This window comes from Protopterus annectens, chromosome 2.part2 (genome assembly GCF_019279795.1).
Source record: "Protopterus annectens isolate FY-2018-M chromosome 2.part2, PAN1.0, whole genome shotgun sequence".
NCBI classification, from domain to species: Eukaryota; Metazoa; Chordata; order Ceratodontiformes; family Protopteridae; genus Protopterus; species Protopterus annectens.
In genome coordinates, this window is record NC_056730.1 from 702,298,374 (window position 1) to 702,370,462 (window position 72,089).

A 72,089-nucleotide genomic window follows, 5' to 3' on the forward strand; every position below is an offset into this window, starting at 1 on the left:
CTAGATTAAGGCCATTGACAAAGGGTGCCCAATCTTACTGTGTAATGTTACTATTAATCCAAATGGTAGTCTGACCAAGAGCAAGGCCATTTAGGAGTGGTCTGTACAGTGTTACCATATAGATATGCAAGTACTCTAAGTGCTTAAATACCTCTAAACAGACCAGACACAATTAAAATGTTTAAATATATTTAATAATAAATAATAAAAGAACAAGACAATACTCACTAAGTAATCAGTTACATCAGAGGTGAAAATAACAGGAAATAATTAAAACAACATTGCAGGACAGTCTCAAATAAATAAAGAAAACATCTAAGCTATACTTTACTATACACCTATCTGAATCTAAAAGAGTTACCATACCCTAAACACTTACTTACAGCAAGGCAAGTGCAGATGTGGTGATAAGTGGATGTTTTTGTTATGGCAAAGATAAAATACAAAATACCCTGTTTCTCTCTCTCAGAGAGTTCTTAAATTAATATCAAATATTACTGTTGGGTTAGCTTCACTGACATCACCTTTTGTCACCTGACTTTAGTTCCCAAGCTAAACTCCCATTGTCAGGACTAACAGAATTTAGGATCTTCCTGTGAAAAATACATATCTCTCAGATCTTTGCAGATCCTGGAAGTCATAACACAATAAAACACTTCTACATCTCAAACCTAGTAATTACTTCTCTTTCAAGACAATAGAAAAAACTTCCAGCTCTGGACATTGTGTCTGATACTGCACTGAAACTGAGAGATAACATCTTTTGCTTATGGCCCAGCAATTATAAAAAAAAAAAACAATTTAATTTCAACTATTTTCCCTGAATTTTTCAAGTTAACCTCTGGTGTTCCAGTTTCCATTAAACATATATATCTAAACAGTCACAATAGTGCAGGTACATTCCTGTTATATTTCAATAGGGCATGTTGTGGTCACATTTTAGCTTAGTACTTTACACACACTTCTGTATAAATCATATCAATATTCACAAATGACATAGACTTATTTACAAACTTCCTGATAGCTGGGCTGGCAGTGTGACACAGCCCTTCAAACATCTTAGTGTGTTAGTTTTGGCAACCTTACCCATAGCAGTCATAACTGCATTCTGCCTCGTTTGCTTTTAATCTTCACTCTTAACTGCAATAACATACTGAAGTGCATTTGTTGCTGTCTTAAATATAATCTGCAGTTCCAAACTTTTACAAGAAGTACTATTAGATACATATGTTACATCGGTGGCAAAATGAAATGCTCACCTACATATTAGCTCAGTATCCTCTCAGCATCTCATAATAACATTCTTAAGATTTTTCCCATTCACTGGGGTTTAGTGTGTGTGTCTTATTAAATGCTACTGACCACTAGTATCCTGAATTCCCCCTGTTATTAGGGCTCAGCTCTTGTAACCAAAGACAGCAACAGTAAACAAATTAATAGGATATGTGTACTATTGTATGCCACAGCTTTCACAGCTTCAGTTCATATTACCTTAGTTTGCAGCTTCACAGAGAAACCAGTCATTGCCAGGACAGTAGAAGAAGGCCAGAGGGGCACTGCAGTATGTCTATACTTCATTCTTGACAATTTCATAGGCAGTGGTAGTGGCTTTTGTGATTTCTGTGCAATAGATGGCATCTCTTAGTTTGTCTCATGACATTACATTTGCTTCTGTTCATTTTTGCATTATTATTATTATTATTATTATTATTATTATTATTATTATTATTATCATTATTATGTGTATACATCTGCTTCTGTTCATTTCTGTAGAATGTATATCACCATCATCATCAACATCATTATTCTATTGTTATTCATTCTGTATAAAGCTTGTATTCTTTCCCAAGATGAATGGAAATGAATGATGTGAGGTCAACGTGTCTTTTCTTTTCTAATGAACTACATGAGAAAGTAAATGAAGTGTAATACTTATTTACTGGTATTTGTTAACCAGGGTAGATGGTGTATTTATTCGTATTTGTTAATCAGGGTAGACTATGTAATATTTATTTATTGGTATTTGTTCACCAGAGTAGACTGCATAATATTTACTTATTTATTGGCATTTGTTCACCAGGTTAGACTGCATAATATTTATTTATTGGAATTTGTTAACCAGGGTAGACTATGTAATATTTATTTATTGGTATTTGTTCACCAGGGTAGACTGCGTAATATTTATATATTGGTATTTCTTCACCAGGGTAGACTGTGTAATATTTATTTATTTATTGGTATTTGTTCACCAGGTTAGACTGCATAATATTTATTTATTGGTATTTGTTAACCAGGATAGACTGTGTAATTATTATTTATTGGTATTTGTTCATCAGGGTAGAATGCATAGTATTTTTTTATTTGTATTTGTTCACCAGGGTAGACTGCATAATATTTATTTATTTATTGTTATTTGTTAACCAGGTTAGACTGCATAATATTTATTTATTGGTATTTGTTAACCAAGGTAGACTGTGTAATATTTATTTATTGGTATTTGTTCACCAGGGTAGACTGCATATTATTTATTTATTGGTATTTGTTCACCAGCGTAGACTGTGCAATATTTATGTATTGGTATTTCCTCACCAGGGTACACTGTGTAATATTTAGCTATTAGTATTTGTTAACCATGTTAGACTGTGTAATATCTATTTATTGATATTTCTTAACCAGGGTAGACTTCATAATATTTATTTATTGGTATTTGTTAACCAGGGTAGAATGTGTCTTATTTATTTTTTGGTATTTGTTAACCAGGTTAGACTGCGTAATATTTATTTATTGGTATTTCTTAACCAGGGTAGACTAGTGATCCACATGGATGTTTTTCAGACTCAGCCCAGGAGTGTGTCTGGTTAAGTGACTTTGTCACACAGTTAGGTAAATGGAGGCTGAAGGACTAAAACCCTGGATTAGCGGAAACAGCCTCTTAACAGTTTATGGCCTTAATCCCATGTTCCAAATAACAGATAAAAGCATACCTCTCAACTGTCCAGAGTTTCACAAATTGTCCAGAATTTTGCTTCATATTTTTGTTTTGTTCCTCATAAAATTTTTGTTTTTCAGGATTTTTGCAGCAAATCAATGAAGACCGAATTCTTTAAACAATGACAGAAATTTGAGTTTCAGACGTCATATGCTTCAGAAAATGCATGGTAACACACAACCTTTAATTCTACAAACTTTCTAAGTTTATAAGAGTAATATTTAAAATGTGTCCCTATTTTGGGGGTTTTGTCCCCCATTATTTTTGACTATATCTATTTTTTTGTGTTAAGAGCTTGAGAGCTATGGATAATAGTCAGTTCTGTAATGTTGTCTTTAACCCAGAACCTGCAACAATATGTGCTGTTGTCTCTTCCTGTACACTGTCAAGAAAGCACTTTTATAGGAAATGTTTCGGATTAAGCAGATAATACCATCAAGTAAACATGGACTTTGGCAACACATGGTTCACCGAACATTAAAAATAAGCTTCAAATGCTCCTTTTTTCTTTGTTGTTCATCTGAAACCATTTTATTACTTATGCAATAAAGCTGGAAAAGAGAAGTGCAAAAGGTGATATCAGGCTACTTTTTCTATCGAAAGAGTGGTGGTTGCATAAAGAAGGGCGAAAGAGGGAAAACGCAGTCAGACAGGAATTTCACTTTACATGGACAAATGAACAAACTAGATGGACCTGACAATCCTTACTCAGAACTGTTAGCTTTGATTAGCACTTGCTCTGACATGTTTCTTTTAGTCTGCTCATGTGTAATGGCTCAGGAAATTCACGTTTTTCTTTCTTATTACATTTCAAATGCACAGTGTTTTTTTGCCTCATATGGTACTGATGTTATAATGGTTATGATATAGTAGCTGTAGCTGTTTTGCTTTTACCCTTTACCAGCATTTGCACTTTAAAATGCCTTGATGTTATGTAATCAGATGTTTTTCATCATGTTTTTTTTTTAAGGTAAGGTCTACTAGGCTATGGACTTCGAAGATAATTATTGAGATAGTTAATCGCAGTCTCCTTTACAGACTTTATTGAATACCATGGTTCCAGACCAACACAGCAGTACTGAAAGTGGATTCAGAAACTAACATTTTCTACATATTTAAAGCACATTTTAAAATTAAAACAACTAAGCATTTCACTTGAAAGGTGTGATTCATTCTTGAGAGCTCTTAAGCAGGAAATAAAAGGCACTGTCAGCAATTAATTAACAAATTTGAAAATACCTTGCGGTTTTGTTCTAAAATTAGTAATTGCTGTTATTTTCAGTATTTAATGAAGATAGTTTTGATGCTTTGGCAAGCTAATGATAACAACAGATCCATAATAGATAACTCACAATGGTAATTACACATTAATCATAAGACTAGTGAAAGCCTAAAAGCCGTAAATGTTGCACCTCACTGGTGACTGGGTTCTCTTTCTGTGGTTGTATTCTTACAATAGAAGTAGTTTAAAAAAGTCATGGTAAGACATCATCAGGGTTGTTCCTTAATTATGGCTCAAAAGTTAAGGGTTCTTTCTTCATAGGTTCATAGGTATATAGTAGGCTAACGACCCCCCAGGGCCTTTATAAGTCTAACAGTGCAATCCAACCCAATTATGTCCCTATGTATCATGAGCATTTGTTAGGAAGGGGTGAGTTAGTTATGACATTTCTAAAGGTTATGTGAGGATGATGTTAGGTTAGATGTAGTTATTGTCTGCCTCTGTCTATCAGAGACACGGGGGCCAGACCTGGGGTAAATTTCTGATTTCCCATCCATTGGTCAAGGTTGAACTTAAATAAGGTTATGGATGGACTCGGCTTCACATAGATGGGGAGCCTATTCCAGAGCATAGGAATCCTCTGAGACACATATCTCTCTTACCAACATGTTCCATTTATGTCACAAGCAAAATTTAAATCCTTAGATCTACTGCTTCTGATGGTGTTCATGTTTCTGATTTCAAAATGTCCATCAGAGCTGGATCCAAGTATGCCTTATATGCCAGGCATAGATCCCGCCTCAGTAACCTGTAGGAGACCGATTATAGAGATAGGGCTTTAAGATGGTCCAGATAGGCCAATGTATTTTTATCCTGAATTCTCCTGGTATGGAACCTTTGTGGGTATTCAAACTGCTACATATGTCTGGTCAGGTATATGTTGGAGTGGGCATTATATTCAATGATGGCTCTGATAAGGGCTAAATAAAGTGACATTATGACTTGCCTGACCTGGATGCTTTGCCCTTACTTATACGTTGGCCAACATAGAATGCTTTCTTACTAACTTGCCACATGTTGGTCAAAGGCCAGTTTAATGTCTGTATATGTTTCCAGATCCCTGACTACTGGGTTAATTCTTCAGGGTGTCGTATCAATGGTGTAGTTAACATGGGAGGTTGTTTTCCAAAAAAGGCAGTATTATGCATTTATTGGTACTGAGTTATAATCTGTAACTTTGGTACCAGTCATTTGTCTGTGCTAGACCCTCTTGTAATATGTTTGTGTTGTGGGGGAATCTATGATAGCTCCCAACTTACAGTCATCTGTAAATTTGGTCAATCAAAGGATCTCAGCATTAGCTTTTACCTCCAAGAAGTAGATGCCAACCAGGAGCAGTTGCAGGGTAGAGTCCTGGCATTCCCTGCTGGTAACTGGTCTTTTAGTGGAGGTGCTCATGCAAATCCTGACTTCCTGGGTCCTGTCTGTGAACCAGCTGGAAATCCTGTGAGTTATGTAGGGGTTTATGCCCAGTTCATGGAGTTTGTCAACTATACCCAAGTGGAGCATGGTATTAAATGCCTTAGCCATGTCCATGTAAGTGCTATACACTGTTTTCCCCCATCCATTGTCTTGGTGACATTCTCAAAGAAGTCCACTAGTTTTAGAAGTCATGACCTTCCCTTGATAATGTAAAACTTGGTTGGGTCTGGTGTCTGAAGTTTGCCTATGTCTTTGTTGATCATTTCCATCATAATTTGTTCCTTGACTCTGCATATTAATCAGACTAATGGGTTATGGTTTCCAGAGTCAGTTGATGGTCCACCCTTGTGAAGTTGGGATAACCATTACCATCCCCTATTCTTGTGTTACAAAATCAGTTTTGAGGCTATAGTTGAAAAGTAGCTCAAGTGTTCCTGACAGGTCATGTTTCAAGTTATTTAGGAGGCAGGGCTCCTTGAGGCTGTGTTTTGGGCTTTAATGAGTACCACCAGGACCTGCTAATTGCTGGGAGGTTATGCTAGTAGGTATTTTATGGGGGAGGCAGGGAGGGGGAGTTGGGGTGAAGTTTAAGCTGAATTTGTCAGCCAGCAAATTCTCTTGTGTTGCTTTGCTCAGTGAGGGTGGCTCCACTGACCAAGAGTTCAGCACAGTCATGTGTGCTGCCTCTGAGGTTACAGACATAGCTGTAGAAAGCCTTGAGGCTATCTTGACCTAGTAATTGGCCTTGCTGGACTTAATTAGTCCTCTTAGTCTCCTGTTTAGATTAGTTAGAAAGGTCTTATCATTATGGGAGATGCTCTTCCTGAGTTTAGGCATGACTTTTTCCCTTTTGTCACCAATGTAGTTTGTTTCTAGCGTTTATTTTGGGCTTACTTCAAGTGGGTACAGCAGCCTCTAAACAGCATTTTACATTGCTGTAAAGGGTCTCTGTGAACAATTCCACATCAATTGCTGTGAACTCAGGGTTAGGAGAGGCACTGAATTTTGACAAACTATCACTTAATAAGATGTAATTTGCTCTGCAATAGTTCCTAACTGAGTTGATTATTATTTCAAAAGAAACAGCTTTGTGATCTGATCTCACCAATGAGGATGTGACATCTGGGGGGCCAGCACTCTCCCATATTGGTGAGTACCAGGTCCGGTATATTTGAACCATTGGTTGGTCAATGGTATTTGTGTTAATAAAGTCCGGGAATCATTGTGCCTCTGAGTTTGAGGCAGCATATGTTTCCTAGTCTAGAGGGGTAGTTAAAGTTTCCCATTGAATATGGTATTATGTTTAATGGTGAGTGTCTCTAGTAAGGCTAGGTATGAGCTGTGAGATTCGTGATACATATAGGATGACCTATAGCTTGCTGAGATATGGTATGAGACTTTGTCTATTGTGATTTGCATGTGGATAAACTCCAGGGCACCATCCTGTTTAACCAACCTAGAGGTGTACTTGCTGCTAATGTAGATTGAGACTCCTCTGTATTTTGTCCGTCTGTGCAGCTGATGGTCTAAATGCATTGAAGGCACTGAAGCCTTGCACTGCCAGAGTACCTTCTGCACATTTAAACTATGTCTTGGTAACGGCACAGATGTCTGTATTCTCCAGCGTGGTAAGATCATGCAGGGTGGGAGTTTCTTATGTTGTATCCTAGCAGTAACACCTTTGAGTTTTATTTGCTATGCTAATAGGCAGTGCCTAAAAAAGGCTCTAAGGGCATGGATAACATTTTAACCAATATTCAAAGTCTAAGAAGGACGGGGACATCCTTTGCAAAGTAATGTGGTTTGTTAACCATGTCTTCTCATGCTGTCAAATATTGAATCCCCCTGCAAAGACTCCAGAAACTAAGCCAATTATTTAAGTCAATCATCTTTTGTTCATACTGTGGCTTCATTCTTGTGGAAAATGCTGCACACAGATTTACAAGCCTGAAAGCAAATAAACATCTGAAAAAAGGAATTATGTATTTTGGAGATGTTAATGGGAAAATATCTAGAAAGCAAACTCAGCTAATGCAATGAATGGTTGAGAGGGGTGTTTGGCTTAACTCATGTTCATGCTGCCTAGTCGGAGAGTCTGAAATGAGAGCTAATATTATCATTTCTCTTCTATGATACTAACAATGCCTAAGCAGAAGGCTTTCTGTGTGTGTATACTCGAGCATGTGTGGGGCACATCCTTGCATGTGTGTTTGCAATCTACTAATTCTGCAGAGCCTCAACTACAGGCCAGAAGGAGTAGGTATGGGTTTTTAATCTAAATATATTGATAACAACTCCAATTATTGATGGAGATGAGTTTTAGCCTGAGAACGTTGAATGTAGCTCTTCCTTGTAACAGAACTAAATTTCAGTAAGAAGACAGCTTTAGGGACACCAGTAGCTTAGCCACAGTTAAGGTTTCAGTCTTACTATCTGAGGGTACAAAGTTCAGTCCTGACAATGTCTTAAGGTCTGTGTAGAGATTGCATATTCTACCTGTGTCTGTATGGGTTTCCTTTGGGTACTTCAGCTTCCTCCCACCATGCACAACATGCTGGTTGAACTGAGAGTTCTAAGTTATCCATATGTATAATGCATTTACTCCTGCTTTTCCAGCCAAAAATAGTTTACAATGGATTATTTATATTACCTGCCTAATAAATACATATATTTAAACATCAATTACTGCTTCTACTGGTGAGGGTGGCAAAATTGTTTTTCATTCTGAGAATAACAAGCATAGGTCCTACCAGACACATCACTGGGTTTATCCTGAGTACACTGAGGATAGCTTCTGCCTGTACCAAAACTGATTACAGAACTGTGAGAATACTGTGTATGTATTCTGGCTGTTCCAAAACTGGCCACATAAGTGTCAGAATGCTATCCATGTACTCTGCCCATTAAAAAACTGATCAAAGAACTGTAAGAACACTATGTATGTATTCTGCCCATTGCAATGCAGGTTACAGAACTGTGATAACACTGTGTATGTATTCTACCTGTTCCATAATTGGTCACAGAACTATTGTAACACTGTGTATGTATTCTGCCTGTTCCAAAACATGTCACAGAGCTGTGAGAACACTGTGTATATATTCTACCTGTTCCAAAATTGGACGCAGAACTGTGAGAACACTGTGCATGTATTTTGCCCATTCCAAAACAAGTCACATAACTGTGACAAAAGTGTGTATGTATTCTGCCTGCTATAAAAATGGTCACAGAACTCTGAAAACACTGTGTATGTATATATGTATATATATATATATATATATATATATATATATATATATATATATATATATATGTATTTATGGGTTACCCTCAGATTATCGAACGTTCAAATGATCGACACTGATATGGGGAAGACCATATCATCAAACATTTAAATGTTTGACAATCTGAGGGTTTAAAACTGGGGATAGATACTAGACAACTGAGGTTGTCTAGTGATCCCCATGTATTCCGGTCACCCCCATTACCTAAATATACCATCTCTGAGATCGCACTATATTCTATACCTCCGTACAGCACAGAATGGGAATATTTTCCGTTACTGCAATGTAGTGCAGTCTCGAAGTTGGAATATTTAAGTAGGGGGGTGTGGGAGGCACAGCCCCCCACATGGGGGGTGCAGGGGGGCTTGCCCCCTGCTATAAACAGTTTACTTTTTTTGGATTAGTTTTTTTTATTTACTTTTACATTGTCGAACATTTAAATGTTCGATGATATGGTCTCGATCATATCAGTGTCGAACACTTGAATGTTCGATGATGTAAAGGTAACCCATATATATATATATATATATATATATATATATTCTGCCTGTTCCAAAAGTGGTCATAGAACTGTAATAACACTGTGTATGCATTCTGCCTATACTGGAATTGGCTAGGAGCATTGGACACATTTCTTGCCAGTGAGATCACCAAGTACATATTGTGTCTGTACCAAAACTGGTCACAGAACTATGCTCTCACTGTGTACATATTCAGATGGTACTAGAAGTAGTCAGAGAACAACTGTGATTATATTTTCTGCCACTGAAAATGATGGCTATTTTTTCTGCCTGTAGCAGAACTGGTCAGAGAATAATGATCATAGTTAGTGCCAGCAAAACACTGACTATACATTCTCTCTGTAGCAGAGCTGGTCAGAGAGATCTGATTAGATTTTGTGACAGTGAGAACAATGAGGACATATTCTGCTTGTACCAAACTGGTCACAAAACAGGAAGAACACTGCATACATTTTTGCCTGTACCAGGATTGATCCCAGAACAGGGACAGACAATGCTGAGTACATATGCTACCTCTAATAGACCTGGTCAAAGAACAGTGAGCCCAGTTCCTGCCACTTACAGGACTGGGATTCAGCCAGCAAAAATTCAATACTTCTCCTACTAGTGGCAGAACTGTTACCACGGTTGTCCATTTTGCATCCAGATGGTTGGAAATGTCCATAAGAGTAAAATCACAGGTCAACTGAGAACAGTAACACAAACATGGAACAACCAACCAAACAAGCAAAACAAGGTATATGCATATATAAGTTTATAGTAGAGAGTAGACAATCAAATTAAGGCACATTAGGAAAAAAAGGTCATAACGAATCATTAGACAAATCATTAAAAGAACTACTAGTATCCACTCACTTTAAAATAGCTATTTAACGTTACTTTTCCTGTTTCCATGCTAGAGTAGGCTGATCTCTTTCATCACCTCTCTCTTTCCATTTCTGTGGTAATACAGTACCTTTATTGGTTGTATTTCACTGGTACCAGAAAATAATGGCCTGTCATATCACTCAGAACATAAATCAGGCACATACTTTCTAACTGCAATAGGCTGATATCAAATACTATACTGATTCATGTTTCTCAGTCTCTCTTATTGACAGGAGTTATAACAGAGCTAATACTTAAACAGTAAAAGTGTATAAACATGTGACCAGATTACCTGATTTCATTCTTTGGTGCTCTGACAGCCATAATGGAGACACCTAGCTACCATAATTCAGCACAGGGAAGCTGTAAGCCAGCTTGCTCATGCTAATCCCTACCTTTACCATGTCATCTTTGATAAATCAACTTGAAACAACTCCTTGCTTAGGGAGTTGATGTAAAGCAACCTAATTTTCGTTACTTTATTTCTTAGTATCACTGGGCTGCATGTTAATTTAATTCTAGAAGTTTCTTTACCTAGACTATAACCTATGTGTGACTATGACCAGTGTGTAATGCGACATCTTGCATTGATTAGGACATATCTGGATGATCTAAAATACAAGGCCAAAGTGGGAACCATAATGTTACAGTGGCTGTAATGGAAGCCAAAATTGCCACTTTTGGCATATGTACTACCAGACTAAACAACTGTTCTGAATTCTACATGAATTTTTACTTAAGATAATGACATGGCCAAATTTTGAAGCTTAGATTAAAGGGAAAATGTACTCCAGCAAAGATCCCTTGACGTCCCAAAAGGAGCTGTCCAATCAGAGCTTCCCAGTAAGACTACACACACTGGAGATTAATGTTTGCTCAGGGAAATGCACTGCTGACCTTTCTTACTCACTGTCAAGTCCCAAAAGAGAGACAGCATGGCAAACAAACTATGAGGGCTGAAAGTATAAATGTAAGGCTGAGATGATCAGTGACCAAGGGAATCCTGCCAGTGAAGGACTGAGCTTCAAGCATTAGAAAGGTAAGCGTCTGTGCTTTTGTTTCAATTTTTGTCTCTACTGCATTATTCTGTGCCATTCTAATACAGCAGTTTGTACATGTGATTAATATGTGCTACTTTTACATCCAGTTTTGATACTGACTATATGATTTTTTTACATAGTAACTATCAATACACATACTATAAAATGCAAAATAAATATATAACGTCTATAGCTTCCTATTTAGATGCTACAACATTCTAGATAAGGACCACTTGTGCACACATGCTAATAAGCATATTAAATGCAGTTTGGATGTATTCTCCACTGTTGTTTGGTTTGCAAGGTTTATTTACTGTCATAAATGCCAATAAAATGCAGTTGAAAAAATCACTAGAATGAAAGAACAGTTATTTAAACATAATTTTCTACTTTTTCTTCACATAACAAGAACATTTAAAAATATCTCAGTTATTGTTCAACAAATTGTTAGTAGCTACCTGGATTTCTGTAAACAGCATTGAATGTGTTTACTATTTACATTTCTGTTTCAACAACACACCTATAGTAATTTTCTATTTTCTAACATTATCTTGACATGTACTTAGAAATAATTACACATGGTTACTAAAGTACAGAGTAACAATAACTCCCTTTATTTTCTTTCATTTGAAGCCGGAAGGTATTTTGGTTGACTTCATCTCATAGGCGCTGTGTTATTGTCAAACCAATAACTTCTATTTTGTATTTTGTTGGATAAGTTTAAGTGTACTTTTATATTAAATTGTACCCTAGCACTGCTGAGAAATGTATGAAAATTCAGATCAACTTGCAAATAACTTGTATTAAACTTCATATATTTTCATTTCAATTATTTTTTTTTCTTATTAAGTAATATTGCAGCAAAAGATTATGGCATCTGTTTAAATATTTAATGCATGTTCTGGTACAAAATTATTTTAATCTCCTTAATTTTAATTTCTGGTAAACTGAACATTTTAGGGAGGAAGCTTGACAGTTATTTATATGCACATAGGCAGAAGTCAAAAAAGGTTGCAACTTAACAAAACACAGTGCAACCCAATATACAAACAGGCAACATTTACATAGCAAATTCATATTTTTGCTTTCATGAACATTTACTTTTATTCTTTTGGTTAATCATGAATATTTATTCTGATCCAATTCTGAACATTCACTGCAAAAATGAGTAATTTCAGTCTTCCTACTATAAAACTCATATCAGTTTAATGAACCAAAGAAGTAGAACTAAAAGGTTTACTGAACCACTAAATATAATACAGTGGCTTGAAGTAGTTTTAACATATATTTATATTATTTTCCACATATTAGAGTAATAACCATCTCAAAGAAACCATGAAGAAAAGCAGGCACAGGACACTGAAGTAGTACATCAGAGTTAATGGGCTTTTGGTAGTAAGACAGGTCACATGAAAATTAAAGTAAATCAGCATTGATTAGCTAAATGAAAATTATAGTAGTCTCAAGGCAAATTTGGAAGTTTAAGGCAATTCATTTATATAGAGCAAGAGACCAGTTTGTAATTCAGCAGTAGTAGATGATTTTACAGGCAGATAGCATGTTGTTATGGAAATGCTGCTCCTTAAATGGAAAAATAATAAGCAGCAAAATTATCAGCAACATATGTAAAACATGCTTAATTAATGTAGATACTCCCTAACCAATTCAAGAGTAACTTGGACAATTGGAATGGGAACAGGATATTCATCCCTGCCTTGGCACCTATGCTTCTAATGAACATGGACAGCCTAAATGGTTCATCTGCAAGCCCCTGCACATGTTTATCAAATGTACCAGAACTTGTCAGAGATTTGGGATGCGTGACTAGGCTTAAAAAGGAGGTTAGTGGTCATTAGCCTAGTACACACCTATCAGTCTATGTACCTATACTCTAGTGGCTGATAAATTGTTTAGCAATCCAGAAGGCTTGAAAATCCTTGCAGATCTGGAATAATATGACATTTATTTAATTACCTCTAAAGGGCCATCTTATTAGCAATTAATTCAAGACTTAAAAGTCCATTAATAATACAAACTTAGGCTGGGGCATGAGTACTGCCTTGGGTAAGAAACCAGTTTGTGGACTTGAGTGGGCTGTGCAGTTTCTAAACTGTTTTGTGTTAATCTGCAGAAAACATAGTGAACAAAAATATGACGTGACTTGTTTTTTTAATAACACATGCTCTTTTGTCTGTTCCTTATGTTGGCTTGACAAAAAGGAAAGGTTTGTAAATATTTTGCACACTAAACACAAAAGGAGCAGTCAGTTTCATATTTTCATATTTTTACAGGTTTGACTTTGTTGCTCTCAGCTGCATTTTTTTCCCTGTAGTTTTCTGGAATTGCTTATATGTTTTTCCTATGTATTTCATTAATTTTAAACCTACATGCGGTTTTTATTATGTTGATTAGTTAGCTGTGATTTACTTTACTAACTCAAGAGGGGTATGCATACATTTACATAAATGTTACAGTAGCTTGTTACAAAACTGAAATGCACAAATGAAAGTTAAAAAGAGGTTTATACCATATCTGATGAATAGGAATTGGATAAAATGTTGTACTTCAGCAGACTGTGCATTTACCCAGGCGGGAAAATTAAGTGGACTAAACTGATTTGTAGTAAAAAAAAAATGTCACAGTAAAATGAGGCTGCATCAGTATAACTAGTCACAGATCTGCACCAGTGCTCCTGTGACAATGTTTACAATCAGATGGTGTCCTCATAAGTTCACAACACTGTAGCTAGGGAGGCTTAATGTTCTGAAGTGAGTATATTTTTTTCTAGACATATTTTAGAAACATTGTGTGTTCAAGAGCCCTGAATATATGTGGCACTTTCTAAACTATGTCGACAAAAAAGATACCTCCAATGTGAGTTAGCAGCACTTCTCTAAAATAGCCTTTTTTGGTTGTAGTGGACAACAACTTAAAATAATGTGTGCATTTATTTGTAGGGTAATATTTGGAGATGTGTATGCTTTTTAAATTGTAATACCAGTAGGAGCAATTACATTTTTTTTCAAACACCTTTATTGAATTATCACTTTTGACATAGGCAAATTTACGTTCATATAAAAGTAATCAAGCTATATTAACATAACAAACATTATACTTCACATATATTGCTATATATCATATAACCTAAGTAATATTACATAAATTATTCAATTCCTGCCTTTTTAAAGCAAGAAATATCTTCGTTAAACCATCACTTACTACATAGGCAATCATATATTTATATAAGTGAAAACAAACCACACTGACACAATCCTAGTTGCAAGCATTTTACATCACAATCCATACTGACACACTTCCATTTGCAAACATTATACATCACTTAGAATCTACCCAATTTTTCTCACTCAGACATTACATAGCTCATTTAAGTCCTGCCACCTTTTAGCCTCATTCCTCACTTGTATGTTTTGTTCTCACAATTCCCATTTTTCTATGTAGTTTGAACACAAAACAGCTATTTCTGGACACCCCTAGAAGTTTATCATGGAAAATCATATCCACATAGATATTTATGGAGCTTACAAGCATAGACTTATGTCAAAACAATGTTAAAGAACTTTTTCTGTATTTCACAAATATGGATCCTGATATAAATTCATAGTGAAGTTTAGTGAAGTTAAATTTATCATACCTGGTTATTTTGAATCTCAGTCCGTACTAGCAATCAAAGCCAAATGATCATATATCAACATGCACAATGACACAATGTCATTGTTCACAGCTGTATTTGATAAAGGGTTTGACTTCCTGCTTTCATTCCAAAATCTAGGAATTTCACTGTGACACATGCCACGTGCATTAAATTTTGCATCTATTGGTTATTGTTCTGGATCACAGAAGAAAATATGTGGGTTGCAAATGCTCAAAAGTTTTTTTTTTTTTCTTTTAACTCAACTGTGCTTCTCTCAATATGTATTATAAAACATTTTCTTTTTCAGATTTTTCTTGGCATTTGTTTTGGAGGAAATTAAAAACTTGCCTATCTTAAATAAACCTTTGACATTTGTACATAGTTCATGTTATTGTATTATTTTTAAGATTTTCTGGAGGAGAACAAACTCCCTTCCAGCAAAAATTGTATATTGCAGGACTAGTAGTTGAGGGAGGCATGTTTTAAAGAAACTAACCCAGTCCAAAAAGCTGGTTGTGAAGGAAAGGCAAACAGCATTACAAAAAGAGTACAGGCCTTTATAGATACAAAACAGAACACAGTTTGGTTACATCTCAGTGATAATCACATAAATGTCGTTTATGATTTAAAGTGAAGCAGTCTGAGATCTGAACTGGAGAAGATCTATAGCTGTATGGTCACTGAAGAAACAGAACCACTAATGCTAAAAATCAGCCAGTGGGAACCCAATCAGCTAAAGAATAGAAAGTCATATAGCCTTAAACTGAATATATTCTGGAGTGGCGTTAACAGGAAATAGAGAGAAAATAGTAGAGATACAGAGAATGTCCATAGGAATACAATAATAAGGAAAGAAATAAGGAATGGAGGAAGGAAGGAAGGAAGGAGGAACATTTATATGGAGAATGAAAAACTTGTAATAGAGGCTAGCCTTTTTTTCATTGCAGTTTTGTATCTCAGCTGCCAACCATCAGCCACCCTAGAGAATCATTTAGCGTACCCTGCAGAGTGGGAGGTCCATTCAATGTGAAGAACACATATGGTGTCCTTGGTGGGTGTTGAAGAAGCATTGATGTGGAGGATGTCTTGATCATCTGCATCCAAGGAATAATACATTTAAGGTTACCTTTCCCTTCCTTCATTCCTTCCATGTCCTACATGCAATGATGTCAGTACAGTTTGTGTGAATATGTTACTATGCATGTGCTCCCTCTGCGGCCTTCTGCATCAGCTCCTCCAACTTTTGTCTGACTGAGGAGAACAGTTAGCCCCCTTGAGGAGAGATGGCAGGGCAGTAACAACCCATTCCGTCCCTTCAGAGGACAGGTAGTCACATCTACTCTATCCATTCCATCTCCAGTAGCCTTCAGTTGCTGACCCACTTTTCAAATCCATGTCACTGGTAACTCTAGGAATTCTACTTCTGTGCCAGTATGATAATCTGACACATATAACATGTGTTAACCACAAAAAGAAGGAAGGAAAGCAGGAATCAGCCCGCCAAAGATTTATTGAACCATAAGAGCTTTCGTCAAGAATACAAGACTTCTTCAGATAAAATTCCAAACAGAAATAAGCCCATATAAAGGCATGATACATCACATGACCCAAACTGAATTAACTAAATAAGAACAATTGGACATTAATAAATAAAAAACAAGAAAAATGTATATATTATAATATGTTTTAAAACAAACAATTTTAACAGTATAGAAAAATGTATATATTATAATATCTTTTAAAATAAACAATTTTAACAGTATATAATATATATGAATAAAAATGTTTAAAATATACAGAACCAATACCAAAAATGTATATGTGTAAATAAATACATATTGTGTATATTATCTACACTGTGCTTTCATTTTTAATACACATCCTATTGACGCTAATTCATTTAGACCTGGAAACCCTACTGCATCCAGGCGTAAGATCCAGTATAGTTCACGGTTCTACAAAATTAATTGCCAAGGACGCCTCTCACATTCTTTTTCACCTGTTCAATTATAATAAATTTAAAATGATGGTCAGGGTCCGCTCCGTCTTGCCTATGTAAAAGGCAGGACACACGTGACATAGGGCCCCATAGAGCACACCAGAACTGTTACAGTTAAAGTGCCCATTCATCCTCAAAGTGAACCCATTGATTTCAAAAAGTTCTCCCACATTGATATAACTACAGTAATGGCATCTCCCACATTTATACATTTGTTTAATTTTTGTGTCACCCTGTTGCATAATAGGTTTCTCAACCAGGTTCTTGATATTCAATCTCCTTTTCCAAACTATTATGGGTTTGTTACTAATTTTGGGTCTAATACCACCATCCCCTACCAAAATACCCCAGTTTTTAAACATGATCTCCTGAATCTGATGGTACTCCACAGTGAATCTAGTTGTAAAGGACAATCTGAAGTTAGTAGTTTCTTGGGTATTAATCAGCCTCATATTTTCCACACTTGTCGTCCTACCAACTCAAATTGGGGTTACAAATATTTTCAGCCAGGATGGGAGAATAGATCCCCAAATGTCTTTTAGTCACCACATATAAGATGTGTAAAAATTACTGGGGCTTTGGAATCCAGGAGGACAAGATATCTGGCCAGAATATGGAGAAGGGAGAGCTATGATTCAAAAGAGAAGTGAATGTGATAGCAGGTATGCTTAAACGTATAACAAAAACTACTACTTAAATATTTAAGTATTAAGGAGTGGTCTTGGACAGACTGGAATGAATAGGGTGGTAAAGTGTATTCATGTGGGGTTGGATGTGGAGGGAGAGAGACAGAAACTGCAGAAGATATAGAACACAGAGTCTGGTGAGGACAGTAGAAAGGATGCTACTATTAGTTATGTTGTAGAGCGCTGGGCAGTGAATAAGTTCTATGTGCATGCTTATAAAATAAAGTAAGCAGTAGCACAGACAATCATCACTCCTACATGATTTATTGAGAAATTTAGATTTATTTGGTATGAAAAATGAAGTTTACTGTTGAGCTGCACATTAGTGCATTTGAAAAACTGAAATGCGTGAAGAGCATGCTATCCAGTAGAGCAAAAACTTTACAACAAGGGTGTCGCAGTAAAAATCACAATATCTGTGTTTATTTCCTCCCTTAATTGTTCGTATTGAAACTAGTGCCAAACATTACAAAAAAAAAAAAACACAGAATGGGGCTTGATGGTGCTGCCAAGCCTGATGGCATTGTCATTTTACACCTGACTATGCTGCTGGTTAGCAACCCCGGTATCAGAAGAATGGCTGGAAGTGGGAGAATAAGGAACCAATGGGTAGCTCTCTCATCCTAAGGGGGAAATTTTGTTCTGCATCATTACTCCTAGTAAACACGGGGGGATGTACAGCAGCAACAGCAGTCGCACACACAGAAACATGTGCATTGGAAGGCCTGCACCTTGCGCCCGATGCTGGTTTACCACAGAAGCAGGTGATTTAGGGCAAGGCAGATCCTTCAGCTTCCCAATGGGGTGTTGGAAGTTGACTGGTGTACCATTTGCATGCAAGTCATAATCAGGAAGCACAGCAGAGCTATGGCAGTAAGGGGGGGACTGAGTATTTAGTCTCAGAACTGGAGCTTTTGCTATAAGAGGGAGGTAGGGACTGAAAGTAGTGGCTGTTTCAAGAACAAAGATGAACATGTGAGTTAACAATAATCAGTGTTTTTTTTTTCCTTGAAAATGTTAAATGGGGGGATACAAAACAGAGATCTCTAATATTACAGTATATATTGTACCTACTGCTGAGCCACAAAATGAGAAAGAAGTCCCTTAAAACTGGTACATTCAGGCAGAGCTCAGTATATCTATGGGTAGATGAAATATTGCATAGTGATAGTACCTGACGCTATGTGGCCATAGCTCATGATAATTAAAGTTAATCTGTAAGGAGGAGACTGCAAAATTCAGATTACAGAAACTATGCCATTATGGTTATGGAACACAGGAGGAAAGCTAAACTCTGAGGAGCAGGGAGATGGTTGTTTTTCACTACATCTTGAAATGGAATGAAAGAGAGGCATAGAAAAAGTTTTTTTAAGGCTAAACAGTACTCAGAGGTATCTGTGACACAGTCTGTCAGGTTCCTCTAAGAGTTATTTAGAGTGAAAAGCAAAGACAGGCCTTTCACATTAATAGAAGCAAGTAGAAACCCAGTAATGCTACTTGTAATACCAATGACAGACAATGCAATACAGTAAGATATTAAAGGTTATAAACAAATCACAAGAAGAGTCAAATTGTTTTTGTAGTTGGATACAGCCATGGTCTGAGAGAACGGCAGAGACTGATTTGATCCTTCCACAAGGCAGTGGAAGAAGGATGTATATTTGAATCAGCTGATGCACTGTTGGTACTTGCAATAAAATGGAGGGAGATCTTAAGGGGACTAGATGAAATGGTGTTATGTGTAGAAGAAAGATGACAATGGAGAATATAGTCTTGACAGAAGGTAATTTTGGCAGCAAGCTTCCTTGGTTATCAAGGGCTACTTGACTGTATTTGAGTGGAAAGGTGCATGACACACAACATTATGACAGATATCCAGAAGTCCCTGACGCCCATGTGTTTCTCATTCTGTGCAACTTTTAAGGGAATGGTGATGACTGCACTAGATCCTGGGTAGGAAGGATGTCGACCAAGCTGTTATCTAGCTCAGACGGTAGGCAAATAAAATTCCCATCTCACCCTAAAAATGTGCCTGCAAATTCCCATCTCAGCAATACAGCACCGCAGTCTCCAGGCAGCCTCCCAGGAGACCAATGACCAATTTGACAAAATGTACCATTACCTTCATGTCTACATGTTAGCCCTTAACATTTGCTGTTTATGTGATTGCTCATTGCCCTCCTTCACTTTTAGGCTTATTTGTGCTGCCTTTTTCCATACTCCCCAACAGTCTCTGTGTCCTTGAAGCTTTCCTCTCTTTTTCCCTGGGTTGAGGTTTCAACAGTCCTCCGTAATTTAATTATTGCTTGATGGGAATTACATTTCTACCTAATAGCAGAAAAGTTTAAAGTGTTTCTTAGTTATTTCATGATTAATATCATCTTGCTTTGTAACGCTACTTGAAAGAGTTTACTGTGGTCACAATGAACATTACATTTTTTATGATCAGGTATGTAATGGTAGAAACTAAACTGAATATTTATCTGTAAATGTGATTATTGTGGGGAGTTGGGAGTAAAGGTGAAACAACAGGCAAGTATCATGTTACACTGATGAACAGCAGGGGGGGTTCTTTTAATGTAAACTGCACAAAGAGTTGCCTATTTTTACAGTTATTCATTATCACATATGCTGTTTAATGCAAATTATTAGTCACATTTTAGACATATCAGTCTTTGCTGCAGATCCTATATGAGCAATATCAGATTTTGCAGGGAATTAGAACCCTTTGATCTGGGGATGTGAAATTGATCATATCTTTTATGTAGTTCAGTCAGCTGTACTGCATACCTTTGTGAGGGCTCCTGCTTATATGCAAATTTGGTGTAAGAGCTGTTGCAATAATATAGCAAGCCTGATCAAACTAGAACATAATACACTTCCTTGGGTCACACATTTAAGCAGGAGTGAGTCATGCTCTGAAAGGCTGTGGACACTTCTCCATGGAAAGAGAGATGCATTTATGAAACAGAAACCTCATTAAAATTCTGAGAGTGAAGAATTTGCTGCTTCTTGTCAGCTCCCAAAAGATGTGAGATGCTGACAAAGGAGCATATCAGAATACATTGCTGGTGGGTGGGGAGAGTTAATGATAGCAGAAATGGAGATCAGGGAAATGCAGAGATTACAGAATGCTGATACTCATACACCTGGATTCCTTCAAAATGTATTTGTTGTCTTTAACCACAGAAGTAATTATAAAATGAAGAAAGAACAGTGACAAGAACTTAATGCAACAGCTGATTACATGGGTTAGCAAGAGACATTGCACTTTAGTTTGAGGCCCTGTGTACCCAAGAGAAACAGACAGACAAAAATGTCTAAAGACAGATTTGGATTGTTTGTAACTATGACATTTAGCCCTTGTGGTTGCAGTGTGTTTATAACATCTGAATCCTTTTAATAGAATATAATGGGAGCTGCTCCTTTTGGGGTGATATAAAGATGAACAGATCATACCTCTCACCTGTCCATATTTTAACAGAATGCCTAGATTTATGCCTTAAATGTTTTGTCTGTCCTCATAAAATTGTGGTTTTCTGGCAAACCACTTCCTAATTATTGAGGATTGAACTTGGAAAATAATGACAGATATTTGAGTTTCAGACTTTATATCTATCAGAAAATGTATGCTGATGCAAAACCTTTTATTCTATCAGCCTTCTAAGTTTGTAAGAGCAATATTTAAACATTGTCCCTATTTTTAGGCCTTTGTCTCCAGTTTTTATGGCTTTGTCAAGATTTATTGCTCGAAGAAGTTAAGAGGTATGAAAGACATCCCAGCATTTTTGTTTAATAACAGTTAGTGTGTACACACCCAGTTGTCCAGAAAAATGAGGTACCACAGAAATTCCAACAGAAGGGTGCTCAGGAAAGTTGGAAATATGTTGGATGTATGCCAACACCTGTGACTCAGACCCATTGGGATGCAGAGACTTGATGTAGCTGCTGCCACCTAGTGTAAAGTGGGTGTAATATTCTGCTCCTGCAATCCAAAATGGTTTTGAAAGTGTTCCACTAGTATTTCAGTAGGTTTAAGATTTTTGCTGAGTAACCAGACTTGGCCACTTTCATCAATTTTTGATTTTTTTTTTGAGATGTATTGTTTTTTCTGTCCATGTCTGCTAGCCATCAGCTCCCCTGTCTTTCCGATGACTGAAGCTATAAGGCATGGCCTGTCATACTGGAAGCAATCACATAGTTTTCTTTGCTAATCTAATCCCTCAGTACCACATCACAATCTAATACCATACTCAATAGATTCATAAATCCATAGATATTACAAGACCACTGTGTCTTAGGACCATTCCAGCCTTGGCAGATCCCTACCTCAGGCTGCACATCCTTTCTCCAGGTGGGTCAAAACAGTCAATCACAGAGTAAATTTGTGGAAACCTATCCACTCATCAAATTTATATTTAAAGGAAGACAGTGAGTTGCATTGCTTAACACATAGAGGTAATTTATTCCAGAGGTGTGGTAGGTACTAGCCTATAAACCTGTCCTACCACTATGCTTTATTAATCTGCTGGTAACGCTTTAGATCCCTAGTTCTATTGTTGATGGAACTACTGGAACAGCAGAGAAACAGGAGGCCCATGAAAATCAGGTCTGCAATGGCATGGTAAGTCAGGCAGAGATCTCCCCTCAGAAGTTTATAAGACATTGAACTAAAGTTCGTAGCTCAGGGGATTTGATCAGGTCTGCAATGGCATGGTAAGTCAGGCAGAGATCTCCCCTCAGAAGTTTATAAGACATTGAACTAACGCTGGTAGCTCAGGGGATTTAGGCCTGTGATTTCTTTAAGTTAGGAACTTTTAGGATCTTTGTAATTGTTTGATATGTTTATTGAGATAAATCCTAATGGGGTGTTATACTTGATAACTGGCCTGATCAATGCTAAGTAGAAGGGATTGATTACATCTTTAGACACTGATGATATTCCTTTAGCAGTTAGCTGAAATAAATAAAAGGATTTCATGACAGCCATTGTCACATGATTGTCAAAAGAGCAAAAGGCACTATCAGCCCAAGTACCTAGGTCCCTAACTACATTTTTGTTTTGTAATGGTGTGTTGTCTGTATAGTATAATGAGGGGAAGAATTGTCTATCAAAAGTGATGATTTTTACACTCTTTTGCACATAGGTTGTGCCCGCTTTTAATATACAAAATGAGTTTACTGAGGAGAGGTCATTCTGAAGGGATTGGGTATCATAAGGTGGCTTAACAACAACCCCATTTTGCAGTCATTTCCAAACTTTATTAAGTGAAGGTCTTGACATTTTTCTTGGAAATCTGAGAAGTAAATACCAAAAAAGGGGAAACCCCAGCACCAAGCCCTGAAGGACACCATTGGTCACTTTTAGACTTTCTGATGAGGTATCTACAACATGCCCTGTACAGGCTCTTCTGTCTTTTTGCCAGTTTGCTCTCTATCTTGCCATATATGGCTTGATTTGTAAAGCAGTTAATTTCTGTATGATGCCAGTGTGGGGAATAGTGTCAAAAACATTGGCCAGGTCAAAATACACCGTGTGTGCTGCATGGCCGACATCTATAGCCACCATAACACTTTTAAAGTTTATTGGATTAAACAGACCAGAGTTACTCTTCACAAAGTCAAAATGTTGGGTCAAATCTTTCATTTATAAGTGTGGCAGAGTAAAGCATCTAACAGCTTTTAAAAGCTGTTCTAGCTTCTGCCACTGGTTTTTGATGGCTGGCACTGCCCAATGTTGGTCCTTAGCTTAATAACCAATCTTAACAGTATTTAGGTGTCCTTAACAAGCTGTTGTTAAGCATTGGTAAGCACAGTTAAGATCAAGTCTCATGCTAAGGACATCCTTGATATGTTTACCTTTTTCCAGTTTCTGAGCCTAATCTCTACATTTCTTGTACAACAGACTAATTATGATTAGTAAGCTGATTATTCTCTGTTTTGAAAACATTTCACCTCTGTTACTGCACGGTACTAATTAAACAGATAACAAATATAATTGGAAATCTTCTATATTGCATACATTTGCAAAAAGAACAGTTTTTTTTTTTTGGGGGGGGGGTCTCCTTGTCCACCAGGTCTAGTGGGTATTCCTGAATGCCCATTTATTTTATTTATTTATTATACATTTGTTTAATGGGGTGGTCCGACTGGACAGAGCTGTCTGTTTTCAGCGGAAGCCCGGGGAGAAAAGCTCCAGAACAATTGCTAACGTACTATACATAAGACATTTACATGAACATTGTGGTTTACACATTCACTTATAAAAATATAGCAGATAATAACATATGATTGCATAAGATATTTACATAAGCATAGAGGTTTAGACATATAATTAAAAGTATAGCCGGTAGTAACACATGGTGGTTGTTCATACAGTATGTTTAGTAGAGATAATCTTGAAGATGTACTGAAGATAAGAAAAGAAAGGAAAAGTAAAAAAGGAGGAGAGTATAGACAAGTTTATATGAGGTGCATTGACATTTTAAGGGAAAGCTTTTCAACTTAGTCTATGGGAGAGGTAATGGGTATAGAGAGGACAGCGGGGAGTAGGTGGCAGTGAGTTGGTAAGCAACGTGTGATAATACATAGTGCATCTCTGGGGGTTTTAAAGAGGAGGTTGGATAGTGGGTATGAGGAAAGGAGCTCCAATATGTCAGCCAGGTGCTAGGTAGTTGCATGTCCAGGAGTTGTTTAGGTGGGAAACAGGCTGTTTTTTTTTGAAGATGATTTTGTTAGGTTTTAACCTGATTTGTAGTATTAGGGAGTTCCAAGTCTTGGCAATGTTGCTAGAATACAGGGAGTCACCAGAGCTGTAAAGGCTTTTGGAAATTGCAATTAGTGCCTTGTTAGTGGATCTAAGTTTGTGGTTATTGGAGTAGAGGGTGATCAGGTCTTGGATTTATTCTGACCCATGCTCAGGGCCAGTGAGAAGGCCAAGGAATTCCAGGGTAGTGATATTTGGCTGCCAGGAATTTTTCTTCTTATACCCTCTGTTCCCTCTTCACATGCCTGTACTTCCTTATGGACGGATGTGGAATGGGAACATGTACTATATTGTCCCACCTCTGTGGTGAGTACTGGCAGTAGAAATATGTCAATCCAATTTCTGTAAGACTTTTACTCTTGTAAAACATTTATTACCTATCAGCTGACTATTGGGCAAATAACATCCAAGTAAAGGCACATAGGGGCTGGTTCTGATGAATTCTGCTTCCAGTGTTTGTACTGCATTGTTTGTTTGCTTGTTTGCTTCAGTGATTTAACTGTTTAAGATGTGTTTCCACAGACATGAACTACTTTTACTAGATAATGCCACACAAAAATACTGTAAGACAAACAGTAGTGTTATAATATGTGTTCCCTTTCAACCCTTTCTACTTATCACTTCATACAGCCACACACACACATTCACGCACACACCTGTTCTTATCTTCAATTACAGGCTATAGTCTTCCTTAAAGCAAAAATGATTCCTCTTACCCTTGACGTAGGGGTAGTGGTAAGATGTAACTTGTGAATTTTTTATTATATATGTACATGTGTCTGTGTTTGCATATTTAGGGTTGTTGTTAAACATTTTTAAAATAAACCCAATGCTTTCCTAATTATGGCTGTTGTGAATTTTAGTCAGTACTAGACACTGTTATTAAGAAAAAATAATCTGTGATTTAAACCACAACATGAAAGTTCATAAGGAAAGAAGTCTGACACACAAATATCACTGAAATTGTTGTTTGGTACCACTGTAGTTCTGACAAGAATGGACTTCCTCCACAAATTTCATTACATTTTGCTGCAGAAAAGCATAAACTGTACCTATAACTATAAAACAGGGATTGCCCATGGACATTGTGGCCATGCATATTGGTATAATTAGTGTGTGTGTGTGTGTGTGTGTGTGTGTGTGTGTGTGTGTGTGTGTGTGTGTGTGTGTGTGTGTGTGTGTGTGTGTGTGTCTGTGTGTGTGTGTGCTCTCCTTCACTTTCTCTCTTTCTCTCTCTCTCTCTCTCTCTCTCTTTAAATACACACACACACACACACACACACACACACACACATACACACACACACACACACACACACACACACACACACACACACACACACACACACACATACACACACACACACACACACACACACACACACACACACACACACACACACGCCCAATATATAGGGATTAGCTATTCTACTGTGACAATTTGAATGTGATTTTCCCTATGGATTGCTATGGTACTGATATCATATGAGTTTTCTAAAGAAACAATGTATGGCATTTTCTTTTTAGTCTCATTTCTTGTTTTAATATCTTTTTCTGTAGCCATATGCAGCCAAACGGCACTAAGTATCCTAACATGGTGTGCCAGCGCAGAGTCCTGATCCTGGTCTTTGCTTTGTTGGTAATCGGCATCCAACTCTCCCAAGCTCAGCACTGGTCTCATGGATGGTATCCCGGTGGAAAGAGAGAGCTTGACATGCCACAGGTATCAGAGGTAGGAAGCTCTTGTTCTTAGATCCCCTCTCTGCCTATGGGTGGGGCACTTACTTATTCTTTTATTTGCATATCAATGACCAGGTTGCCCCAGTAGTTAACAGGTGCCATTGATCAGATGATACACAAGATGCAAATACTTTAGACTAATGCAGTAGTAGTACTATCTGCATTTAGCACAACTAACATTTGACAAGTTTAAGGATAGATCCTGAGATTCAGAAAGGCCTAATCTGATTTAGAAACCTTATCTCAGAAGGTTTCCACATTGCACTAAGCATTTCTGATTCTGAGACTTCTCTGCCACTGAAATTTTCCCCTCAGGGGACCCTTCCCACTGAGTGTGGTCTTGTGAGTGAAGCTGCATGCTAATACAGCACTCTGGGGAGTGTGGTTAATGCTAATTAGCCATATGTTCTCACACAGAACTGTTTGCAAGTCCCAAATTACTTACTAGAGTGATTCAAACTATTGCTTGATACAGTAAAATTTTAAGCTAGGAAAAAAAGTGAGAGCTGTCAAAAGATGGCACGCCATCCATTCACTCCTATGGGACTACTTGCAGCGAGGTAAGTCTGGTGAAGGCATGGGGGTGGTGTGTGTGTGTGGGGGGTGGGGTGATGTCTGCCTGTCTGCCTGGGTGGTCACACTAAGGGGTCTAGGTAGGGGATTGCAAGTCTGGATATGTGTGTGTGTCTGTCTGTCTGTCTGTCTGCCTGGGTGGTCACAGTATGTTAGGCAGATAGGTAGGTAGGGGAAGTTGAGACAATATGTGTGTGTGTGTGTGTGTGTGTGTGTGTGTGTGTGTGTGTGTGTGTGTGTGTGTGTGTGTGTGTGTGTCTGAGTAGTCACAGTATGTAAGGCAGGGAATGCCAAATCTGGTGTGTGTGTGTGTGTGTGTGTGTGTGTGTGTGTGTGTGTGTGTGTGTGTGTGTGTGTGTGTGTGTGTGTGTGTGTGTGTGTTTGTGTGTCTGTCTGAGTAGTCACAGTATGTATGGCAGGGAATGCCAAATCTGGATGTGTGTGTGTGTGTGTGTGTGTGTGTGTGTGTGTGTGTGTGTGTGTGTGTGTGTGTGTGTGTGTGTGTGTGTGTGTGTGTGTGTGTGTGTATATGCCGAGAGGTGTATTTGCTTACGTAATGCATGGGCTACTGGTGGGAACACTTAAAAATGACATAGTGCTCAATTCAGTGATGTGGTAATGAGACACTAATGAGGAATGAATCTCATTATGGCTATACCATGTCTCTGAATCAAAAATTTCCTTTGTCTTGCTAATTGACCAATTAGCATGGGCACAGAGAAATTCTCTGAATCCCAGGGACAGAGTAAAGGATAACACAGTGAACATCATTAAGTCTGAGGCAGTACACACAAGTGCAATACGGGGAGATCACAAAATGTCCAGGAACTTATAGTGGTAATGTATACTATCAATGCAGATTTACCTCTCACTTCACATATATATGTAGATACTCAGAATGAGCTTTCATTACCTAGTGCAGTATAGACACTGAGAATAAGAAATAGGAGAGATTCTAATTAAAATTAACAGCTTAAGGTCGCAGAAATGTGGTGCTGAAGAAACTATGAGAAGAAGATAAATTGTTCAGGTGTATGCTGTACCTACAGAAGGGTTCATACATGCAATTCATTTTCAAATATGATGAAGCCTATTACTCTTGGACATACTTCATTATCTTTCGTTGAAGGTTGTGCGTTAGGCCCGGCAAGCCAGCACGTAAAACTCTACTGCCAATCATTAGCGGACCAGAGTTCCGCTGTTGCGACCCCTAACCGGGAAAAGCCGAAAGACACAAACAAACATATGTTTAAAATCATTGATATTTTATATATTTTGTACAAAATCACAGCAGCAACAATTACCTTTTTTCTTTAAACGTTTCTGACCCTATTGAGCCCACAGAGAAATGTTTTATCTTTTTTCCTATCCTTGTTTCATGGCTATTGTACCTTTGTTTATCTGAATACTTCTTTGATTAAAAAGTTTGCCCTGGCAGAGCTACTTCATCTTTTGTCATGCTCTGACATTCACCAGAAAAAAAAAAGGACTCCATAAAATGTGCTCTTCGTATGGCTGTTAATTTGGGCTTGTTACAGTCATTCGCAGTGATAGCTATACAATGGTAACTAACTAAAGTATGAAAATGCATGTCACCTGGTCGTATGCCCATGTGCACTAACTCAAGAATTAGCTATGGGAAGAGGGGCAGCTAGAAAACTAAAGTAAAGGAAGAAAAAGCACAGTGGTTGTAGCTAATAAAAATAAAGGATGCAGCCACCATAGCCTCTGTGATGTTAAACAGGGAAATGAAACTCAAGTAGTAACGCCTTCAACAGGAAATCCCACCCTCCCATGCACACAGTTCTGGGCCAGACAATAAAATAATGCTAAAAGAATTGAAAGACATTCTATAAGACATCACACATGCACAATATCCTATCATACTCGGCTGGACATATGTGCACTCATGACTTCCTTAAAAAAAGAGGTAGCAATTATATTAAACTGATTATTTTGCAAATGTTGATATTTATATGACAAACACATCCACAGTACATAAGTCATATCCCAAATGAAAGAAGAAATGCAACAGAAATTAAATTTCTTCATACAATGACATTATTTTAAATAAAGTAAGAATTTACTTTTTTACATAATTTAGCAATAACTCTCATCAATGTCTGGGTAGTGTAGGTTTACCCTTTGTTGGCTTTGTTTGCTCACTCAACTTTTGCTGTCATGATCAAACTACATCAGTTGTGGTCAACTCCTGCATTTCCCACATCTGAATGTGAGTTATTATTAAAATAAAGAATGCATGTGATGAGAATGAAAGAATAAATAAATGACTTAACTGGGATCTGACCTTTGGCATACTGAATGCACAATTAGCTGTGCAATGATGCCAGCTCTGCAGCTGGTATACTTACCTGTATAGTGACATTGGTAGTATATTTGGTATGAAATACATAGGGAAGTACTTTGTGTGGCTTAGGGTCTGATTTCCATCAGTTTATTTACTTCTTTTAATTTACTTTGAGTTTTCTCTTTGAAATCAGTCAGTGCTTCCCACAAATGGAAATGCCTTTGGTTTGTCACCTTCTGAAATCACATTGATATTAGTAGTGCATGGGAGCCATCCTTTCCTGCAGATTTCCAAACTGCCCTACCAGAAGCTGGTCTTTAGCATAGACTTCCTGGGACAGTTTGTCCTTCTTACCCTAATTGCTCTATAGCTTTGTATCTGTATTTTACTCTCAGTTCTCATCAGTACATTAACTATTAAAAAAAAAGAATTTCAAAATCATTGCATTCTCACAGGTTTTCACTTCTTGTTTATAATAATCTGTTGTGGCACCCATGAAAACAGTCTAAAGTGCACATAATGCCAATCATTTTTTTATTTTATTTCAAAGCACAGAAATTGTCAGTTGATCAGGATCACTTTATTCACCTAGTTAAACCAATATTTTAACTGATTGATGAGCTACAATTTAATGTACACCAATATCATATGCCTTCCTACATTCTGTTAGAATTACTTTATATTCATTCATTGCATTTCAGAGTGCTTCTAGGCTTTGATACTGAATATATGATAGAGCTTTACAATGTGGAATGGAGTTCTGTTTTTGAAATATAGCATAGCTAAGAGGTATGATATATTGCAGGACTGTACATAACTAAACTGCTTCCAGTTGTAATTTCCAAGACTTTTGTCTCTTAATGTTTAATAGCATCTGATATAATTTTCTAAACACAGGAACATTTTTTACCCAAACTGCACCTGAGTAGAATTCTGTACTGTATATTTCTCAGAAAATAAGACAAGTGCTTTATAGCTCAACTGAGAATATTAGATACTCATCTTTCTTAGACAGGTGAACATATCACAAGCTAAGGTCAGCAGCGATGATTGGCAAAAAGTGTCTGCTTAATGGCCTGGAAAGTGAATAGTCTGGTGCTGCCGTTTGATAGTGTATTATTATGGTAAGACTGCACACCTCTCAACCTCTTAGAGCAAAAAATCTGGACAAAGCCTAAAATAACAGGGAGACAAATAGGGACAGATTTTAAATACTGCTCTTACAATCTTAGAAAGTTGATAGTTTAATAGGTTTTGCATTAGCATGAATTTTCTGAAGGATGTGGAGTTTTAAACTCAAATGTTTGTCATTATTTAATGACTTCAATCTTCAGCTATTTGCCAGAAAAGTACATATTTTAGGAGGAACACACAAAAATAGGAGACAAAAATCTGGACATTCTGTGAAAATCTGTATAGTTGAGAGGTATGGGTAAGAACACAGAATGTATTGCCCCATGCTGTGAGTCACAGCCTATGCCTGGCACTGTTATGGGTGTGTCCTGTCATGCAAGGAGTGGCATGGTGGGGTGACCAGCTAGGATATGGTTAACTATAGAAGATAATTGGGCAAAATGCAGTGGAAGTATGTCGTCAGGTCATCTCCAGCTGATCTAGCTCCTAAGTTCTACCTAAAAGGAGTAAAAATGAGGAGACTGTGACATAACAGTTTGTAGCCAATAAGAAGAAATCTGCAAATAACACCATTATACACCTGTCATTACATAGTAAAGTCTGGAATGTGGTTATATCTCAAAGATGCACCTCTTCACAGATTTGTACAAGTTTAGGTATGGTTTCTGTGACTGACAGGTAAGTGTGATCCAAAGATAGCTTCACTGAAAGCTTAAATTATGAACTTCTTACTTTTATTTTGTACCTTGTTCATTTAACCTAGTCTTCTCTGACGCAGATGAGTGCTAGGATATCAACTGCCAATCTATGTATATATACTTCAGAGACCATATAACTATATCCAAAAATATACATAGATACACTCTGTAGGCAACATTTGTTTCCATTTAATATGGTATACAGTTAATTTTTGCTGTAGTTATATACAACATACATACTTAGTCTTGGTTTCATGGCTATATTGACAAATACAGTATATACTGTTTTATCTATTGAATGCGTAAGTGCCAAAATAATTGGTTATAATTGGCTTTATTTTTAGTTCCTGTTCAAGCTCACTTTTAGTGATGTCTTAGAGATTTATTACCTGAATCTACTCTGAAACTAGACCAGAGGTTAACAATGCCAACACTTAATTGTTTTAAGAAAAAACAATAACAGCATATAGTGTCCATTTTAATACAAAAATAAAAAATGCTACAATACACATAACCAACAACACTCCTGCAACACTGGTCACTTTTTTCTAGAAACACATCTGTATGATACTGAATTCAAAGAAGCTAAGCAGCATGTTAATGGATAGTGGACAGCATAATTTACTGTTTGACAAAGCCAACAGCCAAGCACTCTTAATCCATTCGCCATGTATTACACCACAATCAACAAATATCTGCCACAAATGTCCTTATTCAAAGGGAAAAATAAGTTAGTGCTGCCATGAGTGTGTGAAACTACTGTAAAATTGCAGACAAAAGATGTCAACTTATTGTACTGCATTTACAGCTAGGAAGGAAGTACTGTCCATAACATCAAAGAAACCTGCTGTGTTAATCCACAATGGTAATTCCTTTCCAGATATTCATAAGAGAGTCACCTATGAAAATTAGGTCTTCTGCTCAAAGTTTCACATGGTCTCCAGGGACAGATAGCAAATAGAAGATTTAGTAAGTAATTGTGCTGGATACCAAGGAGTTTAACATGCATTGCTCCATCATCCTTTTATCCCTCAGAATGGCACTAATAATTACCCCAGTGTATCCACACTGCTTTAGAATCATGGTATAATAGCAACAATCCACGGATGGGTGTGGGTATTAGAGGATTTACTCACGCTGGCTTTGTTTGATCATGAGGACCTACCACACCAGCCATGGGTAAATCATGTGATACCTACACATATTTGTGAATTATTGCTTAAATATCCCCCTGGCTGCAGACCTAAACTGGAAGAAACTGTGTGGACATACCTGAGTATAATTCACAAAGCAAGTAAACAATTAAACATTTCAAATGACAAGATTCAAAGACTACAGCAAAGCAGGAAATAATCAATTTTTAGATAAATCTTATTAGGTAATATGTGAAAAAACAGTGCACAATTTACAAAAAAACAAACATCATAATATACAGGAACTATATAATACTACTGAATAATTACCTAATTAGCATCACATCATTTAGAAATTTAAAACAAAACATTCCAGATATCTTATTCTTAGTCATGTATATTTTATAAGCAGCTGCAAAATCTAAAGTACACTTAGTAAATTTTCATGAACATGACAGGTCCTAAATTAAAATGGTTGAAAGAGACAAGACTTCATTTTAGGCCTTGTGGTTTCCTATATCGAATATACCTTAAGTTTTTCAGCCTGTTCATTCAATTTACATCAGTTCTTTGAAGTTTAATATGTTCTAATCCTACAGCAAAGGACATCTTTAAATGCCCAGAATAAACTTGTATAAATTATACTCAACAAGTGTGTCAGCACAATCATTTGTGACTCCCCAACCATGCACTTGTACTCTGCTTTTAAGCATTTCTATAGTTAGACTTAGACAGATCTTATGATATGGACAATAATGACACAAGTGATCAACATTCTTTTATTTTTCAGTCATATTACTTATAGGCTACAATTCCAAAAGACTTGATCTCAGTATAAGTGACCACTTACACTGGAAGCAGGTATTTTGATCCCCACAGTAAGCGTGTTTATAGATAGGCCTTACGTAGCAGTAAGTCACTTAAAGTGAGAGCAGGTCTTTCAGAATCTGGGCACACTTACTCTGAGAGCATCTCTTTTCAAATTCGGACCATAGTGTCATCAAATTCACACCTCACTAAATTGTGCTTACATGCATTTTACAATACCTTTTTGAAGCTAAATGGCATGGGGCCAACTAAAATACTCAGAACATCAGAAAAAAATGTAACACTTGCTGACCCAATCCAACCAAATCCAGTTTTGCATAGTCTGTGATAACCGCTTGCTTTCCTTACCAGTAGTATGCTTAAAACAAGAACACCAATAAAAAGCAAATTCACTGAAATGCTCAGACAAAAAGCAGTTCTGTCCCATTCCGCTTCATTTCACCAAGGCATCACTCCACCACTTCTCAAAATGAGGGACTTGCAGGTTTGCTAGAGCCATCCTGCTTTTAACTTCTGAAGAGAATGCTTTTGAACAGGACTACAGCTCCCAGAATCCCAATGGGAAATACAAACTTGGCAAGTAGTGGTGGTGGTCAGTATCACTTAAGGCATGTTAGAAGTGAAAGCATTTACCATTACTATTGCATTTTAGGAAGAAACATGCACGAGTTTCACTGCTTTGTCATTAGAGATGTTACAATCCTTGTTTGATTGTTCAACGCCTATGTCTTTGTGTCCCAAACTACAGTTGTACAGCAAGGTAGTTACCTACCTAGTTTGAGGATGGCCTCAGACTCAGGTTATAAGGGCAAAGATAATTGCAATATATATATATATATATATATATATATATATATATATATATATACATATATATATATATGTGTGTGTGTGTGTGTGTGTGTGTGTGTGTGTGGAGAGAGAGAGGGATGTTGATTTATTTATTTATTTATTTATTTATTTATTTATTTATTTATTGCAGTTTGATTACCGGGGAGATCCACTGGGCTTGGGGCCCGTTTTCAGTGGAGGCCCGGGGAGAAAAGCTCCAACAGGAAACAGCAGTTAAAATGTTAATACAATTACATACAATTACATAAAACACTACAACAGTTACATAAATATTCAGAGACAGTTTCATTGGAAATAACAGTTAGCTACAGAGAATAAATTACAGCAGTTTCAAATGTTACGGAGGAAAAATACTGGCTAATGGAATATAAGATTAGGAGATTGCTATTTAGTTATCTGAGGTGAGAATTTAGTAGAGGTAAAGTAAGGTAAAAGGGGTTAGCCTGGAGAGAGGTGGGAAGATAGAGTGGGAGGAATGGGCTGCAAAGAGCAATTGCATTTCCTGTTTTGATAGAGATAAAAATGGAGGTGTTTTTTGAAGTTATTAAGTTTGGTACAGGATCTTAGAGTTGAGGGCAGGGCATTCCATTTTTTTGCTATAATAAAGGATAAGAGTAATTTACCTGCGGGACGCTTTGGTTTTTGAACGGAGATTAAGTTTTGGTGAGAAAATCTAGATGTGTGCATACATATATCTATATATATTTATATATATGGACACTTCAGACTAGTCAATCAGCTAGCATGTTTTTGGGATTTGGGAATAAGTCAGAATACATGGAGAAAACTCTCACAAGCACTGGGAGAACATGCAAACATCACAAAGAGTGCTAAGAACACTTCAGCAAGAACTTACACTACCATTATATCTATTATTCACTAGGTCATATAAATATGGGGAGATTCCTTAAGATTGAAGACATGCACTTATTAAACCTGTCTTTAAGGGAAAGAAGAGTAGGACAAACCCAGAGCCATGCAGACCCTTAAGTCTACTTTCATATTGTGGAAAAATAATGGAAAAGGTAATACTGGATAGGTTATTGTCAGAACTGGATAGGTTGGGACTTGAAAGCATATATCAGCATGCATATGTTGAAAATAGATCTATTACCACCTGTAACATGATGTTCTATAACAATATAATAACAGCTATGGATGAAAAATTGTACCGTGATGTGATTTATATAGATTTAACTTCAGCATTTGACAGGGTCATACACAAAACACTGATCAATAAATTAGTACAACTAGGTATTGATGTACTGTTGATAAGATGGATAGCTGCATGGCTTACAAATAGGACATGGCAAGTATCACACACCAGCTGGACAGGTGAAATCCTTGGTTACAGTCAAGGTGTCACACAGGGCTCTGTCCTAGGCCCTTACTTGTTTAGATGGTATCTTTCAGACCTTACTTTTTCATCTGAGGTGTTCTACAGTCTATATGCTAACGACCTCAAATTGGGTAAACTGATTACAAGTGTTACAGATAAGGCATGTCTGCAAAATAATTTGACTAAATTGACCATTTGGGAACAGGAGAATAATATGTTGATAAATGTTGTTTCTTTCGGCTTTTCCCAGTTAGGGGTCGCCACAGTGGAACTCCGGTCCGCTAATGATTGGTAGTTGAGTTTTACGTGCCGAGTTACTAGCCCTGACGCACAACCTTCAACGAAGGTACGCCCATTCACGCATGTCTCCACACAGAAGACGCTCTGGCTGAGAATCAAACCGGACAGTGTCACATCAAAAATTAAGCACATGAGATTTGGGAGACATAAACTGAAAGGTGAATATTTAATACAGCACAGTGACTGAAACTGTAGACTCATTTAAGGACCTGGGTATATGGGTAGATTCGGCTATGTGTTTTTCTAATCATATCAACCAATTGGCTAATGATAGTTATAGAACTATAGGTTGTAAAAATGATTTATAAAGTCTAGAAAATCAAACATAATGAAGTCATTGTTTGTTAGTCACATTAGACCCAAACTTGAGTATGGAATAACAATATGGAAACCCTATAGGAAAACAAGCATGAATAAACTGGAAAGAGTACAGCAGAACTATACCAAGGGCATCCATGGATGTGAAAATATAAGTTATTATGAAAGACTAAAATATCTGAACGTGTAGTGTCTCTTACAGATATTTAAGAGGAGATCTTATTCAGGTATATAGGGCATTTTGGGACAACTACTTCTGGGAATGTTTGGGGTTATCAAAACGTACTAGAGAATCATCAGACAACCTATGTAGAAGATTCTATAGGAATGAGAAGTGTACTAATTGGTTCTCTGACAGAGTAGCTGATGCTTGGAACAGACTACCAAATTACATTAAACCAAGTACTAGTTTAGATATTTTTAAGAACAGTCTGGATACTGATTATGGGAACAAGTGTTTTGGTATATTGGCAAGCTAGAAAAGCATTAATGCCCACACTTGAAACATTTGTATGTATGTATGTATGTATGTTTGTATGTATGTATGTATGTAAGAGATCATGACTGAAAACTAGGTCCACATCTCGTTCATCATTACAGGGTCCATTTCAAGCTATAACATATCCCTTTGTTGCACAATGGAAGTGTACCTGCTTGCCATGTTGGTAACTTTGGTTTGTACTCTAGGCATGGGATGCCAGAAGATACAGGCAGGACATGTTTAAAGAAGAAATAGCAGTTAAATTATTTTGAGAGCAGGTAGAGTGCTGAAGTGAGTAGTACCTTGGGATGTTGTCATTTACATGCAATGAAAGATGAATGGACAAGAAATACAATATAAAAGTGATGTAATCTTCTTCTTGCTCTATCAGCCCTCTAAATGCAGTTCTGGGATCCTTCATCTCAAGTCATTTCCACCTCCTCAACTCAATTGGAGGCAAGGAGCTTGTTTAGCAACTGAGAGCAAGTGGGACTGGCTGAGATTAGTTAATGTTGAGGCATAAAGGGGGACCAAGAAGTAGTAGTGGTAAACAAAAGGCCTGGGGTGCAGCAGAAGCCAACAATGATATCAGAAACCACTTATCAGTAAGAAAAAAGAGTCCTTCTTCAATGATTTTACTAGGTATGTCTGAGGATGGTACAGTGAAACATAAACATGTTACTTGCATTTTTAGGTCTCAGAAGAAATCAAGTTATGTGATGGAGAGGAGTGCACTTATGTGCGGAGCCCTAGAAGGAATTTCTTGAAAAACATTTTGGTAAGAAGATTATTTTATCATTTTGCTGTTTAAATCTGAGGCAGATATGAGTTATTTATTGTGAGTCCTTCTTGATAGCTTCTGTGGACATTATTGAAACAAGTGTATATTTACTGCATGCTAATAATGTAACTCAGTCTACTTCATCTGTATAACTATGGCTCTTTACTTCATATAAATCCTTGAAGGCAGTCACTCCTAAGTATTCAGAAATATTATAGTTAGCTTTGTCCTTATGCACTGCAGTTTTATACCCTAATAGCTGCCCTTTTCAGTTGTTCTATTTGTTTGCCTCTGTCTTTCATCTGTTTCTGCTTCTCAGTGGTGCAGGCTGCCTTTGTATTTCTTACATCATGATAAGACTGTCATTTCTAATATCCATCTGTGAATATGACTGCATGTACCTCTTAATTAAGCACAACTGGTTATTTCTTACTATAGTGGTCATGTTGCTACTCATGATAGTATTATTTAAGTCATGGGGTGAGATAGAGAAAATACTCTGCATGTTCAAATGAAACTGAATGCTGATCAGAATACCATGCCTTTATAATGCATGGATTACAGTATTGCAGAAGGTATCAGCGGTACCCTAAAACATGTAGTATGATTTTTAACTGAACTGGATCCTTGCTGTAGATGCATATCATGCGAGATTACATTCTGTTATATTTAATGACAGCCAGAGTGCATTGCCTACCACATAAGTAGCATTCAAAGCAGATTGATGGGTCTAGTTCAGTTTCCAAGCTTTTGAACTGCATCTTACATGTGGAAGAGCTATAAAAATATAAATGTTTGGAGCTACATCTCACATTATTTCTGAGATATATTCTTATAATGAGGAAGAATGAATTAAAACAACATGATGTCCACTTGTAGTAAAAGTTTCCTGTCTCAAATGAAAGATGCAAACCCCTACCTTCTGTAGTTATCATTTTGATGTTTTGTTTTTTAATATGTCTTACACATGCTGATGATATTTGCATTTTAATATTTTGCTTCCTCACGCTAGTAATACCCTATGGGAAAATAAGAAAATGGTTTATTGCTTCAGAATTGACTAGTGGAGATTCAGTGCTTAACATCTAGAAAACACAAAGCTGCACGTCAGTAAAAGAAATGACTAAAGTTACTTTGCTGTAGAGATTATTGCACTGTAAACATAAAGATTTACTGACTAGTAAAAGGAAGTGAAGAGGTTTGCAGGTTTGATTTTCTGGCTAGTAGTCGCTAGAGGTTTACAAAAGATGGAACACGTCACCTGATAAACCGTACTAAATCACAAATGTGTGTGTGTGTGTGTGTGTGTGTGTGTGTGTGTGTGTGTGTGTGTGTGTGTGTGTGTGTGTGTATGTGTGTGCGCACGTGTGTGTGTGTGTGTGTGTGTGTGTGTGTGTGTGTGTGTGTGTGTGTGTGTGTGTGTGTGTGCTCGCCTGCATGTGTGTGTGTACATGTGAGTGTGTGTGTGTGTGTGTGTGTGTGTGTGTGTGTGTGTGTGTGTGTGTGTGTGTGTGTGTGTGTGTGTGTGTGTGTGTGTGTGTGTGTGTGCATATATGTCAGGAGGAACCTCAGCCATCACTCCAGATAGTAGGCTTTGACTTTTTAATGAGGTAGGTATGCACTACTGTATGATCTGCTCTGGTCCTATCTGATATCAATATTATAGACAGGGATACAGTGTGACAAAAGCTGGTTGAAATTAGTTACCACTGCCTTAGTTCTGTATTCTCCCAATATTCCAGACAATATGTCACATAGTGAGTGCACAGGATGAATCTGAATTTTCAGCCTGTTTAGAATAATAGTGTTAATGTGGACTACAGCGATTTTATCCTGAGTCACAAACAAATTAAAATTGTTGAAGGATAAGTTTCCATTTCCTTTAAAGACAGTCAGAAGTCAAGGAGACAGAATGTCTTTAAGAGAAATGGCAGGACGTCTAACCACCCTGGGTGGTATGCAAGAAGAGGTGAAGGTGCCCTTTACTTAAATAAAATAATTGTGTTTCCACAGTGGGTTAAGTTGTGTGCACCTTTTTTATTTATTTTTTGTCCCCTACATAGTAGACCATTGGCTGCAAATGATGGCCTCAATCGCCAACACTGGGAGCCACTCCTAATCTGAAATCCCCCCCCCCCCCATTGCCTGAGAGGAGATTGAGGTGCCAGAGTGCAGCATCATATACATGACCATAATTTGATGGCCTCAATCGCCAACACTGGGAGACACTCCTAATCTGAAATCCTCACCCCCCCCCCCATTGCCTGACTGAGAGGATATTGAGGTGCCAGAGTGCAGCATCATATACATGACCATAATTTGATGGCCTCAATCGCCAACACTGGGAGCCACTCCTAATCTGAAATCCCCACCCCCCATTGCCTGAGAGGAGATTGAGGTGCCAGAGTGCATCATAATATACATGACCATAATTTTTCACTTTATATGCCATACCCATTTTCCAGCCCCAAAACCCAAAATATAATAATGTAAGTCAGTTAAAGCCAACAATGCCTATTGGTGTGTGCTCTCAATATTTTGTAAGCATGGGATGCACAGCCTGGTATCACAACAAGGGCTGCCATCCCTGCTTATGACCCCTCCCCTTCTGCTGGGATAGGTAAGCAAGTAAAATACCACCACCTTTCCTAACTCCACCCTCCCATTTGACTCCTCAAGTGCCAAACTTGCAGTTAGATCTACCTCCCTCACTCTGCACCACTAAGCCAAGACGTTAAGTTGCAAGGCCTGTTGAAAGTTAGATCACACATGAAATGTAGCTGTCTGAGAATTAATGGGAACTATTTAGCCAATATGGAGGTCATAAGTTCTTTTTCCTTGCTCCGCATGTTTGAATAGCGAATTCAAAAGGCATATTGTCAAGTTATTTGCCTCAAGATAATCTGTTGTTACTTATACTTAGCATCTTAAAGATTTGTAATAGTAAGGGATTTTTCTTATGGGCAGCAAGTGTAAAGTATTGTTACCAACATTTTTTCATAGTTGTTTGTCTCCAGACCAGTTCTGAAGATTATTTTATATGCAGTAATTAATCTTTAAGATATACTATTCATTATTTTTATTGAAATGTGACAATATTTACATAAATTATTACAGTCATTTTTTTTTTCAGTTTAACATATATCTGGTTTCTCAGTGGCATCTATAGATGGATAGTAATGGAGTGGCAATGAGACTCATAAAAAAAAAAAAAACATTAGTCACACTTTCAAAGAGTACAGTTTGACTTTATGAATGGATGGATGGATGGATTACAACTGTTTGTCTCATTGTGGAACAATGACATTTTAATCAGTTTTGCTGTGACTGGAACACTGATTTTAATTCTGACAGGTGTTTATTCCATGAGTTATCACTGACACATTGCTTTTGTACATTTATGTTGATTCACTGATAGTAATCTTTGTGAGTGCCATCATTGCAAATCAATATTACTAAAAATTACTTCCAGTGATAAAATTTTTTTTTATTTTTTGCAGGGAGGGCAAAACCCCTTACACAACATGTGTGGGGAGATTCCCACACTCCCCAAATGTATCTATACTGACTCCATTTTTGCCTAACATTGAGAAAAGGACAACCTCAAAATCACTAAAAGTGATTTTCAGTGATATTGATTCGCAGGAATGGCATTCGCAAAGTTTGCCATTGGTAAAGCAACTGTTTCCTGTTTTTGCATAGATCAGGGTGAGCTATATGAAACCTGAAAACATAAAAGGTGTAATCCTTGTAGAGTGATGTCAACAGCTTGAAAATATAAAGCCAGATTCATAAAGGTTACCATAGAGTACATGCTATGTGTAAGCTTTGTGTACAATTTCTGAATTCAAGAAAAACCCTAACACAATATTTGTGCACTCTATTCACTTAGAAAATTTACACTAGGCGTACACTTTGTGGTAACATTTACAAATCCAGCTTAATCCTAGCAGTCAAGTTTAGAAAAAGAAACTTAATTGTAAATGAAAACAAGGATGTAAACAGTATACCTAAACCTATATTTTAATATTTGCACTTATATGAAAAAGATCAAAAGATCTATTTGATTATCTCAGAATAACACATGACCTAAATGATAATATTAGAGTGAATGTTGCATTCTTTTTAACAATCCATGACTCTGCTGCTACAGACATTTTTTTTTTACTGCTCTGAGCCAGGATGAAGAGTAATATTATTATATTATTTATCTTTTAACAGGCTGACATTCTGTCAAGACAGCTTCAGAAAAAGTGAGATTCCTTATTGCAAGCCATGTATGGAACAATGTCTTTATCTGACGAAGAGCCACCTATTTTGTTTATATACTTTGTGAAAATGTTAAAATATTTGTAGTGTTTCTACTGTTATTATTAGCTGTTTTGAAAAAAAAATAAATACAATTTTCATATCAGCTTTTGTTTTACACAAAACTGTAAACAATGCTTTGATGTATTGCTGTGCACTTTCAGGAAATTAATAAAAATATTTTGCTACAGATGTAACACGTGCAGATATTCATCCCCAGTGCCTGTTATAAAATGGACAAAAAAACAGAAATGTCATTGTCTGAGACATTTTTTGCCTGTGCAATGAAAAGAGAATACATCTGAATAGTGTAGTAACATGGATATCATACACTCCCCTTATCTATACTAAATATAGCTACAGTTAGGTGTCATTAGGAAAGCATCAAAAACCAATCAGTAGTGAACTTTACAGAGAGTTCTGGGCAGTGAACATACTAGCAATAAGAAACTTAACTCCATGCATTTTATGCATTTATCACCTACACAGGAGTATTTGAGAAATTTGGAAGGATGAGTTCCTTCATTCTCTGGGTGTGCTGAACAATCTTTATATGACAGAGTGCTAAATGATGTATTGAATCCATCCATCCATCCATCCATCCATCCATCCATTTTTCAATAACAGCTTTATCTGTTTCATGGACGTTGAAAGCAGAGACTTATTTTGGATGGCAGCACGTATAAGGCAAGAACCAATCCTTGATGAGATACCAGTCTGTCTGTGTTATATGTCTGTCAAATACATACCTATGGAAATTCTGAGCATTGCTCATTCGCCTACCTACATCTTTGGGATATGGTTGGAAATAGGAGTTCCTGGTGAAAACTGCAAGGGTGCAGGGAAGACCTGCAGTCTCCACACAGAAGGTACTTAATCCAGGAGCATAACTGGACAGCACAGCATGTGATACAGCAATGGTAACCACAGCAACATTATGCCACCTTTAAACATCATACTGTGGTTACAAAATGAGACCGTGTTTTTAGACAAGATGCAATGATTTATTTTGACAGTAAATATTTCCTCTGTCGTATGTTAAATATATTTTTGATAATCACAGGAAACTGGTTTTGATTGTTTTCAAGCATGGGTCATACAGAGTAAAAAGCCTTCTTCTTCTTCATCTTTCGGCTTTTCCCAGTGAGTGATCGTCATAGTGGAACAATGGTCCTCAGAACAATTGGCAGTGGAGTTTTATGGTGTTGAGTTGCCAGCCCAGTGCCCAACCTTCCACAGAAGGCATACACACACACACACACACACACACACACACACACACACACACACACACACACACACACACACACAAACACACCTAGGCCCAATTTAGAGTGTCCAAGCCACCTACGGCATGTCTTTGGGATGTGGGAGGAAACTGGAGCACCTGGAGGAAACCCACATGACCACAGGGAGGACATGCAGACTCCACACAGGAGGCACCCCAGTCAAGAATCAAACCAGAGAACCTCTTGCTGTGAGGTGACAACACTAACTGCTGCATCACCATGGCCGCCCATACAGAGTAAAGAGCCTCATCCAGGCAAATGCGAATTTTGTTAGCTTTATACCATATACTTGAAAATGCAAAAGTTATGACAACGTTTGACAAGCCAGAGATATTACCAACTTTGTTCTGAAAAGATTCCATAAGTATTTATTTCTCTGTAGACCATACTTAGTGCTGCAAAACATGTTTTCATACTTTGGCTGGCATTCCTAAACATCTGCCCTGTAGCACAGATTGACATGCACTGATGATTTGCAGTGCTATATACTGAATTATAGTCATTCAAACTCCCCTAAATGGCAAAATTTCATTACCTAGAAGTTTGTATGACCACAAATCATGCCACAGTGCAATTAGAACAGTTACAAAGTTGAGTACCTAGGTCTGTGGCACAGGTACCAAATAGAACAGACACAGACACACGCATGTACACAGACATTTGCATTAAGCACTCCAAACCTCACAGCACCAACTCAGGGTAACAAAAGGGGTCTGTGCATAACAACAGTTTTGCAAAGAGTGGACAACTGATGCACTTATATTTCATACTTAACAAATTACCATGATTACCAGCTTTTGTCCCAGTAACCCTCCTGTCACACCAGCCACCTGCATGTCCTCTCTCACCACATCCATAAACCTTATATTGGGCCTTCTTCTTTTCCTGTTACCTGGCAGCTTCGTCCTTAGCATCTTTTTCCCAATATATTCTGCATCCCTCCTCAGCACATGTCCAAACCAATGTAATCTTGCCTGTCTGGCTTTGTCTCCAAACCTTCCAACCTGGACTGACCCTCTAATATACTTATTCCTAATCCTGTCCATCCTCGTCACACCAAGTGCAAATCTTTACATCTTCAACTCTGCCACGTCAAGCTCTGACTCCTGCCTTTTTGTCAGTGCCACTGTCTCCAACCCATATAACATAGCTGGTCTCACTACCCTCTTGTAGACCTTTCCTTTCACTCTTACTGGTACTCGTCTGTCACAAATCACTCCTGACACTCTTCTCCACCCACTCCATCCTGCCTGTACTCTCTTCTTCGCCTCTCTTCCACACTCACCGTTACTGTGTACTGTTGATCCCAAGTACTTAAACTCATCCACCTTCGCCACCTCTACACCCTGCATCCTCACCATTCCTCTATCCTCCCTCTAGAACCTAGAATTGACCCTTGAGGGACTCCAAATATGACAAATAGGAAAACAGAGAAATCTTTTTGCCATTTTACAGACTGTTGTCTATATGATAGTTGTGAAACCAGGTAAGTGATGGCTGAGTTAGACCTAGGGAAGGCAGCTACATGAGAAGTTTTTTTTTTTTTTAAATAGTATTGAAATTTTTAGAAAAATCAAGGAAAAGAGTTGTTTTTTTTTAATGGCATTTGTGAAACTGAGGAAGGCAGCCTTTGTACTACAGTTAGGAGGGAAATCATACAGAGTAAACTGTTGTCAAAAGGTATCTGAGAAGCTGAGAATGTATAACATCTTTTCCAGAATATTTGATAGAGGTGATAACATATCAATGGCTCTGTAATGTGATAGGTGCCATATTTATGGAGTGATATTATGAATGATTTCTTCCAGATGGTAGAGACATAGTTTTTTATTATGGGTCAGTTAATTTGAGCAGAGATAGGAAAAGTTAGAGCATCAACTGCAAGTTTTACGTATTTGGCTGAGATTGTCAGCAGCCAATACGTGTGTGTGTGTGTGTGTGTGTGTGTGTGTGTGTGTGTGTGTGTGTGTGTGTGTGTGTGTGTGTGTGTGTGTGTGTGTGTATCTAGATATATATATATATATATTTATATATATATATATATATATATATATATATATATATATATATATATGTATATATATATATATATATATATATATATATATATATATATATATATATATATATATATATATATATATATATATATATATATATATTTATACATAGATATAAATATACAGATATAGATATATATAGATATAGATGTGTGTGTGTGTGTGTGTGTGTGTGTGTGTGTGTGTGTGTGTGTGTGTGTGTGTGTATATATATATATATATATATATATATATATACTTTTAAACCATATATTAGTTTCTAACATCTATTCATAACCTTATACCAAAACAAAATATTTTGGCTTGTGTTCTTTACTGTTTTCATGTTCTACCTCTACATATACTTTCTTAAAAATTTTCCTTAAAAGTCTCTGTGCCTTTTTTCTACTAAATGGCCTCATTTACTCATGTGTTTACCACAATTTCTTCCTCCCTATTTTTGTAAACTCATACCGCTATATTTCCTCTGACAAATAGGTTCATAGATTCATAGGTAGGTACTAGACTATTGGCCCTAGGACCTATATAAGCCTAGCCAAAAAGGTACCCTGGCTTTCGCCACCCAAGAAAGATATTTTCCTGTGCCCCTGTCGATCAGAGCCACAGAGGTGATCCCCAGGGTGAATTTCCTATTTCCCATCCAATCATCAAGATTTTTCTTGAAGAGTACTAATGAAGAGCTTTGTTTGAACTAGATAGGTAGTTTGTTCCAGAGTATGGGAAGTCTCTGGGACAGGAATCTACCCCTCCAGCATGTTCTGTTTATTGTGGTGACAAGGTTTAGGTCCCTAGAGCATGTAGCTCAGAGGGATTGGGATTTCTTTAAGTGGAGCATGTCGAACAGCTCTGGGTTTGACATAGCTTTGTATGTTAGGCAGAGATCACCTCTGAGTAGGCGATATGCGAGGGAGTAAAGCTGGATTTTTTGAGATGGTCTGCATAGGGCATCTGTTTGAGGCCGGTAATCCTCCTTGTGAGGTATTTCTACGGCCTTTCCAGTTGTTGTAGATGTCTTGTCAGGTACATACCAAAAGGGGCATTGTACTCTATAATGGGTCTAATGAGTGACGAGTAGAGGGGAACAATGACCTCTTTTTTCCTGGATGAGAAACCTTTTGTAATGAGGTGTGCCACGTAGAAGGATTTCATGACTACTGTGGCGATGTGATTATCAAAGGAGAGACTACTGTCCACCTGTGTCCCAAGGTCTCTTATCACACATTCAGTGTTAAGTAGACTACCACCTATGTGGTAGCTCATGGGTACAAAGGTTTTGCCAAAGGGGATGACAATGCACTTTTTGGCATTGAGCTTGAGGCCATGGCTTTGACACCAGGCATCTGTCTCAGTGAGGCCCTTTTGTAGGATGTCCACATCGTTAGGAGTTTCAATTATGTCTCCTAGTTTGCAGTCATCTGCGAACTTCATTAGCCAAAGACCTTCTGTGTTAGCCTGTACTTCAGAAAAGTAGATACCAAACAGGAGAGGACCCAGGACTGAACCCTGTAGTACTCCACTTGTCACTGGTCTGAATCCTGCTACTTTCACAATGTGGGTTCTGTCAGTGAGCCAGCTGGCAACCCACCATGTGACATAGGGATTTATACCTAGTTTAGTGAGTTTATCTATAATTCCAGAGTGGGGGATGGTGTCAAAAGCCTTGGTGAGATCTAAATAGGCTGTGTGAACCACCTTACCCTCATCTACAGCTTTGGTGACTGCTTAAAGAAGTCTATCAGGTTTAGGAGACATGATCTGCCTTTTACAAACCCAAACTGGGTGGGGTCCAGAGTTTACCAATGTCTTTGTTTATAAGTTCCATGATGATACGTTCCATGGCCTTGCAGACCAGGCTCATTAGGCTAATGGGACGGTAGTTCCCAGGGTCCGTGGTGGCTCCCCCTTTGTGGAGTGGGATAACCGTTGCTGTGTGCCATTCACTGGGCATGAAGCCTGAGGTGAGGCTATGACTGAACATGGTGCTTAGGTGGGGTGCCAGTTCATTCTGTAGTTCATGTAGAATGCAGCCTGGGATGTTGTCAGGTCTCATGGATGCTGTGTTCTTGGCTTTGGAGAGTGTGCTTTTTACCTGTGCAGCCATGATTACAGGAACTTTGCATTCTTCCTGTATAGAGATGGGCCCTTTATGGGGTGAGAGAGGGGTAAAGTTAGCACTGAACCTATCTGCCAGGATGTTGGCAATATCAGTTGTTTCTGTATATTTAGTGCCATTGTGCTGTAACTCAGAGCAGATCTGAGTGTTGCCATTGAGATTCTTGACATAGCTATAGAATGCTGTGTGGTTGTCTTTGGAATCAGTGGCAATTTTGTTTTCATAACTAGCTTAGGAGGATTTTATGAGGGATCTCAGCTTCTTACTGAGGCTGACCAGGGAGTTCTTCCAATCATGGGATTTTACTCTTTTTTGCAACAGTTTCTTTCTTCTGTTGTAGTTTGTTTATGGCAGGGGATCACCAGATTATCTTCCTTTTTTGGAGGATAGCATCTTGGTTCTGTTAGGGATAGCATGATCCATGCACTCATGTAAGTGCTTATAAAGTGCATTTTTGTAGGATTCAGCAGTCGTACCTCTATTGTCCATCTGCATGGATGTTGTGAAGTTTGCCACTTCTGTCTTAAGAAGCATGAAGTTGGCTTTGGAGAAAATTTTTTACGGTGGTTTCCCTAATGGGGGGTGGAGGCGGGATGTGGATGTCTAGGGTGATTAGCTTGTGGTCGGATCTGACCAACAAGGAATTGATCTCTGGTGTGGAACACTGGTCGCCCATCTTGGTAATGACCAGGTCTAGGATATTGCTGCCCCTGGTGGGAGTGTGGATAAGTTGATCTAAGGCTTTGGAATTTATGAATTCCAGAAAACATTGAGCAAAAGAGTTGGTACATGAATAGTTTTCCCAGTTAATGGTGGGGTAGTTGAAATCGCCCATTATGAGGGTGTTGGGTTGTGCCCTAATATTTTCCAGTGTATCAAGAAATGAGAAGTGAGAATACTGGGGCATGGTGGGGGATTTGTAGCAAGTTACAATTTGGATTGTTGTCTTGCCCAGAGTTAGTTGCACTTGGATAATCTCGGATACATTATGCTGAGCAACTAGCCTGGAGGTGTGGATATCCTTAATGAATATGGACACGCCTCTGCCTTTAGTGTTTTGGTCCAGGTTAGGTTGCCGAAAGGTGTGGTATGAATTATAGCCTGGTAATGCAGGGGTGCTCTCTGGACCCTTGAACCAGGTCTCTGTCACTGCACAGATGTCGATGTTCTCCATTTTAAGGAGTGCCTCGAGTGAATGCATTTTGAGGTTTAGATTTCTAGCACTGAGTAGCATTACCCTCAGATTTTGCTTGCTTGAACCTGTTACGGTGGTGAATTTGTTATTTGAACCTTGCCTAAAAAGGCACTATAGGGGTGGTGAGAGCCTTAGCCAGTATCTGGAATCCAAAGGGAGACAGGTGCAGGCCATCTCTGGCAAAGCATCGTGGGCTGTTGATCATGTCATCCCAGGCAGACAGATGCTGGATCTCGTTAGAATGACACTGGAAGCTTAGCCAATTGTTGAAGTCAATCATTTTGTCCTTGTACTGTGGTATCATTCTGGGTGATGGCAGGATGCTACTCAGGGCTAGGGTCATACCTGCCTGGGCTACAAGATCAGAGAGCTCCTCCATGTCTCTTTTCATGTAGTCCAGGGAGGTACATCTCAGGTCATTCACACCAACATTGAAAATGACAGAGTCATATTTGTACTTGTTGTGGAGTGACCTGAGTGCATGCGTTATGTGGTGGATCCTGGCACCTGACAGGCAGCTGACAGTAACTTTCTATTTGTTTAGCCTGGTGAGTGGAACATCAGTGTGCCTGACTATAGAGTCACCTATGATTAGAGTGTTGGGTACATTGTTATGCCTTATGGGCTGTGGTTGAGTGGCACACTGAGTTTGTGGGCTATATGTCATTTGAGTTGTGTTGGGGGTGGAGGTTGCTTGCATTTCTGCTTTGGATGTCTCTGTTGCTTGAGCAGATTTTTATTGAGAGCCTCCGTGAATGTAGTTGTGTGTTTTGTGTTTCTATGTGTCTGTTTTGGTGGTGTAGGTTTTGAGGGACTATGTGATGAGTGTGGTGTGGTGCGAGTGTTTACCTTCTCCTCTTGACTGTCTAGTCCAGTCTTGGGTGAAGAGAGCTTTGTTTCCAGTTTGGCTATATAAGTGCATCTCTCACAGGTTGTAGTGTTGGGTGGCAGGAGGAGAGAGTTGTCTGAATACATGAGGCAATTGCTGCATTGCCTCAAGATACCCAGATTCATCAGGTAGACAGGAGAAAACACTGTGAGCTGACCCTTAGACATGCCTTGATAGGTGCTTATTTATTAAGTACTAAAAACTGTTTTCCTCTAGACAAGTGAGGAAAGTGGGAGTGCTGTAGTAATGTGTAGCTTATTTAGTGCTTACAAGTTCTGAACAAGTGCTGAGCTCAAAGAAACAAATGTGAGTGCTAAAACTAAAAAAAATGGCTAGTTCTAAGGGAAAATTTGAAGAGCAGACTTTATAGCACCGGGAATAGTCTAATCCTAGCTTAGCGGCGATGCATAAAGTGCATTTTTTTAAAATAACAGTAGCAAATGAGCAAACTGGTTTAAACAAATTAACCAATTAACCAATAAAAAGCGAAAAACTGAGCCCCATTCCAGCAGTCTTCAATCAGACAAGTTCTAACTGCACACTCCTGCCACTAGGCTGCAGGGAAACCTTCTCCAAAAAAAGATGGTCTGGATTAGTGCTCATGTTATACAACCAAAGCTAGATTCAGCAGGTCTGAATTTAATCTATGCTACAGCAAACAAGGCCTACCAATTTCAGAAAGAAACAGTTCAAATAAACAGGCACAATAAGCTTTTAACCAGAAGCTCCCAGCTCAGAAGGGCAGAATCTACCCTCTCCTCCCACAAGAGTGCAGACCACAGCTTTTTAATGTAAAATAACTGGCGCAAAGCCCAAGTGCTTAAACCAGAACTAATACACTTTTAGAATAACAGACACTAAGCCTTCAATCAGCAACTCCCAACTTAGAAGGATGTAAGCTACCTGTCCTGCCACAACAGTGCAGACCACAAACCTTCTTATTGTAAAACAACTGGTCTGAAGCCCAAGTGCTTCAACCAAAAGCTTAGAATAACAGTTACAATTTAATCAGGCTACTAACAAATAATAATAAATGCAGCAGAATAAATGCAATTAAGTACTTTTAAGAACAAACAGCAAAAGCAAAATAAAGTAATAAAGTAGGAAGAAACACAAATACAGTAAAAGCAGGTGAATAAAGTGCATTTTTATATATAACAATAGAAAACAAGCAAACTGATTTAAACAAATTACCCAATTAACCAGTAAAAAAAGCTCAAAACTGAGCCCTGTTCCAGCAGTCTTCAAGCAGACAAGTTATAAATGCACATTCCTGCCATTAGGGTGCAGGGGAACCTTCTCCAAAAATATGGCTTGGATTAGTGCTCAAGTTATACAATCAAAGCTAGATTCAGGGTGTTTGAATCTAGTCTATGGTACAGCAAACAAGGCGCACCAATTTCAGAAAGAAACAGTTCAAATAAGCAAGCACAATTAGCCTTTATCCAGAAATTCCCAGCTCAGAAGGGCAGAATCTAGCCTCTCCTCCCACAAGACTGCAGACCACAAACCTTCTTAATGAAAAATAACTGGCCTGAAGCCCAAGTGCTTTAACCAGAACTAATACACTTTTAAAATAACAGACACTGAGTCTTCAATCAGCAATTCCCAACTTAAAAGGATCCAAGCTACCTGTCCTGCCACAACAGTGCAGACCACAAACCTTCTTAATGTAAAAGAACTGGTCTGGAGCCCAAGTGCTTAAACCAAAAGGCTTAGAATAACAGTTACAATTTAATCAAGCTACTACCAAACAGTAATAAATGGAGCAGAATAAATATAATTGAGTACTTTTAAGAAGATGCAAAAGCAAAATAAAGTGCAATTTTTTTAAGTAAAGTGCAAGGAGAGAGGAAGAAGGAGCAGAAGAAAAATTCAAGGTTAAGAACCTAAGTGGGTTGGCTTTTTCAAATGTTCTCTCTGTATTAAGTAGAGGGAACACCAGACTGGGAGGGGTGTCCCAGATCAAATTTTACAGAAGGGGCGGGCAACTGCAAAGTCACCAACTATAACAACACCACAAGAATAAGGTGGGGGGGGGACATTTTCAGGACAGATGAGAAACAGAAAACAATGCCCAAAAATATATAAAACAATTCAGTCAGGCAAAATTAAGACAATGCAGAACTCCGAAAAGTTAAAATGCCAAGAAATATACTTATCAATCTGCAATATATTTTCAGATTTTTGAGAATCACACACCAGCCAGAACACCAGGAGTTTCCAACAGTGTATGCCGAAATTTACAAACAGAAATTATTTTTAAATCAGCAAGCCTTGAAGCAATCAGATAACACAAAAGCTGTTAGACCAGTTTTATAAACTTCACCACAGGAATAGGGGGGGGGACCAGTTTCAGGACAGATGAGAAAGAGAAAACAATGCCAGAAAATATATAAAACAATTCAGTCAGGCAAAATTAAGACAATGCAGAACTCTGAAAGATTAAAAGGCAAGAAATAGCTTCTTAATTTTATTTTATAATAGCCCATTAATCTATATGATGAATGAAAGAAGCTACATTTCTCTCCCACTATTTTATTCAAACATTCAGATATTAAGAAATAAGCCATTTCTGTCTTAATCTTCTCTCTTACCTGTACATATTCCCCCGGATTTAATAAACTCTGTGTAGGAATAGTGTTATTCCTACACGGAGTGAATGGTGTTCGCATTTGCATCCCCTTCTCAGCAGCACCTTTCATATTAATGAAGGTATGCTACTGAGATGAATCTGCAGACACGAAGACTGATTGAGTCCAGGGGGCATGTTGCAGTCGTGCTGCAGATCCAACACACCCCCTGCAGTGTCAAAATGCTGTACGGCACTTTTTAAATGCTGATAGCAGTAAAAGAGTGTCCGTGGACACTGAAATAGGTATTAGGACTTGAAATAAATGAAGTGGGGGGTGTGACAGTAAAGTACCTTATGGCACTTTACAAATTAAAACAGTGTCCACAGACACTGAACTAGGTAATAGGAGTAGAAATAAATGCAGGGGTGCCCCCTGCATTGTGAAAGTGCTGTACAGCACTTTTCAAATGAAAACAGTGTTCAGAGACACTGAAATTAATGAATTACAATGAAAGCAATGAAGGGTGTGTGTGACAGGTACCGTAACACACCCCCTGGATTGTTAAAGTGCCATACAGCACTTTACAGTACAATTGTGTCCTCGCACACACAGCCATACCTGTCAACCTCTTAGTGCCAAAAATCTGGACAAAGGTCCAAAAATAGGGAAATATTTTTAGTACTGCTCTTATAAACTTAAAAAGTTGATAGAGTAACAGGGTTTGTTTTAACATACATTTTCCTGAAGGATTAGAAGTCTGAAATTCAAATGTATGCCATTACTTAGTGACTTAAATTCTGAGATCATCCCATTGATTTGCAGAAAGCCATGCATTTTATGAGTAACAAAACAAAAATATGAGCCAAACATCTGGAGAGTCTACAAAAATCTGGACAGTTGAGAGGTATGTACACACCTCAACCTCTTCCAGCAAGAAATATGGATAAAGCCATGAAATAAATGGTGGATAAAGGTCCAAAAATAGGGCAAATTTAAAAAATATTGCTCATACCAACTTAGAAAGTTGATAGAATGACAGGTGGTGCATTACCAAGTATGAATCAGCATTATTATTAATATATGTAATTAAAGTGGTTGCATTCTTTTTTTTTCCATTCTAAGTGAAGTTTAAGCATAGTTGAGCAGGTTTGCATGTTGCAGTGCTTTGCTCAGCATTGTTTAAACATGTTATAGGAGCTAAATATAAATGTATAGCTAAAATCCTCAACAGCGAGATAATATAGTGGTTAGAGTTCTGAGTTTGCATGCAGTGGTTCACCGTTTGAGTACCAAGACATGTTCTTCATTTTTATATGTGAAAGCATTATTAAAATTATTTTTTTTAAATGATGTAGTAATTGATATTTGTTAACCAGGGTAGTGTAGCTGGTCCAAAAATTGAAGTGTCAGTGGATATAACATGTGAAATCACCCATGTAAACGCAAGTGTCCCATACAGTATAGTCACACCCCAAGGTAATGTAATGAAAGCACATAGGAGACATCATGTAAAGTAAATTATATACATTTAATATGTCAGTAATGAGTAATTAATTTGCAATTCTGAAATATGTTTTTAAAATGAAAAGTGAGCAATGTTTAGCAGTGCTTAGTTCTGCTTAGCCAGTATGAGCATTGCTTAAAAGTATCATTCTAAGTAGTATTCAGTCCCAGCTGAGTGGATTTGCATACTGCTAAGCACTGCTCAGCATTTGCCCCTTTAAGCACTGCTCAACTCAGCTTAGCAGGTTTGCACACTGCTGAGCTGTGCTCTGCATTTTCAAAAATGGTCCAATGATGGCAAAGGGCATGAATATGGCCTTATTTAAACCATACAGGTGGGAATACAGCCAGAAGCTGTTGTAGTTTGATCACTGCAGGAGCTATGTCTGGAGTTGGAGAGGGAGCGCGCTTTCAGGCACAGTGCTGGGGCATCTTAGAGTCCAGGATCATGGCTGGGCTCCTTGTTAAAGACCATGACCACAGACTGCTGCAGGGCCAGTACCAGGGCTCACAGTACAAAGCAGAGGGCTGGGACCATCTGACACATGATCTCACCAGTGCTACTGGAATCCCTCAAACTGGTGAGCAACTACGGCATTATTATACTGACCTAAAGCATAGGAAGGGGGTACTCTTGGCCCAATGGATCCAAGATGCTCGAGATGGGGATGCCCCAGCAGTGAGTAAGTATCTCACCAATATCAATACCAAATTCTAGCCTGAGTATGTGATAGACATGTACGCTTAATGTTTTTTTTCCACTACAGCTGCAGAGGAGAGAGCTAGCAACCTAGAGGCCTATGCTGACAGATTGGCGAGGTTGTGATGAGAGTCTGGTGAGTACAGATTTATCTTGCAGTATATAGTATAATAAATAAGAAGGAGTACATTGTTTACTGCCAGTAGGCATAGAGTGTTCTGAGTGTACTGAATAAATAAAAAGTTTGTCAGACCAATATTGATCTACAGGATATGCAGAAGTACTGAATGTAGAATATCAACTGTAAGAAAGCCCTGTGTCATGCTACTCAAATAATGATGTATACCACAAAATGTTGTGTTTAATCTGGTTTGTTGTTGAAGAAATAGAATGTGTAAAATAAGATATAAATAAAATATTAAATATGTCCTGCACTAACATCTGAACCTTGATTAGTGGTGTGTAATGGATTACAGTGTTTCCCCTGCAGCATTGCCTTGTGTTAACCTTTGCATTTCAGATCAATGTAGTCCAGAATGTGGGTAAGCTGATGCAGGCAAGTATGAGAGTGTAATAGGTGGAGACTGAAAATATATGATGTCCAAATGTATATGGGTCAGGTATGCAACCCAGCACCCTGCTATACTCTGTACAGATCACACATATTCACATCTACTAGGGGTTAAATGTGTACACCTGCTTTCAAAGGACTGATACATAGTGCAATAACTATATGTCAGGCATGTATGTTCAACTGTCACTAAAGTCTTTGGAGACACTCCACTTAGATTACAAGGTCAGACTGTCTAACCAAGTGAGTATTAGGCAGAAATCAGTCAAGCTAGAGATAGTGGTTCCCCAGTAGTTCAGTGTGTTGAGAAATAGATATGTTGTTAATTTTTGCAAATCCATACCACTGTTTGAATTCAGGGAGTGGTACTAAGATGTGTGAATATTTACAGACAAGTAATCCTGAATGTGTACAAATAGTCAGGTAGTGTTAACAGATATTTTCTCCACAGGTTTTACAGGTAAATAAATGATTGTAGTAGCTGTATGATGGGTATACTAATAAACTTTGTGTCCAAATGTTCCAGTGTCCAATCCCATGCCTGCAAAAGACAGCAGGATAGGTACATACACCATGTACTCTTCCCGATACATGTCTCTCAAGAGTCACACTGTCACGGCTAGTGATCACTGTTGCCAATAACCTTGGACACAGATATGAATCTAGTTAAAGAATGCCAGTAGCACACTCACACAACATCAGTGCAGGCTACACCTTGTTAGTCATATATGTAACTCTGATGGTTTACTATCAGAATTCCGACACCACTACAGCGAATGGCAAGGGTCGAACGGTGACAATGTCGAACCCGACATTGTGGAAGTACAAATCTCACCCCTATCTCAACCCATGTTAAAGCCCGTTTGGAGGTCAAATTTGAGATGTACTTTCGGCAATGTCAGAATTTGACATTGCCACTTTCGCGCTTAGGAATCGGAGATACCGGCTTTCAACCGAATGCAGTTCGGAATTATAATAGTAAACCAATTCTGACATGTATGAGTCCCCTCTAATCATGTACCTAGAGTACCCACACTTTGCCCCATACCATTCCAGCTTGACAGTTTAACAGTTATGTATGTGCTACAGAAGCTATGGGGCACAGGTAGATGTAAAGTGAGGGCAGACCTGTAGAGTATTGAGTAGTACTGTTGTGAAAAATAGAAGCCTATACAGTTATTAATGGACTTTTTTCTCTACCTCCACCCCTTATCTGCATCAATAATTATTATCCATATACTACAGATATGTTGTTCTCAAAATCTAATGTTGGTACTTGTGTTCTATTATTGTTCATATAGTTAATTGTTTACATATTAACATACCGTGTTCAAATACCATTGTTGGTGGCCTGTTGCCACACATTTAACTGGCATGCTGTTCAAATTCTGACTGTTATTCTATATATGTATGTGTTCTGTTTGCTATGCAATTATGTGAATCCGACTGTTCTGGGTTAATTGGAACACCCATGCATGCTGTTATAACTAATTGTGAAATGTTTCATTCATGACTACCCAATACATTTTGTAAAACCTCAACAGCATAGCATGTTTGGGAAGGCCGATCCCGGTGGAGCCACCTGTCCTGCCTCATCTGGCCATGGCACCAGACCCCAGCATGTCTGGGCCCCAACCTGGAACTGCCCCTCTGGTGGTCCTGCACCACCCTCAGATGGAACCACCTCAGGGAACAGGGCCCGTCCCCATCCAGGGTGCAGGCGTGGAGAGGAACCAGTCACCCGCAAGAAGTTCTGGGCTATGGTGCACAGTGTCATCCACTCAGAATTGGATGGACAGCTGAGCCAGATTGAGGGCAGACTGAACACCTCAAGGAGCAGCCTGCTCCTGTTGTCCAGCCCCCAGTACAGTCACCCTCAGGGCCATGAAGGTGCAGTGGTGACTGCCATGGGTGGGGATCTCAGTCCCACTGTATCCATTTGGGGAGGTCATGGGTCAATGATTCCCAAACACCTTCCCCTTCCAAAGTATTTACCTCCTCATGTGTCATATACTGTCCCAATCTGCTGTTTTGTGTATCTTGTCTGTCTGTGAATGCAACCTATCCTAGCCAACCTACCTCCCCAAACATACATACAGCCCTTGCCCAACATCCTGCTCTCACCTTAAAAAAAGAAAAAAAGGGGGGCATCCATCCCACAAAAAAATAATTGTCCCATACATACCTCTGCATTTCACCCCCATGTACAGTGATGTAAATCAATCTACCCTCAAATTACTCTACAAATGTATGTTGCCAACACCCCTCCCTGTGGGGTGTGAGGCTGTAAATTCCAAATTTACCACATCATTCACAGCTGTGCTGCAGAAGTAATGTAGCGCTATGGTCCTTTCCTATACCTGTCCTGCACATCCCTAGCTGCTTTTCCTAATGTTTTACCCCCTGCTTGCCCCCATTTCACCACTTTCCTATCATCTTTTTTCTTTTATATTTTTGAAATTAGTGTGGGCTTAAGCGGGCAGCACTAAGCAAAGCCAAGCAGGACTAAGCACCTTTTGACATCTTTTAGCATTATGCAAACCCGCGCAAACCCACTTACAACTGCTTAAAATGGCTTTAATCTCTCTGTCTCAATCAGCCTTTGTTCTGCCCAATAACAAAATAATCAGCCCTGGCAGGTCTCGAATCCAGGACCCTGTGCACTGCAGTGAGAGCAATGTACCACTACACCATATGAGCTGTTGGAATTTGTAATGCTTTTATAAACATATCATGCATTACAGTCATTTGACATAAAGGAAAAAATACACATCCCTGGCAAGTCTTAAACCCAGGAAGGACCCTGTGCACTCCAGTCACAGCAGCTACCAGTACTCCACATGAGCTGTGAAAATTAGTAATGCTTCAGTAAATATATCATGCAGGATGGTCATCCAACATTAGGGAAAAAAACTGTGGAATTAGTAAGTAATGTTTTATATACATATATATATATATATATATATATATATATATATATATATATATATATATATATATATATATATATATATATATATATATACTCAACCTCTTAGTGCAAGAGATCTGGACAAAGCCTGACAAAGTGGGGGGACAAATGCCTATAAATAGTGACATATTTTCATTATTGATTTTATAAGCTTAGAAAGTTTCTACAATAACATGGATTGTTTTAACATATATTTTCTGAAATATTTCAAGTCTGAGACCCAAATGCTTCTCATTATTTAATTACTTCAATCCTCACATCATCCCAGTGATTTGTCAGAAATTCACAACAGTTATGGGGAACAGACCAAAGATATGAGCCAGACATCTGGACATTCTATGAAAATCTGGATAGTTGAGAGGTATGAGTGCAGTCATGTAACATTGGGGAATAAACACTGAGCTGCCAAGCGTTTCACCCAGCTCCTTCTGAACTACAATCAGAGGAACACAGCACTACACCAAATCAGCTCTGGGGAATTGCTGATGCATTTACAAATATATCATGCACTACAGGGATGTAACTGTAGGGACAAACAGACATTGTTGAGAAATTGGCTACCCAGAACCATTTACATTACAGTCAAAGCAACATACCAGTAAGCCAACTGACCTCGACAGTATAACGACTATTTTAACAAACATATCCTGATTGCCAGTCACACATTACTCCTATATATACTGCCCCAAATCACAGTGTACTTGGAATCCTGAGGTTTTAAGGGACATGCCTCAGTCTGCCCCAACAAACATATACAGCTGATAGACCACCAGCAACTGTATCAGAATCACAGTCAAATAGAAAAGGATCTATGACACTAACATCTGCCCCTCTCCCTACTCAGCCCAACAAACATGTACACACTACACTGCTACACAGTCTTGACAGTCTGTTAACAATGACCAGACATACATAACTCTCAACTCCACAGATTTCCACAGATTCTTGCCTCATATTTTTGGTCCATTTTCTCATAAACCTATGTTTTTCTGGCAAATCATTGCCAAATCATTGCAGGTTGATGTCAAAAAATAACGACAGACATTATGAGTTGCAGATGCCATACCTTTCAGACTACCTATAGTAATGCAGAACCTGTTATTCTATCACCTTTATAAGTTTGCAGGAGCAATATTTGACAAGTGTCCATATTATGTGACATTTATTACCTCATTATTTATGGCTTTGTAAACATTTCTTGCTCTAAGAGCTTGAGAGACATGGGTACAGATGGTGGCCATACCACTGACCTCTGCATATGTCTGCAGATTGTCCTGATGTCTGAAACATAATTTCTTTCCATCTGTCATAAACTTGTGGTTTTCTAGTCAATGTTTTGGAAAATCATGACAGACTGACATTGCAGATTAATGATGGATATAGTTATGTAACAGCACATACCCTTTGGAAGGTGCATTCAAATGTATGACCTGTTCTGCTATCTATTTCCCATGTGTGTCACAGCAATATGTGAAGGGTGTGCTCAATGTTTGCTATTTGTCCCAGCTTCCCATATGGCTTTCACCAGATGTCTTTCTGTGAGTGGTTGAGAGGTATGTTGGTACATACATGCATAAAGACACACAAACACACACACACACACACACACACACACACACACACACACACACACACACACACACACACATGCACACACGCACACACACAGATTCATGACCTTTTTTTTATTTATTTTTTATTTAACATTTTGTTGACCGGGAAAGTCCGACTAGGTTCCACAGAGCCTGTTTTCAGCGGAGGCCCGGGGAGAAATGCTCCAGATGCATGTCTTTGGAATGTGGGAAGAAACCGGAGTACCCGGAGGAAACCCAAGCGAACACAGGGAGAACATGCAAACTCCACACAGAAGGCACCCCAGCCGAGAATCGAACCGGAGAACCTCTTGCTGTGAGGCGACAATGTTAACCGCTGCACCACTGCACCACCCATGACCTGCCCCAGCTGATAGCCAAACCTCTACCTGCCAGTTTTCCAAACTATACTGTTCGATACATAACAGAAACACCACAGAGGTAATCTAGTGTTGCAGTGTCTGCCACTACTATTCAAGTGGGTAATGATTGCAGGGGCTGTTAGGATTGCCAATGGTGGGGTTAGAGGCCCTTAACATGGTACAGCCACCTGAAACACACACACACTGCTGCATGGGTACATACACACATGCACACAGAGTTGACACTTCTCATATTAGATGACCACCTATCTATTTATGTACAATACACAGTGATATGATTATTGTATACCTCACAATGCCTTTATGTTAGAAACTGTGTAACTGTGCTTGTAAGGTGGATGACATCTGTAGGGGCTGCAGCTAGGTTGGCAATGATGTGGTTAACAGGGTGAAAGAGGCACACAAAATGGTATAACCATTGCATACACACAGTAAAGACAGCCACAGAGGATATGCATACAGAAACACATGCACAGTTGCCAATAGATTAGTAACCCTACATATCCACTTGTATGTACTATAGTTCTACGTACACATTACATGCACCACACAGATTATATGCTGGGGACATAACTTACTATCTCTTACAAGTAATCTTGGGAATGCCTTCATAGATGGTGGGATAAAACACCCAAAATTCAACTAGTCTCATATATTGCTCTTACATACCTGGACAAGTGATAGAGTAACAGACTTTGTATCAGTGTGATGTTTCAGACAGGTGCAAAGTCTGATGCAGACATGTCTGTCACTATGGTAACTGTGACATATATGGCAATGATTACTCATAAATGCCCATTGTTAGGGGACACAGACCACATATAGGTTGCAAACATCTGGATATTCCATATACATCTGTACAAATGACTGGTATGACCTGTGTAGTTTAACATGGTGCATGTAAGGCAGATGCCATTAACTACCTCTTTAAAGTAATGCCATGGAGAGGGAATCAACAAGCCTTAAAGTGGTATAACCAACACACACAAAAGCCATAGGGGATATGCTTTACACACTCATACACACACAGTACTATAGTTGCCAGTATTGAGATTAGAACCCCTACCTATCTAATTATTTGTACTATAATATTATACAAGCCACAGAGCTTATAGGGCTGAAGAGTGTATACAGGTACTTCTAAGGTGAATGACATCAGCGGGCCTTGTAAAGTAGGGCAATGGGAAGTGTACTGGGTGGAACACACCTTAAAATGGTATAACCCCCACAGGATATGATTCAAACACACACCTACACACACTTACATTTGGTAGGCCTGAGATTATAACCCCTACCTACCTAGTTATTTGTACTACAGTGTTAAGCAGTTATAGCACACACCATGGAGCTTATAGAGCTAAGGGCTCTCCAAAGGTACTTCTAAGGTGAATGACAGCAGCAGCCCTTGTAAAGTATGGCAATGGGAAGTGTACTGGGTGGCAAAGGCATCAAAATACTTTAACATACAAAGACTTATACACACACACACGCACACACACACACACACACACACACACACACACACACACACACACACACACACACACACACACACACACACACACACACACACACACACACACACACACACACATTTGCCAGAACTGAGATTAGAACCCCTGCCTATCTAGTTATTTATACTATACTGTTATGTACTTATCACACACACCATGGAGCTTATATGGCTAATGGCTGTCCAAAGGTACTTCTAACATGAATGACGTGGAACATTCCCAGAGGATATGGTTCTCACCAAAACACACTCACAGTATCACAGTTGCCAATTGAGTTTTGGACCGCTACCTATCTACTTATTTATACTACAGTATTAAACAGTTATTGCACAAGCCACGGAGCTTATAGGGTTGAAGAGTTTCCAAAAGGTACTTCTAAGGTGAATAACATCAGCAGCTCTTGTAAAGTATGACAATGAGAAGTGTACTGGGTGGCAAAGGCCTCAAAATACCTTAACCTACAAACATGCACACTTATACACACACACACACACACACACACGCGCGTGCACACACACACACACACACACACACACACACACACATATACACACGCACATTTACCAGAACTGAGATTAGAACCCCTGCCTATCTAGTTATTTGTTCCATACTGTTACATAGTTATTGCACACACCACAGAGGTTATAGGGCTGAGGGCTGCCCAAAGTTACTTCTAGGGTTAATAACATCAACAGGACTGCTAAAGCAAAGCAATGGGAAGTGTAATGGGTGGAAATTACCTAAAAATGTTTAACCTACAAACGCACACACACTTACATTTGCCAGGATTAAGATTAGAAACCCTACCTACCTAGTTATTTGTACTATAGTGTTATGCAGTTATCACACAAGCCACAGAGCTTAGAGGACCAACAACTGTCCAAAGGTATTTCTAAGGTGAATGGCATCAACAGATCTTGTAAAGTAGGGCAATGGGAAGTGTACTGAGTGGGAAAGGTTTCATAATACTTTAACCTACACACACACACACACACACACACACACACACACACACACACACACACACACACAGGCAGGTGATGTGATATTACAACCCCTACCTCAGTACTATTACACAATGGAGCTCACCTTCATGCTGGCTCATGCGACTAGTTACAACTGGTATGTAACTACCTGCAGCAGGATATCACTTTATGCCTTTCAGGGTATCCCTCTGTATGTCTCACTCTCTGTGTGTGTCTCTCTGTGTGTCTCACTCTCTATCACTGTTTTTCTCTCTCTTCCCCATGTCTATGTGTGTGCGTGTATGCTTGCAATTTTGTTATATATTGCCCTTATATATGTCTGTGTATCACACAAAACAGATGCCGATATATCACATATGAGCCACCTACAGCTAGCTAAGGGTAATCATGTCTGATGGGTGTGGGTGCAGTCAATTAAGGTGTACATACAGTGGATATAAAAAGTTTACACACCCCTGTTAAAATGTCAGGTTTTTGTGACATAAAAAAATGAGACCGCAATAAATCATTCAAAACTTTTCCGACCTTTAATGTGACCTATAACCTGCAAAATTCAAATGAAAAACAAACAAATATGTTAGAAGGATAAATATAAAAAATAAAAAACATACAAAAAGTTGGTTGCATAAGTGTGCACACCCTTAAACTAATACTTTATTGAAGCACCTTTTGAGTTAATTACAACATTCAGTCTTCTTGGGTACACACCTCCCATCAATTAAAGAGACTCTGATTAACCCCAAATAAAGTTCAGGTGTCCTAGTAGGATTTTCTTGACATTTACTCAGTTGCCTGCTACAGCAAAAGCCATGGTTCACAGACAGCTTACAAAGAATCAAAGGGATCTTACTGTTGAATGGTATGTCAGGAGAAGGATACAAAAAATTTTCCACAGCATTGGATATACAATGGAACACAGTGAAGACAGTCATCAAAAAGTGGAGAAAATATGGACAACAGTGATGTTGCAAAGAACTGGACATCCCTCCAAAATTGATGAAAAGATGACAAAAACTGGTCAGGGAAGCTACCAAGATACCTACAGCAACACTGAAGGAGCTACAGGAAATTCTGGAAAGTACTGGTTGTGTACTACATGTGACAATAATCTCTGGTATTCTCCATATGTCTGGACTATGGGGTAGGGTTGCAAGACAGAAGCCTTTTCACACAGAAAAACATACAGGCCCAGCTAAAATTTGCAAAACAATACATCAAGTCTCCCAAAAGCATGTGGGAGCATGCGTTATGGTCTGACAAGACCAAGGTTGAACTTTTTGGCCACAATTCCAAAAGGTATGTTTGACGCAAAAACAACACTTTGCATCACCAAAAGAACACCATCCCCACGGTGAAGCATGGTGGTGGTAGTATCATGCTTTGGGGTTGCTTTTCTTCAGCTGGAACTGGGGCTTTAGTCAAGGTAGAGGGAATTATGAACAGTTCCAAATACCAGTCAACTTCGACACAAAAGCTTTAGGATTCTGCTAGAAAGATGAAGAGGAATTTCACCTTTCAACATGACAATGACCCCAAGCATACATCCAAATCAACAAAATAATGGCTTCATCAGAAGAAAACTAAAGTTTTGGAATGGCCCAGCCAAAGCTCAGCCCTAAATCCAATAGAAAATTTGTGGGATGACCTGAACAGGGCTGTGCACAAAAGATGCCCTCGCAAGCTGACAGTCAAGATGTGCCATGCTGATAGACTCCTACCCAAGAAGACTGAATGTTGTAATTAAATCAAAAGGTGCTTCAACAAAGTATTAGTTTAAGGGTGTGCACACTCAACAAAGTATTAGTTTAAGGGTGTGCTCACTTATGCAACCAGCATATTGTACATTTTTTATTTTTTATGTTTTTCCCCTAACAGATTTGTTTGTTTTTCAATTGAATTGTACATGTTATAGGTCGCATTAAAGGTGGGAAAAGTTTTGACATGATTTATTGTGGTCTCATTTTTTATATCATAAAAAACAGGCATTTTAACAGGGGTGCGTAAACTTTTTATATTCACTGTAGCTGTCTATATGCTAAGACATCTATGCACAATTCAGTTATATAGTCCGATGTGGGTTTAGACATGGGTTGTAATTCTCTAAGTGTAGGAGCATGTCCAGTATGACCTTCTATAGTAAGAGTAGGATTCCATTGCAGAGATAGTTGTACTCCAGTCTGGGGTTTTGTGTACTACAGCTATACCTCTCAACCTGTTAGTGCAAGGGATCTAGAGATAGCCTGCCAAAATGGGGGGGACAATGGCCCAAACATAGGGAGATAACTGTAAATATTGCTCTTATTAATGTGGAAAGTAGCTAGTATAGCAGGGTTTATTTTAGCAGACATTTTCTGACATACATGACATCTGACACTGAAATGTAGTGTCATTGCTTACTGACAGAAATCCTCAGATCATCACAGTGATTTACCTGAGAAATAGAAGATGTATGATGCACAGACTGAAATTATGAGCCAAACTATAGACATTCTTGCCCAATCCGACCAGTTGTGAGGTGTTGCTACAGCTGATTGGCTGATGAAGCTGTGTAAACAGTCCAGCACCTCATGATATACTGGCTGGGGATTGCTTACTTGTGTGTTATTCTTATTAACTGAAAAGTCATATCCTGGTGTGACTCATACCTCTCAACTGTACGTTTTTATGCAGAATCTCCAGATGTTTGTCAAACAATTTTGGTCCTTTTTTCATAACATTGTGGTTTTCTATCAAGTTAGTGGCAAATAATTAGACTAAAGTTAGAAAATAATGACAGAACATTTCAGTTTCAGACTTCATAACCTTCAGAAAATTCATGCTAATGCAAAACCTACTATTTCATCAACTTTCTATGTTTGTGAGAGCAATATTTAAATATCGTCCCTATTTTTGGGCCTTTGTCCCACTTTTATTTATGACCTTATCCAGATTCCTTGCTCTAAGAGGTTGAGAGGTATAGGTGTGGGTACAGAGTGTATTCTACTGAGCACAGATATGCATTATATGTGTGTTATATTCCACATAGCACTGTGATTTCCAGGTATGTCAGTGGCAGAGCAGTATAGAGTAATATGGTGAACCAGTGACAAACATTTGTTTATAGATTGATATGAGGTTACTGGGCTATTCACCCTGAAGTCCTTATAACACTCGTAGATGAGCGTGTAGCCCATGTTAAGACATGTCAGCACCCAGAGCCCCTGTACAGCAAGGACACAGGTGGAATCAAAGGATTGTATTTTCTGTTTCCCATGCATTTATACAGTGAGCACTTCACAAGGGGTATTGAGGCACTCGGCTTGATGTGGACAGGGAGTGTATTTCACAGATGGAGGTGTCTGTGGGACATGTATCTGTCACACCAACAAGCCCTGTTGGTATCGCAGACCAGGTTGATGCTGCGCCTACAGGTTGATCAAGTGGGCTTTGACTTCGAGAGCTGCAACAGTCCCATCAAGACAGGGTCTGGATTGCTTTGTATGCCAGACAGAGGTCACCTCTGAGGAGTCTGTGTGGAACTGATTAGAGGAACAGTGCTGTTAGCCTATCTGTGTAGGGTAGGTGTTTGGGGTCCTGGATTCTCCCAGTGAGAAACCTCTGTGGTCTCTCCAGCTGCTGCATGTGCTTTGTGAGCTACATGCCGAAGGGGGCTTTGTACAAAATAATTGGCCTTATAGGCTTAGAATACATGGATCTTATGACCTCTTTGTCCCTGGATGAGATACCCTTACTTTTGTGTTGGCCCATCTATGAAGCTTTCTGTACAACAGAAGCAACATGGTGCTCACACTTCAGGATGCTATCAATCCAGGTGGCAAAATGCCTCACTACTGATTGTGTATGTAGGACATTGTTGTTAATGTGATAATATGTAGGGACGTCAGTCTCCCAGAAGAGGATGCTGATGCATCTGCAGGTATTCAGCTTGAGGCCATGTTTCTGACAGCAGTCATTTGTTCTGCTGAGACCCTGTTGTAGGACGTCCACATCACTTTGGGTATTGATGACTGTTAGCAGCCTGCAGTCATCTGCCAACTCGGTCAGCCATGGGCCAGTTTTGTTTGGCCTGCACCTCAAGAAAGTATATCCCGTATACCAGTGGCCCCCCAGACCAATCCCTGGGGTATTCCAGTCATTACGGGTACACTGCTTGACTTGGCTACCCTTATTATGATTATGTGGGTTCTATCAATGAACTAGTTTGCTACCCATCTGGTAACATATGGATTGCTGCCTAGATGACAGAGTTCCTGTACTATGACCAAGTGGGGAATAGTGTGTAAGGCTTTGGCCAAGTCAAGGTGGCCAAAGTGCACCATCTTTCCATCATCCATGCCTTTGTTGGCTGTCTCAGGGAAGTCATCCAGAGTTCACTGACATACCTCCCCTTGAGAAAGGCAGACTGTGTGGGGTCAAGTATTTGGAGTTTGCCAATGTCCCTGTTAATGAGGTCCATGATAATCCATGATGATCCATAATGATAATACCTCAGAAGATTTGTGTTGCTATGTTATTATGAGGCTACATGTTGGCCCTAGCTGTCAACCTGCCCCAGACTGACATCTGGACAGGCCCATAGATGACAGTCAGAAACAGGCCCACACATGGGGACAGGATGTTTATAATGCTCTGCCAAACATAGCTGAGAGACCAGTTTGGTATAAGCTTGCTTTTTCTTATGGGTATGATGTCTGCTTCTCCACTGTCTGCCATTGATGTTTTAACATTAACCTTTCTTGTTTGGCACACGATTTAGCAGGAAAATGCAATGTTAGGACAAGCAAAATTGATATATGAGGCATACTTGTGATCCTTCTGTGACAGCCTGTCATTCCTGGGGTATGGATGGTGGCCAGTGACTTGTTGCCAGTGCTGACACAGTAAGGTGGCAGCCATTTAACACCTGGCAGTACACTGACTTTCAGATACCTGCTGTCCTACTAGGCACTGCACAAGTTACTCTGAGCTGTGTCCTGTCCATATGTGTGTGTCCCTGTCCCTGACTTGTCCAGCTTTCCTGCAGTGACAGATATTGACTTCTGGACAGTGTATACAACTCCTGCCATAGGTGTAGCTGCATGTAAAATAGTTGGCACAGAAGGTCTTGGAACATGGACCCTGCCAACCACAGTACTGTACCTAGGCCACTAAGCTACAACAGCCAAGAGTAAGTGCTGCCCACTTCCTGACAGTATTCATCACGCATATATATAGCTCATTGACCCCTGTATATTGTGGACATGCGACAAGTTATCAAGTTGATTGGGACAGCCCTGGGAACATGTGCTCTTCTGCTATTACCCTGCAAACAGCAAACATACATGTTACTGCATTTCTATGGGGACACAGGTGTGTTGGGGGGCATGCCTGTCAACTATACACATTTTCCCAGACTGTGCAGATGTTGGCTTTACTTTTTGGTTCACTTTAGCATAGTGTTGTGCCTGTCTTGAAGAATACTGGCATATCACTAAAGACTGAAGGTTAGAATGTAATGGCAGACATTTGAGTTTCAGACTTCCTACCCTTCAGAGACATCATGCACCTGCAAGACCTGCAGTGATATCACTGTGTAAGTCTGCGTACTGAATATTTCATCATTCTCCCTATTTGTGGGCCTTTGCCAGGCATTTATTTATGGTTTTCTACAGCTGACTTGCTGTGAGAGACTGAGGGGTGAGTATGGGACCCCAAAATTGACATCCATGCATGTGACCTATGACCACCCAGTTTATTAGTCCCCCCACATACACTGCAGTGAGTTTTGTCACCAAGGGGACTACTTCATACTCTGGGGAAGCCAGTATTGGGAAGACATTTCTGTTGTCCTACATAGTTGTTAGTTGTCTGCTGCTATCTGGGCAGGCCACCCCATTCCCTTGCATACATGCAGCCATACCTTAGATATGCTACCAAAACATACTACTCCATTCATCTATTGTTAAGAAGAGTGACTTACTTTGTGCATGTGGCAGTTGTGCAGATGGATCTTGAGGGCTGACTCTGTCAGATGCACGCAGTACACAGCCTATACATGGTAAGGTACAGGTAGTGTGATGTGTGTGGCATCCATTTTACTGTGTCTGAGAGTCGGAGAGAGGTGGCAGTCCCTGGATCCCTAGGGTGTCAGTGTATGTGCTATGCGTTGCCTCTTTTCCAAGGCCAGGACATACTGGGCATGCCTACGTCTGCCTACAGGGGCAGGCTCAGGTGGTTCCTCCTCTGAGTCCCCCTGTGCCTGTAGAGACCTTAGCAATGGGGGGGCTGTGTGCCCCTTCCCTGTAATGTTTATGCCGCAGCTGTTTCCACAGGATCATATTGTGTAGCATGACACATACTATGAACATGTGCGCACATGTGGCTGGAGAGTACTGCAAGTCTCCACCAGATATGTCAAGGCAGCAGAACCGTGACTTGAGCATCCCAAACACACACTCTATAATGCTCCTAGTTTGTGCATGTGCCTCATTATGGCATTCTTCAGTGGGTGAGTGTTCATTTCTAATGGGTGTCATCATCCATGTTTCCAGTCCTAGCCAGCATCCCCCACAAAATGTCCATACAGGATATCCCCCCTGGCAAATGCCTGCTACAGCTGTGAGGCATGCCAGATGTGGAAGTCGTAATAGCTGCCAGTGCTGCCAGCACACACATTGATGATAATGCCCTGGGCATTGCACATGACCTGGCAGTTGTTGGACTGATAGCCTTTGCAGTTGATGCACACCCTACCATTTTCACCGGGTGGTGCTTTGATGTGGAAGTGAGTGCAGTCTATGGCACCCAGTAACACTGGATAGTCTGCTACATGATGGAAGAAATGCATATTGCTGGTCCTCTCCTCAGGGGTGCTGGGGAAATAAATGTGCTCACTGGCATGTGGTAGCATGGCATCCAGAAACTGGTGGAGTACCCTGGATGCAGATGGCTTTGAAAACCCCATGATGTCCCCAGCTAGTATTCTTAAGGCTACACATACCTTTGTTTCAACTGGGATGGGTTTCTCCTCTGTTGTCTCTGGATCTAAGGTGAGGCTGGCAGAGCTCAGTGAGTTGCTGAAGTATGTCCCTGTCCACCCTGTAGTGCTCTAGTATCTCTAGATAATGTAACCCCTGGAAGGTTACCCTGGGTCTGAACACTCTTCTCCTCCTCAGTCTTGACCAGTCGTCAGCATTATCCTCATCATTGCCCTCAGTCTGTAACACATAGAGATGTAGCAAAGCAGCAGCAGCAGCCCCTATCATTTTGTCAGTTAAAATTCCCAAGTGTGTACACCAATGGTGCAGAGTTTGTGGGAAAAAAACAGACTTAAAAGTGTTTGCATACTTTATACTGGTGTGCTGCAGATGCTGCATGTGTGATTGGCTGACTATGATATATTCTATCTGCCAGCTACATTACTGAGGGATTTGAATGGGCCACTGTGAGTGACAGAGTCCATATTAGTGATTTGTAGTTCTTCTTCTTCTTTCGGCTGCTCCCGTTAGGGGTCGCCACAGCGGGTCAACTGTTTCCATTTCTTCCTATCCTCTGTATCATGCTCTGTCACATCAACCACCTGCATGTCCTCTCTCACCACATCCATAAACCTTATCTTAGGCCTTCTTCTTTTCCTGTTACCTGGCAGCTTCATCCTTAGCATCTTTTTCCCAATATACTTTGCATCCCTTCTCAGCACATGTCCAAACCAATGTAATCTTGCCTCTCTGGCTTTGTCTCAAAACCTTCCAACCTCGGCTGACCCTCTAATATATTTATTCCTAATCCTGTCCATCCTCGTCACACCCAGTGCAAATCTTAACATCTTCAACTCTGCCACGTCAAGCTCTGACTCCTGCCTTTTTGTCAATGCCACTGTCTCCAACCCATATAACATAGCTGGTCTCACCACCCTCTTGTAGACCTTCCCTTTCACTCTTACTGGTACTTGTCTGTCACAAATCACTCCTGACACTCTTCTCCACCCACTCCATCCTGCCTGTACTCTCTTCTTCACCTCTCTTCCATACTCACCATTACTCTGAACTGTTGATCCCAAGTACGTAAACTCATCCAACTTCACCACCTCTACTCCCTGCATCCTCACCATTCCTCTATCCTCCCTCTCATTCACACACACATATTCTGTCTTAATCCTGCAGACCTTCATTCCCCTTCTCTCTAGAGCATATCTCCACCTCTCCAGGGTCTCCTCCACCTGTTCCCTACTCTCACTACAGATCACAATGTCATCTGCAAACATCATAGTCCACGTGGACTCCTGTCTGATCTCGTCTGTCAACCTGCCCATCACCATTGCAAATAAGAAAGGGCTCAGAGCTGATCCTTGATGTAATCCCACCTCCACCTTAAACGCATGCATCACTCTCACCGCAGACCTCACCGCTGTCACACTACCCTCGTACATATCCTGTACCACTCTTACATACTTCTCTGACACTCCCGACTTCCTCATACAATACCACAACTCCTCTCTAGGCACCGTGTCATATGCTTTCTCTAAGTCCACAAAGAAGACACAATGCAACTCCTTCTGACCTTCTCTGTACTTCTCCATCAACACTCTCAGAGCAAACATCGCATCTGTAGTGCTCTTTCCTGGCATGAAACCATACTGCTAATCACTAATCATCACCTCCCTTCTTCACCTAACTTCCACTACTCTTTCCCATAACTTCATGCTGTGACTGATCAATTTAATCCCTCTGTAGTTACTACAGCTCTGCACACCACCCTTATTCTTAAAAATCGGTACCAAAACACTTTTTCTCCATTCCTCAGGCATCCTCTCACTTTCCAAGATTTCATTAAACAATCTAGTTAAAAACTCCACAGCCATTTCACCTAAACACCTCCATGCTTCCACAAGTATGTCACCTGGACCAACAGCCTTTCCATTCTTCATCTTCTTCATAGCTATCCTTACTTCCTCCTTGCTAATCCACTGCACTTCACGATTCACTATCCGCACATCATCCAACCTTCTCTCCCTCTCATTCCCTTCATTCATCAGCCCCTCAAAGTACTCTTTCCATCTGCTTAACACACTCTCCTTGCTTGTGAGTACGTTTCCCTGATTATCCTTTATCACCCTTACCTGCTGCACATCTTTACTAGCTTGGTCTCTCTGTCTAGCCAATTGGTACAGGTCCTTTTCTCCCTCCTTAGTGTCCAACCTTTCATACAACTCTTCATACGCCTTATCCCTAGCCTTCACCACCTCTCTCTTTGCCATGTACCTCATCTCCTTATACTCTTGTCAACTTTCTTCATCTCTTTGACAATCCTACGTCTTCTTCGCCAGCCTCTTTCTCTGTATACTCTCCTGTACTTCTTCATTCCACCACCAGGTCTCCTTGTCTTGTCCTCCTTCCTCTGTCCAGATGTCACACCAAGCACCCTTCTAGCCATCTCTCTTACTAGCTCTGCTGTAGTTACCCAGCTATTCAGTAACTCTTCACTGCCACCCAGTGCCTGTCTTAACTCTTCCCTGAACTCCACCTCACAATTACCCTTTTTCAATTTCCACCATTTGATCCTTGGTGTTGCCCTCACACTCATCCTACTCTTCTTGATTACCAATGTCATCTTACAAACCACCATCCTATGCTGCCTAACTACGCTATCCCCTGCCACCACTTTACAGTCTCCAATCTCCTTCAGGCTGGCCCTTCTACATAAGATATAATCCACCTGCGTGCATCTTCGTTCACTCTTGTATGTCACCCTATGCTTTTCCCTCTTGTTAAAATACGTATTCACCACAGCCATGTCCATCCTTTTCGCAAAATTCACTACCATCTGACCTTCTGCATTCCTTTGTTTAACACCATACCTACCCATCACTTCCTCATCCCCTCTGTACCCTTCACCAACATGCCCATTAAAATCTGCTCCAATCACCAGTCTCTCACCCTTGGGTACAGTCATCACCACTTCATCCAACTCACTCCAAAATTTTTCTTTCTCATCCATCGCACACCCAACTTGTGGAGCATATGCACTAACAGCATTCATCATTACACCATCAATTTCCAGCTTCATAAACATCACTCTATCCAACACTATTTTCACCTCCAAAACACTCTTAGCATACTGTTCCTTTAGGATAACCCCTACACCATTTCTCCTCCCATCCACACCATGATAAAACAATTTGAACACGCCTCCGATACACCTAGCCTTGCTCCCCTTCCATCTGGTCTTTTGCACACACAATATACCAACCTTCCTTCGGTCCATCATATTCAAAGTTCTGACCCTCACTATCACAGTCCTAGCCTTTAACTGCCTTCAGGCATGCCTTTCTCCTCTTCTCCTCCTTTGGCCAACAGCAGCCCAATTTCCACCAGCACCCTGTTGGCCGACAATACTGGTGGTGGTCATTGTTAACCTGGGCCTCAACCGATCCGGTATGTATATCTGTACTGTTGTCCGCATGTATGATTT

General features: G+C 39.2%; 1 protein-coding gene across 1 annotated transcript; it reads left to right on the forward strand.

The window, feature by feature from the left end:
• Window positions 1–11,339: 11,339 nt before the first annotated feature.
• Window positions 11,340–41,531, forward strand: LOC122796047 (progonadoliberin-2). Its single transcript, XM_044064514.1, has 4 exons — window positions 11,340–11,401; window positions 26,066–26,237; window positions 36,904–36,987; window positions 41,212–41,531. Exons 2-4 carry the CDS (start codon window positions 26,070–26,072, stop codon window positions 41,245–41,247), a joined length of 288 nt encoding a protein of 95 aa, XP_043920449.1. The 5' UTR covers window positions 11,340–11,401; window positions 26,066–26,069; the 3' UTR covers window positions 41,248–41,531.
• The last annotated feature ends 30,558 nt before the right edge of the window (window positions 41,532–72,089 follow it).

Excerpts from the sequence above, each read along its gene's own strand:
- LOC122796047 (XM_044064514.1), top strand. The coding sequence starts at position 26,070 with ATGCAGCCAAACGGCACTAAGTATCCTAACATGGTGTGCCAGCGCAGA. Across the intron at positions 26,238-36,903 it reads ACATGCCACAGGTATCAGAG|GTCTCAGAAGAAATCAAGTT; the intron begins GTAGGAAGCTCT and ends TTGCATTTTTAG. Across the intron at positions 36,988-41,211 it reads ATTTCTTGAAAAACATTTTG|GCTGACATTCTGTCAAGACA; the intron begins GTAAGAAGATTA and ends ATCTTTTAACAG.